General features: G+C 40.2%; 1 protein-coding gene and 1 pseudogene across 2 annotated transcripts in view; both read right to left on the bottom strand.

Moving 5' to 3' along the window:
* Positions 1–6,453, bottom strand: part of fam49a (family with sequence similarity 49 member A) — a 9,617-nt gene extending 3,164 nt beyond the window's left edge. Inside the window, exons 1-7 of one of the 2 annotated variants that reach the window (XM_029425468.1) lie at positions 6,171–6,453; positions 2,206–2,327; positions 1,833–1,938; positions 949–1,085; positions 701–778; positions 272–388; positions 1–13 (exon numbers count right to left, since the gene is read on the bottom strand). The exon at positions 1–13 is cut by the window's left edge and continues 67 nt beyond it. In XM_029425468.1, coding sequence (XP_029281328.1) covers positions 1–13; positions 272–388; positions 701–778; positions 949–1,085; positions 1,833–1,938; positions 2,206–2,327; positions 6,171–6,306 — 709 coding nt within the window. In that variant the 5' untranslated portion in view covers positions 6,307–6,453. Of the gene's footprint in view, positions 14–271; positions 389–700; positions 779–948; positions 1,086–1,832; positions 1,939–2,205; positions 2,328–5,801; positions 6,123–6,170 lie in introns of those variants that run through there. The other variant, XM_029425469.1, reaches the window with a different exon arrangement.
* Positions 6,454–12,671: 6,218 nt separating this feature from the next.
* Positions 12,672–47,586, bottom strand: LOC115003932 (protein FAM49A-like; annotated as a pseudogene).
* Between the last annotated feature and the right edge of the window lie 24,503 nt (positions 47,587–72,089).

Below are 72,089 nucleotides of genomic sequence, written 5' to 3'. Positions count from 1 at the left end.
GAAGAGTCTTGTTCTACACACGACACCAACAAAACAAATAACGAGTTTATTAATTTCTATGAAAAAAAAAAAGAAGATTAATCGTTAGAACACCATGATGTGGTTTCTGACACAGAAACAGGAAATAAGAAAGATAATGGCCAAACAACTGAAAGGGCTGTTAGAGCCACAGCATGATGACAATGGATGGAAAAACGTTAGTTTTATATTCTGACAGATTTGCTAAGTTCTCACAGCTGTTACAACAGTGATTCAGAGTCAGCACTCTCACCTCTGTCACAAAGTTTGTGGTTGCGTTGCTGAGTGTCTTCAGCATGGGCGTGGCTTCGGCGTAGAACAGAGACATCCTGTTGGCCATCTCGTTGTTGACTTCCCTCTCAATGTCCAACTGTAGGTGCACAAACAAACCATACACATAAACACAAGGTGTAAGCGCTGCCCACTCTTTGTACAGAGCAGTTATAATATTTCACACTTATTCCAATTTAATTGCACCCAAAATGTGATCAGCTTGGCCTATTTCTGGTCTCTGGTGTGACATAACACAGTGAACACGGCCATCTTTTCTTCTGCTATTCTAAGATTGTTTCCTCTTTTAGAAAGACTGCTGCAAGATGTAAACATGTGGATTTGAGAACCCCAAGAATAAAAATGGCTGCCGGACTACACTAATGTAAGTAGGCACTAATGTACAACTCACATTCATGTTGTTTATCCGGTTTCGACTGATGGTTCTTCTGTAGTAGCTGAAGTCATTCTGGATGGCAGGAATTCTCATCTGAAGGGAAACGAGAAAATAGTGAGAGCTTGGACAAGAGACATTTAACATTTAACCACCACTTTTGAACTAACAACATATCATTTCATTACAAGTGGACTATGTGTGGCACTGAGTAAAGTAATGAACAAAGAGTGACTGAGTTGATCAGCTCAGAGTTTCCAGCAGACCTTCAGCTCATCGAAGCGCAGAGTGAAGTGAAGGATCTCAGCAAACTGTTTGGCCAGCGCCTGCTCCCTCTCCAGGTGCTGAGTGGGCGTGAAGGGTGCACATGTCAGGCACTCCAACAAACTCTGCAGGGCCTCCTCTGCACACACACACACACACACACACACACACACACACACACACACACACACACACACACACACACACACACACACACACACACACACACACACACACACACACACACACACACACACACACACACACACACACACACACACACACACAAAGTCAGCTACTGTGTAGGTGTCCAGTTCAGAATGTATTTGGGCAGACCTGAACACTTCATTTTTATAAGATTAATTTTATTTTAATAAGTTTCTTGAATAAAATAAAATATTTTTTAAAAATTACGAGAAAATATTTTAAGACTTTTCTAAATAAAATAAAAATGCTAATTTAAAGACCACCAGAGTGATGGAAGTCAATAAGCTCAAGATAAGACAAGGAATGCTACTTTACGCTGAAAACGCACCAGGCGGTGTTGAAGGGACATATTTTTGCAGCCGGGAGGCTGTTAATACGTTTCAAGCGGGTAGAAATTCAACACGTCACAGGAGTCGCAGCCCTCTGTTTACCGCTGCGGGTACTCTTGTCCGCAATTCACTGCTAAAAGTTAAACTATCCCCAACTTTTAGTGGCCACTGCAGATTTCTATAGACATTGCATGGCAGCTCGCCGCATGTGCGTTTCCGGCGTTACCTTTATTTAACCGAGAAAGTGACTTAATAAGTTTAAAAAGCTTTGATTAGGACACATTCAAAACCGATGCCACTGGAAAAACAAAGAAGATAAGACAAGACATTGTGTTGTACACTGAGCATACCTAGTCTGAGAGAGAAACTGTAGAACTTTTTGAGTTTGATGACCAGCGGGCAGACTGAGTTCCAGGCTCGCTCCTGCAGCATGAAGTCGTTGGGGTTCTGAATTGCCTAAAAAGAACAAAGAAAACCAGCAGAACACATCAGAAAACTCCACGATTAGGGTCATAACAAACATAAACATGCAGAGGATTTAACTAGTTTGTTCTGCATTTCAGTGAAACTTGATGTCAATTCAGCCGCTCTTCTCTCCTGTACTGCAACTTCAGAAATATTTGTGTGTGTGTGTGTGTGTGTGTGTGTGTGTGTGTGTGTGTGTGTGTGTGTGTGTGTGTGTGTGTGTGTGTGTGTGTGTGTGTGTGTGTGTGTGTGTCTTACATCTCTGATCTCCTGGCCGGCTCCTTTGTACGACTGCAGGCCAGTCAGGATGTTCTCAGAGTCCTGGAGGACCGAGTTCACCTGGTTCCACACCTCACGCTCTCCTTCTGTCGGCTGTGCATCTGACACACAAAGCACACGCACAACTGTGTATACATGTACACATGCGAGCACACACACACACACACACACGAGGACAATAGGTAGCTAAGCTACTATACTGTCGCAGTCAACGTCAATAAAAACAGATTTCTGAATTCTTGCCTTTTCTCATCAAGTCTCAATGTTCTAGTGATTCGTAATTTAAGCAGATTTAAAATAAATTTCTAGGTTAAATGTTAAACTGTTACTTGATGTGAAAGGGCTTTATGTAAATAAGTAGTAACATTGTTTTTTTAATTAAGATGAAACAATCACTGGGGGAACATGGGAATGTGTGCCGAGTGTTTTTGTCACTAAAAGTAACTCAAAGTTTGTGATTGACAGAGAAGAAAAACATTCAACATTAATGAACTGTGTCAAAGCTAAACGCATTATTTCACTTCACTTTGAGCTTTTAGCACATACAGCATATCGACATGAGTCCATCAACAGTCAGTCCCCAAAATGTGCAGCCAGAGTGATGCCTTATTTGAAAAACAAACTCCTAATGTTATGCGTCGGTATATAGAGTCGTCTGTAAAAGAATGAAAGCACTCTACTGTAGACCGAATGTCTCCACAACAGTTTCATGATCATAATGTATCTAAACCTCTGACAGAATACACTGGAGCTGCTGCGTTTACTGCATCCTGCGTAAGCTCAAATAAGTCATGTTTCATAAGGCATGTTTCATAAGGCGTGTTCCGTAAGGCGTGTTTCGTAAGGTGTGTTCCGCAAGGCGTGTTCAGCAAGGCGTGTTCCGCAAGGCGTGTTCCATAAGGCGTGTTTCATAAGGTGCGTTTCGTAAAGCGCGTTTCGTAAAGCGCGTTTCGTAAGGCGCGTTTCGCAAGGCGCGTTTCACAAGGCGCGTTTCGTAAGGCGCGTTTCATAAGTCGCGTTTCATAAGGCGCGTTTCATAAGGCGTGTTTCATAAGTCGCGTTTCATAAGTCGCGTTTCATAAGGCGTGTTTCATAAGGCGTGTTTCATAAGGCGTGTTTCATAAGTTGTGTCTCATAAGGCGTGTTTCATAAGGCGTGTTTCATAAGTTGTGTTTCATAAGGAGTGTTTCATAAGTTGTGTTTCATAAGGCGTGTTTCATAAGGCGTGTTTCATAAGTTGTGTTTCATAAGTCGTGTTTCATAAGGCGTGTTTCATAAGGCGTGTTTCATAAGTTGTGTTTCATAAGGCGTGTTTCATAAGTTGTGTTTCATAAGGCGTGTTTCATAAGGCGTGTTTCATAAGTTGTGTTTTCATAAGTCGTGTTTCATAAGTCGTGTTTCATAAGGCGTGTTTCATAAGTTGTGTCTCGTAAGGCGCGTTTCGTAAGGCGCGTTTCATAAGTCGCGTTTCATAAGGCGTGTTTCATAAGGCGTGTTTCATAAGGCGTGTTTCATAAGGCGTGTTTCATAAGTTGTGTCTCATAAGGCGTGTTTCATAAGTTGTGTTTCATAAGGCGTGTTTCATAAGTTGTGTTTCATAAGGCGTGTTTCATAAGTTGTGTTTCATAAGTTGTGTTTCATAAGTCGTGTTTCATAAGTTGTGTTTCATAAGGCGTGTTTCATAAGTTGTTTCAAAAGTTGTGTTTCATAAGGCGTGTTTCATAAGGCGTGTTTCATAAGGCGTGTTTCATAAGGCGTGTTTCATAAGTTGTGTTTCATAAGGTGTGTTTCATAAGGCGTGTTTCATAAGTTGTGTTTCATAAGTTGTGTTTCATAAGGCGTGTTTCATAAGGCGTGTTTCATAAGGCGTGTTTCATAAGGCGTGTTTCATAAGTTGTGTTTCATAAGTTGTGTTTCAAAGTTGTGTTTCATAAGTTGTGTTTCATAAGGCGTGTTTCATAAGTTGTGTTTCATAAGGCGTGTTTCATAAGGCGCGTTTCATAAGGCGTGTTTCATAAGTTGTGTTTCATAAGGCGTGTTTCATAAGTTGTGTTTCATAAGTTGTGTTTCATAAGTTGTGTTTCATAAGGCGTGTTTCATAAGTTGTGTTTCATAAGGCGTGTTTCATAAGGCGTGTTTCATAAGGCGCGTTTCATAAGGCGTGTTTCATAAGTTGTGTTTCATAAGGCGTGTTTCATAAGGCGTGTTTCATAAGGCGCGTTTCATAAGGCGCGTTTCATAAGGCGCGTTTCATAAGTCGCGTTTCATAAGGCGCGTTTCATAAGGCGCGTTTCATAAGGCGCGTTTCATAAGGCGCGTTTCATAAGGCGCGTTTCATAAGGCGCGTTTCATAAGGCATTTCAAGGCAGCAATATTTGGAGGTTGACTGTAAAAGAACCAGCATGCAGGTATACAGGGCAGTCTAATCCAAAGCATGCTGAAGCAAACTCTTGGGTAGACGTGGAGCTACAGTAGAACCTGTTAATGTTGTGAACATGAACATAGCTTTTACCAGTCTGGATCATAAGACTCATGATATTCTTGGCATGTTACCACATTGGATTAATGGTATGTTTACTGTTTATATATTAACAGAATTATACCGCACTCTGCCATGCCTGCCACCTACAGACGGCTTTGTTTCATATTTCATGCAACAAGAATACATTATATATGTCTCAATAAGGACATCAGTTACTTGCATTGTTCTGCAGAAGCCATATATCTCACATTACTTGGTTTGCTTCAGTGTTCAGGGCATATGTCAGATCTTAAATTGTAAAGTAATCACTGCAGTAACAAGCGTTGGCTATCATGACCACAGACAGACAAACTGCTCTTAGGATAAAGCATCAGTGACTTTAAAACTCTGTCTGGGATCTGTTTTGCATTTCTAAATCCCTCCACTCCCATCATTTCCTCTTTAGTGAATAAACAAAGCTTGGGCTTGGCTACATTGTGAGCGTGGCTGAAATGCCACTGTGGAGGCGTATTGTGTTTGTTTTCAGGCAGATTTATTTGCCTTGTTTAAATGAACTAATTTGTCAATTGTATGTGAACATCAGGAAGCAGAGCAGTGATGTAGTTATAGGAATGTGGAGGAAAGTTTTCTATCCGAAAAGTATTCATATATTGAACTAACACCGATTACATAATGAAATATAACTACAGATATGAGGATTATGCAGGATGACAAAGTGTTAAATACACTATATAATATACCTGATGATAATGCGTTAATATTTACATTATGCCACATACATATAATGAGTCTCATTATAAGTGCACATACAGGGGCATGCAGATAAGTTAGTAAAAGCAGACGGCAAAGGTCAAGGGTCAAGGGTCAGCTCCATTTTTCTTCAACTTGGCATGGAATGAATGGATTTCAAAAGCATGAATCAATCATGAATTCTAATAAATGCAATGGAGGAAGGTTGACAATTCAATAGTTGAATAGGCTAACCCCTGACCAGTGAGAGCAGCTAAAGAGAGGTTAAAGGGAAACAATGAATCAGGGATTAAGAGGACAGGGGGGCAGGCCTAGCAGAAGGACAGGTAGAAGCTGTGCTCACTTTCAAAGTCAAGGAAAAAGTTTGGCCCCTGTTCAAGCTCTGTGCAAGTGAGCACTTTTAAGAGATTCCCCATTTGGTTTCTGCAAGAGAAAGAAAAAGAGAGAAAGAAAAAAAAGGAAGAAAAGTATGTGTGATGTTAAAAAGTTATCAATAAGTTATTTGAAAAAAGACGGGAGAAATGGCAGATCAGAGCTGAAAGGGCAGGAGGTCAAGACCGAGTGAAAGAAAAGGAGAAAAAGAGAGGAGCGTAAGCAGACTCCTTCCTGGCTTCGTCATCGGGAGCAGAGACCTGCTGATAGACAGGAAACAGCTGAGCCCCCCCCCCCATCCATATTTTCTCCCTTTGATCCACTCCTCTGCCAGACTTACTTTCAAAGTCCAGGAAAAAGTGTGGATAGTTCTCTATATCCCTTGTTAGGACTTTTAGCAGGTTACCCATTCCAGCAAACCTGATGATCAAAATACAGCAGTGAAAAACAGACACACACAAAAGACATGAATACATAGATTTTTACACAACACACATTCAATGTGAAGTTAAGTATGTACTTGATATAACAGAGGCATTCATATCCAACAGAGGTTGTTTCTATTTCTTCTGGTGAATTCTCAAATTGAATCGTTGTTATTCCAGCCCGGGTTAGTGTAGCTAATCTGGATGTTTATGGAGTGTGTGTTCTGACCCTACGTGCAGGTTTTTGGGGGGAATTTCAAATAGGAGTCAATGACAGTTGATGCTTTCACTTGCAGTTTGTGTTGCATTTTAGATGCAAATGTCTGCATTGTATGCTGAGAAGGATTTACTGAAAATAAATTCAATTGTGAGCCAGTCTAAAACCTGGAGCAGATTAGGGAACTCTTTATGAGCATTTAAAAGTATAGTTACACTTCTAGATGCAGGTCAAAGTAGTACTGACGTTATACAAAAAAATGAACAAAGACTAATTATATTATTAATTAATCTGCAGATTATTTTCTCAATTAATAGAATTCTTGTTAAATCAATAAATGGTCATAAATCTTAGAAAGTGTCGACATCACAGAAGAAAGTGAGCATTATAGATATTTTTGTTTTAACAGTTGACAAACTAATCATTTTTGCTGATTCTTTTTGTGTCAGTTAATTGTTTACTCAACTTATTGTTTAAACTCTACGATTTTTTTTAATCAATTACATCATTTTTTAAACTAATCCGAAGAGGAAACAAAGGATTTCTAATCGTGAACATTTTGTGTGTATTTATAAACACGCACACACTTCAAAAATCTATTCAAAAACTACGTTGCCATCACATCGTGCGTGTGTGTGTGATGTGTGACGTGTGTGTGATGTGTGTGTGTGATGTTAGTGTGATGTGTGTGTGATGTGTGTGTGATGTGTGATGCGTGTGTGATGTGTGTGTGATGTGTGATGTGTGTGTGATGTGTGTGTGATGTGTGATGTGTGTGTGATGTGTGATGTGTGTGGCATGTGTGACGTGTGTGTGACGTGTGTGTGATGTGTGTGTGTGATGTGTGTGTGTGATGTGTGTGTGACGTGTGTGTGATGTGTGACGTGTGTGTGAGTGTGTGTGATGTGTGTGTGTGTGTGATGTGTGTGTGATGTGTGTGTGATGTGTGTGTGATGTGTGTGTGTGTGTGGTGTGTGTGTGTGTGATGTGTGATGTGTGTGTGATGTGTGTGTGATGTGTGTGTGATGTGTGATGTGTGTGTGTGATGTGTGATGTGTGTGTGATGTGTGTGTGATGTGTGATGTGTGTGATGTGTGTGTGTGATGTGTGTGATGTGTGTGTGATGTGTGTGTGATGTGTGTGTGATGTGTGTGTGATGTGTGTGTGTGTGATGTGTGTGTGATGTGTGTGTGATGTGTGTGTGTGTGATGTGTGTGTGATGTGTGTGTGATGTGTGATGTGTGTGTGATGTGTGTGTGTGTGTGTGTGTGATGTGTGTGTGAGTGTTTGCTGATCAGTAAAGAGGAGGAGAAAGAAACAATTCCCTCCTGAGGTTCTGAACTAATTTATCTGCTCTTTTGGACTCAGGGTTACAACAACACAGGGATGCAGTCCGAAATGAGAGTTTCACTCTTTAAAGGTTTAAAAGGCAGTAGGTAGGTAGGTAGCAATTTCCAGGGAAAAGTCTACTTCCTCAGCCATGGAGGGGGCCACGAGCTCTGTAATCACAGCACCTTAAAACGTACAGGAGCATAATATGAGGCCACGATTGCAGTAAAACAGCGCAGCACATCATGGGGGTGTTAATGGGGACAGTATAACCTTACTGGGTTCTGAAGATTTAACCAGGTATTACGCTCATGTTGGGGGAGGGAGTTCATCATATGCATATGAACTCTAAAAACGTCAGTCAATTAAGGACATGAAGTTGCTGCATGAAGGAACTATAAAAAGGCACACAGTCTTTTGTACTCACACAGAGATCCAACCTCTCTTGGACTTCACAAGACATAGTGTGAAGAGACAACAAAAGAGACACTATGCTGCAGTGTGCACATGATCATCACACTGCACAGCCTTCAGCAAGCTGTCCACTATTTTCAATCACAGTATTCATTCTTCGTCTTCACACGGCAACAGCTTTGATTCTGGAGAAATTATCAATCTTGTAATGTGGTCTGATAATGAATTTCATGCATACATGGTTCAATATGGCGTTTTAATACAATATTGTACCAGAAGAGGGCAGCGCTGGTTTACATTCATATTTCACTAACAGGGATTAAGGTTGTATTGAAAGGATGGCATGTTGGTACATGTGCTGCAGTAGTACAGCCTTCGTTTTATAGACCAACCCTGACCTGCGGCTACAACAAGTTCCTCAGCAGACGCTTTGCCTTCATCTCCAGCCAAACTCTGGTTATGCTCCCTCAGGTACCAGTTAACCAGCCAGTTGTTCAGACCATGTGACAACAAAGCTCCTGTGACAACTAATACAATTCTTACTTTTCCATTCGTTTTCATTCAGGGCATTTTTATTCATTATAGAAAGTGTGTCGTGGGAAAAACTGCATCATTTTCAAGCTTTTAAGAGATGCCTTAAGGAAATTCTTTCACGTTCTGTTACACTGTTGGATATCATATCATTAATTTGTCATTTCCTACACAACAAGCCTTTTAACAACCTCTACAGAACAAATTTATAGCTTTGAGTCATAGATATGTGTGTGTGTGTGTGTGTGTGTGTGTGTGTGTGTGTGTGTACACTGGGGAGTGTCTATGATTGCGGTGATGTCACTCAAAATGTAGCTGCATTGCATTCTGGTATGCTAAGACTACTGTTCATGGATAAAGTAATGATTCAGCGAAACACTTTGATTTCACCAAAACAGATCAATCTCCAGATCTGATACAAAAATGAAGTTTCCAACTTTTCCACTGATAAAACATAAAATGCAACAAGTCAATATCTTGACATGTATCAACCTAACACCATGGATGATAGTAGGATATAACAAGGAGAGGTATGAAAGTGCAAACCACAGATAAAAAGACTCCAATAATACCCTGTGACAGTTAACTTAAGGGACAGTTCAACCCAAAATCTAAAACTAAAAGCCTTCAGAAAATAGTTCCTACACAAAAATGCTCACAACAAGCTCTGTGGATTATCTTGTGTAACGGGTCAGGATTTCTGTACAGAGACTTTGCTGTTGAGTTTTTCAAAATGTATTTTCTTGGTACTTTGAGCCCCACAAGCCGAGCACATCTAGTTCCATTGTATTAGAGAGAAGGCCGACATCTCTACGGCTGATATCTCCAACACTCCAACTGTCCCTAACTAGCAATTAAGTGTGAGCTGTATTTCCTCCCTGAGGTAAACAAACCAGTTCCAGCTACTTTCTTGGAAGCGGAAATGAAACAAACAGCAGCTCCAGTCAAGCTGAACATATACTCAACGAAATGTACAGCTAAAGAAAACAAATGAAGCGTGGATAGTGACATCATGAGATTTATTTTGGCCGAGTTAATCCCTGTCAAGCCTATGGTAATTGGGTAAAATATGCAAATTATAATCCTTGTGTTGTCCTCCCGATTGCCATACACCTCTTGTCCTCTGGGGTCCCAACATCTGTGAGAAAAGGCCTGTTTATTTTTTGTTGTCTTGACCATTGCTTGACCCCAGAGGACAAGAGTTATTAAATTCAATAAAAAAAACATAATTCAATAAAATTTCATAACATTTATTTTAATCATGAAGAGCATAGTATTGAACAACCCATATTATTTTCAGACCATTTGATGAATAAAAAAACATATTTTGATGGCAATAGATTTCATTTGGGGTCAGAATGACCCGAGGACAACACGAGGGTTAAAAGAAAGCACAGTAAACTGTGCATATATAAAGATGTCTGCTCTCCCCATGGCCCCCCGTTTATGTACCTGAGACAGTGTTACATATAAAGGTGTGTTGCCATTATAACACATACCTGTCAACATTGGAATTTCAAAATAAGGGAATTTTTTTGTTGTGGTTTCATAAGGAGTGTTTCAAAGTTGTTTCAATAAGGCGTGTTTCATAAGGCGTGTTTTCCTAAGTTTGTTGTTTCATAAGTCGTGTTTTCATAAGGCGTGTTCATAAGGCGTGTTTCATAAGTTGTGTTTCATAACGTGTTTTCATAAGTTGTTTTCATAAGGCGTGTTTCATAAGGGCTGTTTCATAATTGGTGTTCATAAGTCGGGTTTCATAAGTGCTGTTTTCATAAGCGCGTGTTTCATAACGTTGGTGTCTCGTGGCGCGTTTCGTAAGGCGCGTTTCATAAGTCGCGTTTCATAAGGCTGTTTCATAAGCGTGTTTCATAAGGCGTGTTCTCATAAGGCGTGTTTCATAAGTTGTGTCTCATAAGGCGTTTTTCATAAGTTTGTTTCATAAGGTGTTTCATAATTGTGTTTTCATAGGCGTGTTTCATAAGTTTGTTCATACGTTGTGTTTCATAAGTTCGTGTTTCATAAGTTGGTGTTTCATAAGGCGTGTTTCATAAGTGTGTTTCAAAGGCTTGTGTTTCATAAGGCTGTGTTTCAAAAGGCGTGTTTCATAAGGTCGTGTTTCATAAGGCGTGTTTTCATAGGCTTTTGTTTCATAAGTTGTGTTTCATAAGGGTGGTTTTCATAATTTGTTGGTTTCTAAGTTGTGTTTCATAAGGCGTGTTTTTCATAAGGCGTGTTTTCATAAGGTGTTTCATAAGGCGTGTTTCATAAGTTTGTGTTTCATAAGTTTTGTTGTTTTCATAAGTTGTGTTTTCATAAGTGTTTTCATAAGCGTGTTTCACATAAGTTGGTGTTTCATACGGCGTGTTTCATAAGGCGCGTTTCATAAGGGTGTCTTCATAAGTGTGTTTCATAAGGTGTTCATAGTTGTGTTTCACTCAAGTTGTGTTTCATAATTGTTTCATAAGGTTTCAGTGTTTATAAGGCGGTTCATAAGGCGTGTTTCATAAGGCGCGTTTCATAAGGCGTCTTCATAAGTTGTCATAGGCTGTTTCATAAGGCGTGTTTCATAAGGCGCGTTTCATAAGGCGCGTTTCATAAGGCGCGTTTCAATAGTCGCGTTTCATAAGGGGTTTCATAAGGCGTTTCATAAGGCGCGTTTCATACGCGCGTTATAAGCGCGTTCATAAGCGGTTCATAAGGCATTTCAAGGCAGCATATTTTGGAGGTTGACTGTAAAAGAACCAGCATGCAGGTATACAGGGCAGTCTAATCAAAGCATGCTGAAGCAAACTCTTGGGTAGACGTGGACTACAGTAGAACCTGTTAATGTTGTGAACATGAACATAGCTTTTTAACCATTCTGGATCATAAGACTCATGATATTCTTGGCATGTTACCACATTGGATTAATGGTATGTTACTGTTTATATTAACAGAATTATACGCACTCTGCCTGCCTTCCACTACGAGACGGCTTTTGTTTCATATTCCATGCAACAAGAATACATTATATATTCTCAATAAGGACATCATGTTACTTGCATTGTTCTGCAGAAGCCATATATCTCACATTACTTGGTTTTTGCTCAGTGTTAGGCGATATTCAGATCTTAAATTGTTAAAGTAATCACTGCAGTAACAACGGTTGGCTATCATGACCACAGACAGACAAACTGCTCTTGGATAAAGCATCAGTGACTTTAAAACTCTGTCTGGGATCTGTTTGCATTTCTAAATCCCTCCACTCCCATCATTTCCTCTTTAGTGAATAAACAAAGCTGGCTTGCTACATTGTGAGCGTGGCTGAAATGCCACTGTGAGGCGTATTGTGTTTGTTTTCAGGCAGATTTTTTTGCGTTGTTTAAATGAACTAATTTCAATTTATGTGAACATCAGGAAAGCAAGCAGTGATGTAGTTATAGGAATGTGGAGAAAGTTTCTATCCAAAAGTATCATATCTTGAACTAACACCGTTACAATAATGAAATATACTACAGATATGAGGATTAGCAGATGAAAAACAAGTGTTAAATACACTATATAATATACCTGAAGATAATGCTTAATATTGACATTATGCCACATACATATAATGAGTCTCATTAAAGTGCACATACAGGGCATGCAGATAAGTTAGTAAAAGCAGACGGCAAGGTCAAGAAGTCAAGGGTCAGCTCCATTTTTCTTCAACTTGGCATGGAATGAATGGATTTCAAAGACATGATCAATCATGAATTCTTAAATGCAATGGAGGAAGGTTGACATTCAATAGTTGAATAGGCTAACCCCTGACCAGTGAGAGCAGCTAAAGAAGGTTAAAGGAAACAATGAATCAGGGATAAGAGACCAGGGGGGGGCAGGCCTTAGCAGAAAGACGTAGAAGCTGTGCTCACTTTCAAAGTCAAGGAAAAAGTTTGGCCCCTGTTCAAAAGCTCTGTGCAAGGAGCACTTTAAGAGATTCTCCCATTTGGTTTTCTGCAAGAAAAGAAAAGAGAGAAAGAAAAAAGGAAGAAAAGTTGTGTGATGTTAAAAGTTATCATAAGTTATTTGAAAAAGCGGGAGATAAATGGCAGATCAAGCTGAAAGGGCAGGAGGTCAAGACCGAGTGAAAGAAAGGAGAAAAGAGAGGAGCGTAAGCAGACTCCTTCCTGGCTTCGTCATCTGGAAGCAGAGACCTGCTGATAGAAAGGAACAGCTGAGCCCCCCCCCCCCATCCATATTTTCTCCCTTTTGATCCCTCCTCTGCCAGACTTACTTTCAAAGTCCAGGAAAAGTGTGGATAGTTCTCTATATCCCTTGTTAGGGACTTTAGCAGGTTCCCATTCCGCAAACCTGATGATCAAAATACAGCAGTGAAAAACAAGACACACACAAGATACTGAATACATAGATTTTTACACAACACACACAATGTGAAGTTAAGTATGTACTTGATATAACAGAGCATTCATATCAACAGAGGTTGTTTCTATTTCTTCTGGTGAATTCTCAAATTGAATCGTTGTTCTCCAGCCCGGTTAGTGTAGCTAATCTGGATGTTTATGGAGTGTGTTCTGCCCTAACGTGCAGGTTTTTGGGGGAATTTCAATAGAGTCAATGACAGTTGATGCTTTCACTTGCAGTTTGTGTTGCATTTAGATGCAAATGTCTGCTTGTATGCTGAGAAGGATTTACTGAAAAAATTCAATGTGAGCCAGTCCTAAAAACCTGAGCAGATTAGGGAACTTTATGAGCATTTAAAAGTATAGTATCACTTCTAGATGCAGGTCAAAGTAGTACTGACGTTATACAAAAAAATGAACAAAGACTAATTATATTTATTAATTAATCTGCAGATATTTTCTCAATTAATAGAATTCTTGTTAAATCAATAAATGGTCATAAATCTTAGAAAGTGTCGACATCACAGAAGAAAGTGAGCATTATAGATATTTTTGTTTTAAAACAGTTTACAAACTATCATTTTTGCTGATTCTTTTGTGTCCGTTAATTGTTTACTCAACTTATTGTTTAAACTCTAACGATTTTTTTTAATCAATTACTCATTTTTAAACTAATCCGAAGAGGAAACAAAGGATTTCTAATCGTGAACATTTTGTGTGTATTTATAAACACGCACACCTTCAAAAATCTATTCAAAAACTACGTTGCCATCACATCGTGCGTGTGTTTGTTATGGTTGTGACGGGTGTGTGATGTGAGTGTGTGTGATGTGAGTGTGATGTGAGTGTGAGTGTGTGTGAGTGTGATGTGTGTTGTGATGTGTGTGTGATGTGTGATGTGTGTGATGTGTGGTGTGATGTTGTGTGTGTGTGTGATGGTGATGTGTTTGGCATGTGTACGTGTGTGTGACTGTGTGTGATGTGAGTGTGTGATGTGTTGGTGTGATGTGTGGTGTGACGTGTGTGTGATGTGTGACGTGTGTGTGCTTGTGTGTGATTGTGTGTGTGATTTTGAGTGATGTGTGTGTGATGTGGTGTGATGTGTGTGTGATGTGTGTGTGTGTTGGTGTGTGTGTGTGTGATGTGTGTGTGCTGTGGTGTGATGTGTGTGTGAATGTGTGTTGATGTGTGACTGTTGGTGTGTGTGATGTGTGATGTGTGTGTGATGTGTGTGATGTGTGTGATGTGTGTGATGTGTGTGTGTGATGTGTGTGTGATGTGTGTGTGATGTGTGTGTTGGTGTGTGTGTGTGTGTGATGGTGTGTGTTGGTGTGTGTTGTGTGATGGTGTGTGTTGTGTGTTGTGTGTTGGTGTGTGTTGTGTGTTGGTGTGTGTGTGATTTTGTTTTGTGGTGTTGTGATGGGTGTGTGTGAGTGTTTGCTGATATCATGTAAAGAGGAGGAGAAAGAAAAATAGTCATTCTGGATGGCAGGAATTCTCATCTGAAGGGAAACGAGAAAATAGTGAGAGCTTGGACAAGAGACATTTAACATTTAACCACCACTTTTGAACTAACAACATATCATTTCATTACAAGTGGACTATGTGTGGCACTGAGTAAAGTAATGAACAAAGAGTGACTGAGTTGATCAGCTCAGAGTTTCCAGCAGACCTTCAGCTCATCGAAGCGCAGAGTGAAGTGAAGGATCTCAGCAAACTGTTTGGCCAGCGCCTGCTCCCTCTCCAGGTGCTGAGTGGGCCGTGAAGGGTGCACATGTCAGGCACTCCAACAAACTCTGCAGGGCCTCCTCTGCACACACACACACACACACACACACACACACACACACACACACACACACACACACACACACACACACACACACACACACACACACACACACACACACACACACACACACACACACACACACACACCACAACACAAAGTCAGCTACTGTGTAGGTGTCCAGTTCAGAATGTATTTGGGCAGACCTGAACACTTCATTTTTATAAGATTAATTTTATTTTAATAAGTTTCTTGAATAAAATAAAATATTTTTTAAAAATTACGAGAAAATATTTTAAGACTTTTCTAAATAAAATAAAAATGCTAATTTAAAGACCACCAGAGTGATGGAAGTCAATAAGCTCAAGATAAGACAAGGAATGCTACTTTACGCTGAAAACGCACCAGGCGGTGTTGAAGGGACATATTTTTGCAGCCGGGAGGCTGTTAATACGTTTCAAGCGGGTAGAAATTCAACACGTCACAGGAGTCGCAGCCCTCTGTTTACCGCTGCGGGTACTCTTGTCCGCAATTCACTGCTAAAAGTTAAACTATCCCCAACTTTTATTGGCCACTGCAGATTTCTATAGACATTGCATGGCAGCTCGCCGCATGTGCGTTTCCGGCGTTACCTTTATTTAACCGAGAAAGTGACTTAATAAGTTTAAAAAGCTTTGATTAGGACACATTCAAAACCGATGCCACTGGAAAAACAAAGAAGATAAGACAAGACATTGTGTTGTACACTGAGCATACCTAGTCTGAGAGAGAAACTGTAGAACTTTTTGAGTTTGATGACCAGCGGGCAGACTGAGTTCCAGGCTCGCTCCTGCAGCATGAAGTCGTTGGGGTTCTGAATTGCCTAAAAAGAACAAAGAAAACCAGCAGAACACATCAGAAAACTCCACGATTAGGGTCATAACAAACATAAACATGCAGAGGATTTAACTAGTTTGTTCTGCATTTCAGTGAAACTTGATGTCAATTCAGCCGCTCTTCTCTCCTGTACTGCACTTCAGAAATATTTGTGTGTGTGTGTGTGTGTGTGTGTGTGTGTGTGTGTGTGTGTGTGTGTGTGTGTGTGTGTGTGTGTGTGTGTGTGTGTGTGTGTGTGTGTGTGTGTGTGTGTGTGTGTGTCTTACATCTCTGATCTCCTGGCCGGCTCCTTTGTACGACTGCAGGCCAGTCAGGATGTTCTCAGAGTCCTGGAGGACCGAGTTCACCTGGTTCCACACCTCACGCTCTCCTTCTGTCGGCTGTGCATCTGACACACAAAGCACACGCACAACTGTGTATACATGTACACATGCGAGCACACACACACACACACACACGAGGACAATAGGTAGCTAAGCTACTATACTGTCGCAGTCAACGTCAATAAAAACAGATTTCTGAATTCTTGCCTTTTCTCATCAAGTCTCAATGTTCTAGTGATTCGTAATTTAAGCAGATTTAAAATAAATTTCTAGGTTAAATGTTAAACTGTTACTTGATGTGAAAGGGCTTTATGTAAATAAGTAGTAACATTGTTTTTTTAATTAAGATGAAACAATCACTGGGGGAACATGGGAATGTGTGCCGAGTGTTTTTGTCACTAAAAGTAACTCAAAGTTTGTGATTGACGAGAAGAAAAACATTCAACATTAATGAACTGTGTCAAAGCTAAACGCATTATTTCACTTCACTTTGAGCTTTTAGCACATACAGCATATCGACATGAGTCCATCAACAGTCAGTCCCCAAAATGTGCAGCCAGAGTGATGCCTTTCATTTGAAAAACAAACTCCTAATGTTATGCGTCGGTATATAGAGTCGTCTGTAAAAGAATGAAAGCACTCTACTGTAGACCGAATGTCTCCACAACAGTTTCATGATCATAATGTATCTAAACCTCTGACAGAATACACTGGAGCTGCTGCGTTTACTGCATCCTGCGTAAGCTCAAATAAGTCATGTTTCATAAGGCGTGTTCCGTAAGGCGTGTTTCGTAAGGTGTGTTCCGCAAGGCGTGTTCAGCAAGGCGTGTTTCGCAAGGCGTGTTCCATAAGGCGTGTTTCATAAGGTGCGTTTCGTAAAGCGCGTTTCGTAAAGCGCGTTTCGCAAGGCGCGTTTCATAAGGCGCGTTTCATAAGTCGCGTTTCATAAGGCGTGTTTCATAAGGCGTGTTTCATAAGGCGTGTTTCATAAGTTGTGTCTCATAAGGCGTGTTTCATAAGGCGTGTTTCATAAGGCGTGTTTCATAAGTTGTGTTTCATAAGGCGTGTTTCATAAGGCGTGTTTCATAAGTTGTGTTTCATAAGGCGTGTTTCATAAGGCGTGTTTCATAAGGCGTGTTTCATAAGTTGTGTTTCGTAAGGCGTGTTCCGTAAGGCGTGTTCCGTAAGGTGTGTTCCGCAAGGCGTGTTCAGCAAGGCGTGTTCCGCAAGGCGTGTTCCATAAGGCGTGTTTCGTAAGGTGCGTTTCGTAAAGCGCGTTTCGTAAAGCGCGTTTCGTAAAGCGCGTTTCGCAAGGCGCGTTTCATAAGGCGCGTTTCATAAGTCGCGTTTCATAAGGCGCGTTTCATAAGGCGTGTTTCATAAGGCGTGTTTCATAAGTTGTGTCTCATAAGGCGTGTTTCATAAGGCGTGTTTCATAAGGCGTGTTTCATAAGTTGTGTTTCATAAGGCGTGTTTCATAAGTTGTGTTTCATAAGTCGTGTTTCATAAGGCGTGTTTCATAAGGCGTGTTTCATAAGGCGTGTTTCATAAGGCGTGTTTCATAAGTTGTGTTTCATAAGGCGTGTTTCATAAGTTGTGTTTCATAAGGCGTGTTTCGTAAGGCGTGTTTCGTAAGGCGTGTTTCGTAAGGTGTGTTCCGCAAGGCGTGTTCAGCAAGGCGTGTTTCGCAAGGCGTGTTCCATAAGGCGTGTTTCATAAGGCGCGTTTCGTAAAGCGCGTTTCGTAAAGCGCGTTTCGTAAGGCGCGTTTCGCAAGGCGCGTTTCATAAGGCGCGTTTCATAAGTCGTGTTTCATAAGGCGTGTTTCATAAGGCGTGTTTCATAAGTTGTGTCTCATAAGGCGTGTTTCATAAGGCGTGTTTCATAAGTTGTGTTTCATAAGGCGTGTTTCATAAGGCGTGTTTCATAAGGCGTGTTTCATAAGTTGTGTCTCATAAGGCGTGTTTCATAAGGCGTGTTTCATAAGTTGTGTTTCATAAGGCGTGTTTCATAAGGCGTGTTTCATAAGTTGTGTTTCATAAGTTGTGTTTCATAAGTTGTGTTTCATAAGTCGTGTTTCATAAGGCGTGTTTCATAAGTTGTGTTTCATAAGGCGTGTTTCATAAGTTGTGTTTCAAAAGTTGTGTTTCATAAGGCGTGTTTCATAAGTTGTGTTTCATAAGTTGTGTTTCATAAGGCGTGTTTCATAAGGCGTGTTTCATAAGGCGCGTTTCATAAGGCGCGTTTCATAAGGCGCGTTTCATAAGGCGTGTTTCATAAGTTGTGTTTCATAAGGCGTGTTTCATAAGTTGTATTTCATAAGGCGTGTTTCATAAGGTGCGTTTCATAAGGCGTGTTTCATAAGTTGTGTTTCATAAGTCGTGTTTCATAAGGCGTGTTTCATAAGTTGTGTTTCATAAGTCGTGTTTCATAAGGCGTGTTTCATAAGGCGTGTTTCATAAGTTGTGTTTCATAAGGCGTGTTTCATAAGTTGTGTTTCATAAGGCGTGTTTCATAAGTTGTGTTTCATAAGGCGTGTTTCATAAGGCGTGTTTCATAAGGCGTGTTTCATAAGTTGTGTTTCATAAGGCGTGTTTCATAAGTTGTGTTTCATAAGGCGTGTTTCATAAGGTGCGTTTCATAAGGCGTGTTTCATAAGTTGTGTTTCATAAGTCGTGTTTCATAAGGCGCGTTTCATAAGGCGCGTTTCATAAATCGTGTTTCATAAGGCGCATTTCATAAGACGCGTTTCATAAGGCGCGTTTCAAGGCAGCAATATTTGGAGGTTGACTGTAAAAGAACCAGCATGCAGGTATACAGGGCAGTCTAATCCAAAGCATGCTGAAGCAAACTCTTGGGTAGACGTGGAGCTACAGTAGAACCTGTTAATGTTGTGAACATGAACATAGCTTTTACCAGTCTGGATCATAAGACTCATGATATTCTTGGCATGTTACCACATTGGATTAATAGTATGTTTACTGTTTATATATTAACAGAATTATACCGCACTCTGCCATGCCTGCCACCTACAGACGGCTTTGTTTCATATTTCATGCAACAAGAATACATTATATATGTCTCAATAAGGACATCAGTTACTTGCATTGTTCTGCAGAAGCCATATATCTCACATTACTTGGTTTGCTTCAGTGTTCAGGGCATATGTCAGATCTTAAATTGTAAAGTAATCACTGCAGTAACAAGCGTTGGCTATCATGACCACAGACAGACAAACTGCTCTTAGGATAAAGCATCAGTGACTTTAAAACTCTGTCTGGGATCTGTTTTGCATTTCTAAATCCCTCCACTCCCATCATTTCCTCTTTAGTGAATAAACAAAGCTTGGGCTTGGCTACATTGTGAGCGTGGCTGAAATGCCACTGTGGAGGCGTATTGTGTTTGTTTTCAGGCAGATTTATTTGCCTTGTTTAAATGAACTAATTTGTCAATTGTATGTGAACATCAGGAAGCAGAGCAGTGATGTAGTTATAGGAATGTGGAGGAAAGTTTTCTATCCGAAAAGTATTCATATATTGAACTAACACCGATTACATAATGAAATATAACTACAGATATGAGGATTATGCAGGATGACAAAGTGTTAAATACACTATATAATATACCTGATGATAATGCGTTAATATTTACATTATGCCACATACATATAATGAGTCTCATTATAAGTGCACATACAGGGGCATGCAGATAAGTTAGTAAAAGCAGACGGCAAAGGTCAAGGGTCAAGGGTCAGCTCCATTTTTCTTCAACTTGGCATGGAATGAATGGATTTCAAAAGCATGAATCAATCATGAATTCTAATAAATGCAATGGAGGAAGGTTGACAATTCAATAGTTGAATAGGCTAACCCCTGACCAGTGAGAGCAGCTAAAGAGAGGTTAAAGGGAAACAATGAATCAGGGATTAAGAGGGAGGGGGGCAGGCCTAGCAGAAGGACAGGTAGAAGCTGTGCTCACTTTCAAAGTCAAGGAAAAAGTTTGGCCCCTGTTCAAGCTCTGTGCAAGTGAGCACTTTTAAGAGATTCCCCATTTGGTTTCTGCAAGAGAAAGAAAAAGAGAGAAAGAAAAAAAAGGAAGAAAAGTATGTGTGATGTTAAAAAGTTATCAATAAGTTATTTGAACAAAGACGGGAGAAATGGCAGATCAGAGCTGAAAGGGCAGGAGGTCAAGACCGAGTGAAAGAAAAGGAGAAAAAGAGAGGAGCGTAAGCAGACTCCTTCCTGGCTTCGTCATCGGGAGCAGAGACCTGCTGATAGACAGGAAACAGCTGAGCCCCCCCCCCCATCCATATTTTCTCCCTTTGATCCACTCCTCTGCCAGACTTACTTTCAAAGTCCAGGAAAAAGTGTGGATAGTTCTCTATATCCCTTGTTAGGACTTTTAGCAGGTTACCCATTCCAGCAAACCTGATGATCAAAATACAGCAGTGAAAAACAGACACACACAAAAGACATGAATACATAGATTTTTACACAACACACATTCAATGTGAAGTTAAGTATGTACTTGATATAACAGAGGCATTCATATCCAACAGAGGTTGTTTCTATTTCTTCTGGTGAATTCTCAAATTGAATCGTTGTTATTCCAGCCCGGGTTAGTGTAGCTAATCTGGATGTTTATGGAGTGTGTGTTCTGACCCTACGTGCAGGTTTTTGGGGGGAATTTCAAATAGGAGTCAATGACAGTTGATGCTTTCACTTGCAGTTTGTGTTGCATTTTAGATGCAAATGTCTGCATGTATGCTGAGAAGGATTTACTGAAAATAAATTCAATTGTGAGCCAGTCTAAAACCTGGAGCAGATTAGGGAACTCTTTATGAGCATTTAAAAGTATAGTTACACTTCTAGATGCAGGTCAAAGTAGTACTGACGTTATACAAAAAAATGAACAAAGACTAATTATATTATTAATTAATCTGCAGATTATTTTCTCAATTAATAGAATTCTTGTTAAATCAATAAATGGTCATAAATCTTAGAAAGTGTCGACATCACAGAAGAAAGTGAGCATTATAGATATTTTTGTTTTAACAGTTGACAAACTAATCATTTTTGCTGATTCTTTTTGTGTCAGTTAATTGTTTACTCAACTTATTGTTTAAACTCTACGGTTTTTTTTAATCAATTACATCATTTTTTAAACTAATCCGAAGAGGAAACAAAGGATTTCTAATCGTGAACATTTTGTGTGTATTTATAAACACGCACACACTTCAAAAATCTATTCAAAAACTACGTTGCCATCACATCGTGCGTGTGTGTGTGATGTGTGACGTGTGTGTGATGTGTGTGTGTGATGTTAGTGTGATGTGTGTGTGATGTGTGTGTGATGTGTGATGTGTGTGTGATGTGTGATGCGTGTGTGATGTGTGTGTGATGTGTGATGTGTGATGTGTGTGTGATGTGTGATGTGTGTGTGATGTGTGATGTGTGTGGCATGTGTGACGTGTGTGTGACGTGTGTGTGATGTGTGTGTGATGTGTGTGTGATGTGTGATGTGTGTGTGATGTGTGTGTGACGTGTGTGTGATGTGTGTGTGATGTGTGTGTGTGATGTGTGTGTGTGATGTGTGTGTGACGTGTGTGTGATGTGTGACGTGTGTGTGATGTGTGTGTGACGTGTGTGTGATGTGTGTGTGTGTGATGTGTGATGTGTGTGTGATGTGTGTGTGATGTGTGTGTGATGTGTGTGTGTGTGTGGGTGTGTGATGTGTGTGTGATGTGTGTGTGATGTGTGATGTGTGTGTGTGTGATGTGTGATGTGTGTGTGATGTGTGTGTGTGTGATGTGTGTGTGATGTGTGTGTGATGTGTGTGTGATGTGTGTGTGTGATGTGTGTGTGATGTGTGTGTGATGTGTGATGTGTGTGATGTGTGTGTGTGTGTGTGTGATGTGTGTGTGATGTGTGTGTGAGTGTTTGCTGATCAGTAAAGAGGAGGAGAAAGAAACAATTCCCTCCTGAGGTTCTGAACTAATTTATCTGCTCTTTTGGACTCAGGGTTACAACAACACAGGGATGCAGTCCGAAATGAGAGTTTCACTCTTTAAAGGTTTTAAAAGGCAGTAGGTAGGTAGGTAGCAATTTCCAGGGAAAAGTCTACTTCCTCAGCCATGGAGGGGGCCACGAGCTCTGTAATCACAGCACCTTAAAACGTACAGGAGCATAATATGAGGCCACGATTGCAGTAAAACAGCGCAGCACATCATGGGGGTGTTAATGGGGACAGTATAACCTTACTGGGTTCTGAAGATTTAACCAGGTATTACGCTCATGTTGGGGGAGGGAGTTCATCATATGCATATGAACTCTAAAAACGTCAGTCAATTAAGGACATGAAGTTGCTGCATGAAGGAACTATAAAAAGGCACACAGTCTTTTGTACTCACACAGAGATCCAACCTCTCTTGGACTTCACAAGACATAGTGTGAAGAGACAACAAAAGAGACACTATGCTGCAGTGTGCACATGATCATCACACTGCACAGCCTTCAGCAAGCTGTCCACTATTTTCAATCACAGTATTCATTCTTCGTCTTCACACGGCAACAGCTTTGATTCTGGAGAAATTATCAATCTTGTAATGTGGTCTGATAATGAATTTCATGCATACATGGTTCAATATGGCGTTTTAATACAATATTGTACCAGAAGAGGGCAGCGCTGGTTTACATTCATATTTCACTAACAGGGATTAAGGTTGTATTGAAAGGATGGCATGTTGGTACATGTGCTGCAGTAGTACAGCCTTCGTTTTATAGACCAACCCTGACCTGCGGCTACAACAAGTTCCTCAGCAGACGCTTTGCCTTCATCTCCAGCCAAACTCTGGTTATGCTCCCTCAGGTACCAGTTAACCAGCCAGTTGTTCAGACCATGTGACAACAAAGCTCCTGTGACAACTAATACAATTCTTACTTTTCCATTCGTTTTCATTCAGGGCATTTTTATTCATTATAGAAAGTGTGTCGTGGGAAAAACTGCATCATTTTCAAGCTTTTAAGAGATGCCTTAAGGAAATTCTTTCACGTTCTGTTACACTGTTGGATATCATATCATTAATTTGTCATTTCCTACACAACAAGCCTTTTAACAACCTCTACAGAACAAATTTATAGCTTTGAGTCATAGATATGTGTGTGTGTGTGTGTGTGTGTGTACACTGGGGAGTGTCTATGATTGCGGTGATGTCACTCAAAATGTAGCTGCATTGCATTCTGGTATGCTAAGACTACTGTTCATGGATAAAGTAATGATTCAGCGAAACACTTTGATTTCACCAAAACAGATCAATCTCCAGATCTGATACAAAAATGAAGTTTCCAACTTTTCCACTGATAAAACATAAAATGCAACAAGTCAATATCTTGACATGTATCAACCTAACACCATGGATGATAGTAGGATATAACAAGGAGAGGTATGAAAGTGCAAACCACAGATAAAAAGACTCCAATAATACCCTGTGACAGTTAACTTAAGGGACAGTTCAACCCAAAATCTAAAACTAAAAGCCTTCAGAAAATAGTTCCTACACAAAAATGCTCACAACAAGCTCTGTGGATTATCTTGTGTAACGGGTCAGGATTTCTGTACAGAGACTTTGCTGTTGAGTTTTTCAAAATGTATTTTCTTGGTACTTTGAGCCCCACAAGCCGAGCACATCTAGTTCCATTGTATTAGAGAGAAGGCCGACATCTCTACGGCTGATATCTCCAACACTCCAACTGTCCCTAACTAGCAATTAAGTGTGAGCTGTATTTCCTCCCTGAGGTAAACAAACCAGTTCCAGCTACTTTCTTGGAAGCGGAAATGAAACAAACAGCAGCTCCAGTCAAGCTGAACATATACTCAACGAAATGTACAGCTAAAGAAAACAAATGAAGCGTGGATAGTGACATCATGAGATTTATTTTGGCCGAGTTAATCCCTGTCAAGCCTATGGTAATTGGGTAAAATATGCAAATTATAATCCTTGTGTTGTCCTCCCGATTGCCATACACCTCTTGTCCTCTGGGGTCCCAACATCTGTGAGAAAAGGCCTGTTTATTTTTTGTTGTCTTGACCATTGCTTGACCCCAGAGGACAAGAGTTATTAAATTCAATAAAAAAAACATAATTCAATAAAATTTCATAACATTTATTTTAATCATGAAGAGCATAGTATTGAACAACCCATATTATTTTCAGACCATTTGATGAATAAAAAAACATATTTTGATGGCAATAGATTTCATTTGGGGTCAGAATGACCCGAGGACAACACGAGGGTTAAAAGAAAGCACAGTAAACTGTGCATATATAAAGATGTCTGCTCTCCCCATGGCCCCCCGTTTATGTACCTGAGACAGTGTTACATATAAAGGTGTGTTGCCATTATAACACATACCTGTCAACATTGGAATTTCAAAATAAGGGAATTTTTTTGGCAGACTCCGTGCACGAGCGGAACGTGTCATCACGTGGTCACGTCATGTCAACAAACTTCCATTTTAAACGAGACGGTCATTGAAATCAGTGAACGCAGCGTGGCGAGTGTAAAACAGAGAAAGGTGGATGCAGAATGTTGTACTTTCCAGGAGAAATAATCTCGAGCGTCTCGAGTGTACTAATAAAGGATTGTTGATTTCTGATAAAACAGAAAGATACATGGATAAACAAGTTGCTTTTTTGCACAGCGTGAAAGAAATGTGAAATTAATTAGTACGGCCCTCGAAGGATATTATAAAAAATAAAATGGCCCTAGATAGGAAAAAGGTTCCCTACCCCTGCTTTAACAGCTCTCAGCCACCCAGCCCCCATATAATGTAAACGTAAACACATAAGGGACGGGTATATACATTCAGGAAATACATGTTTATTTAAAGTGTGTATTACTTGTACAGACACGTTTATAAGATTTATGTATTTTATTTGATGACTTATTATCATCAATTTATTTGATGATTGATGAGTTGTGTGGCTTTTATTTTCCCCAACGAGGACTTTCTTGCGATGGCAGAGTCAGGCAATTTTTCTTGCTGGCGAACATCGCTTATTCCGCCGTGTGCAATGCTAGAGCACGAGTTTGCCCAACTCTGCTTTTAATAAATAAGGGAAGGTCTCCTCTCATTTGGACAAGGTACTTACATAAAGTTTTAACTTGTTTGGCAGGTACAACCGCGTCTCCACCTATCTCCCGTTCACTGTGACTCATCCATATGTTCTCGTCTCCTTCTGTGTTATTGTTCCTGTTTTCTTCTTCTTCTGTGTGTTTACTGGCAGGATAACATTTTTCAGCTAAAGTTAAACATAATACTGCCACCTGCTCTACCGGAGGCCACTTTACACTTTTTTTTTTATATGGGATAATTACGGGAAAATATTTAAACGGGAGGACAGCGGGATAGAAGGAAAAATACGGGATAATCCCGGGAAAACGGGAGGGTTGACAGGTATGTTATAACAACACTGGCTAGCAGGAGCAAAATATCTTTTGCAATGACCTTACACAGTGAATAGACCTTTTGCACTGCAGACATTTTCACTTGCTATAGCAAGAAAAGCACAGATGGAACTAAGAGCATTAACAACGACTCGACTGTTCCAACAGTGAGTCAGTGAGCACATTACCAGGAAGCTGGAGGTGTCTCACCTGAATGAAATGCAGCCGTTATTGTTAATTATGACAGTACTTCTCCATCATGAAATATCAATGTTGTGAATGAAGGTGAAGTGAACAATAATAGACGAGCCTTGGTAATGCTTCTGGGACCGGATTCATTTTGTCTAACTGGGTTTACCTTTCAGAAAGGTTGGTAAATGCATAACATATCTCACAGAATTGCTCATTTTTGGTTTTCTTCGTTTCCTTTTCTTGTTTTATTAATATTTGGACAATCGCATTTTCACAATGATGGTCTATCTGAATAGCTCAACATACATCGGAATATAACTGATCCGGGTTCAAAACCCTGCTCTTCACCTGGGTTGAACACAGGCCGGGAGATGGGATGGGTATTTAATTTAATCTTATTTAACATTATCTTACATTATAGGTCATTTAGCAGAACAGCTGAACTAACTACAGGGACAGTCTCCCTGGAGCAACTCAGGGTTAAGTGCCTTGCTCAGGGCCACAATGGTGGCAGCCCTGGTATTGAACTCACGACCATCTGATGTTGTATTTGGAAGCCGCACCACTAGACCACTAGCCCATCACCACCCCATTTAACAACTTTCAAATACTGACTTGACAAAAAAACAAAAAAGAGTGAGAGAGACCAGAGCGCACGGGAGTGAAAGTTAACTTAATTTGGTCCTTATGTAATGCAATTCTGTGTGATTCAATGGTTTAGCAGTGATGTGTTCGGGACTACAGCTGCAGACTGAATGGCTTCTGCAGGGTATTAACGGTGACGAGACAAATGCAGGTTGAATCCATGTTCAGTAAACCTGCATCACCATACGGACATCTCTCTCATGCAAAGGATGATTCATCCACTCCATATCATAAATACTTTTATCCAAAGTGATTAGCATTAGCTGTTTCTGTATTGGCTCATTAGAAATCAAACTTCTGCATCTGCTGAGAGCTTCACAGAAATATTAACTGCTCTCCGTTACATGGCACTTTCCCGTCTCTATGCTTCAGTCTTACCAGACAGGGGAGGGGAAACTTTGCAGGGAAATTTCTCGTCTGCTAGGTTCCTCTTTCACAACCACTTATCTATATGGCCAGGACTGAAAGTGTGAAAAATGTGACTTTCCTCTTTCCTCTTTACCATCAACTGACTGACGTTGGTTGAATTAAAAAGCAGAATAGCACATATAGTGTACCATATAAAAAGGGATATTTTTGTGAATATTATTATTATTATATATTTCACATATAGCTCACCATTAAAAAAAACAAAAAAACAAACGAAAACAATCATAGTGAGACCTCTCTTGGTCAAAGAGAAATACAAGGTTAAAAACCCTGTCGACAACCAAATAGTGTTGAAGATAGCGTCAGGTTTGAGTGACTGGGGAACTTTATATTACCTCGTCAGTTGTTCTCAGTGACACAAACAGACTCTCCTAACAGCCCACTGTCCTCCTTTAACCTTAATATAAACATTCCTCTTGCTTCGAAAAAAAATGTGCTTGTGAGACCGTGCAGCAGTCTCAAGGCTATCTGTGCTTTATAATTACAGCGAACTGTAAGCACCAAAATGAATGCCACATTTAAATTGCCTTCCCTGCTGTCTGAAACAACCTCTGTTGAGAGAGAAATCATTCTCTGAGCAAACAAACCAAATGATTTGTCGAGTGGTGAATGTAGTTTAGCATTTTGTAGAACAACGAGGTTTAATATTTGTCTTTTATATGGAAAGTGGAAAAAAGTTTGAGAAGTACAATTATCAGATGTCAATAGCACTTTCACATCTAATATGAGTGTTTGTGCCATTAACCACCGACAGAGAAGCATCTAAAATCAGGGGTGGGGAAACTCCAGCCTCCGGGCCGTATACAGTCCGCAAGACCATTTGATCCGGCCCTCGAGGTAATTCATAAACACGCAAAAACATCCACTAGAAAAAAAAAAATAATAATCTAGACAGCAATAGAATAACTGTTTTTATTCCGACTGTTTTTCCTGGCCAAGGTCAGGGTCCTTGAACACAACACGAGCGGAACGTGTCATCCCGTGGTCACATCACGAGACTGTCGTTGACATCAGTGAACGCAGCGTGGCGAGTGTAAAACAGAGAAAGCTGGATGTGGAATGTCGCACTTTCCAGGAGAAATGGACGAACGATTATTTCTTTGAGGAAGTAAAAGGCCAGTGTGTCTAGTTTGTGCGGACGCGCTTGCGGTGATGAAAAATAATCTCGAGCGTCATTACTGCACGAAACATGTCAAACAGCACGAGCTGAAAGGACGAGTGCGTTTGGATAAAGTTAACGCTCTTCGGCGGAGTTTGGCCCAACAAGCAGCTCTCTCCAGAGCGGAACATACAAACATGGACAGATAGAGAGGTAGACCACCACACCAAGAACAGAATATTCCACCACTGCTGTGCAATTATCACTGGCATTTACAATATTCACTTTATTTTCTATCAACCACTTGGTACTTATGTTATTTTTTATTCTATGTAATTATTGTGTACTGCCTTTTTACTTCATATGTTCTTTTGCTGTGACGAGATTTCTGATTTCTGATAAAACAGAAAAATACATGGATAAAAAAGTAGCTTTTTTGCACAGCATATAAGAAAAGTGAAATGAATGGGCTGCGTCTTAAAAACTTTTGCAGAGGTTACGAGTTCAATAATTAGTATGGCCCTCGAAGGATGTTGTAAAAAAATAAAATGGCCCTTGATAGGAAAAAGGTTCCCCACCCCTGGTCTAAATGATCAAATACCAATAAATACAATTGTTTTCAAACAGTGAGATCCATTTGTATGCAAGTCCTTAATTAAAGGTACCCTGTGGAGTTTCTGAATGCTAGTATTTCTATGGAGCAGCAGTGTTTTATGAATGGATCACAAAGGTCATGCACAATGCACATCCAGCCATTGATTTCACACGTTCAGCAGTTGGTAGCCGTTACGCGAAGAAAAGCAGCAGCGCGCAAACAGAGAAGAAAGAGAAAGAAGAAAACTGCAAGTTAGCACACAATATAGATGCAAACAAATCATGATTTAAATTATTATAAGCTTTGGAAATGCTTAAGGAGGAAGGAAAAAAGCATGTCTGTTGGACATCAAGGTTACACACAATAGGTTTTGGTGAATAACACTGAATGTAAATAGAGCTTGTTGCTACAAGAAAACTCCACATGGCACCTTTATTGAACATAAAGACCCAAAACTGTCCCTGCTGTTCTCTTAAAAGCACATTTCATTTTATTAAACTTAAATGCAGAGGGGTAGATCTGAACATGCATTTTTTTTTTTTGGGCCCAACTGGACAACCAGTACGACACGACATTTCTAGTTCACAGCCCTTTTCAATTATTTAACAATACTTTATCCCCAGAGTCAGATTCATACAAGAAAAGCTTGTAAATGTGCAGAATCAGGGTTAATCTTCTAAAAATGTGTCCATGTGTAACTGATGGGTTTGTAGGTTTATATTAAATATGACTAATGATTATGAAAAGGGCTTGAAGTCACTGTAATTTCACTTACTAGACATTGAGATATTCAAAGAATGTGATGGCCATTAGGTTTTTTACAGGCAATCCAACAGTCTTTCCAGTTGGCATTTGTTAGTGCAAACTTGTATCACACTTAAACCCTTCCCCCTGCCCATATCTGAGAAATATGGACCGAAGCTGTATTATTTCTCTTTAACAGCCCGAGGATAAACAGTGCAACAGCCTTCGAGGGAGAAAGTTGTGGGTTTAATACAACAAGTGCAGGCTAATCCCAGCTGTAACCATCTAAACCACAGCATTGTAACTGGGCTGATGTGCCTTAGTGGCAGCTTAGAATGTGGTCTTACTCAAACATGACTGCACTAGCTCGAAAAGTGTTTGCGTATGTATGCAAGTCATATACCTTCTCTGGTGGAGGACCTCGGCTTGCTGTCTATATCATCCGCTTTCTCTTTGTCTCTGAAACAAGAGAAAATAAGGAATTTGTGTTAAAATCAATATGCACCAAGCGGAAATAAATGATACTGGAAAGACAAACAATCACACAGCATGTGAAAAGCACGTGTGTACGAGTGTGTATCCACATGCGCGTAGCATCTGTGCATCAGACAGGTACAGTATTAACTTTCCCCTTTACCAACTTCCCTTTTTCTCCTGACACACACAAGCATTCAGCAAACAAATGCTGCCCTCCCCATCACAAAACACTCACTGAATTATTCAACAGTGAAATCTACACCCTTGTCTGCTCCAGCCAAAGTAAGGCGGATTAAGGCTCTGTCTGCTGCATGTTCACTTGAGTATTAAATGTCCTGTGACAAGCAGCGGCTGCTAATGGTCATTAGGATGCTCTGTACTAGGAGTTCCTCCAGGGTGAGAGCAGAAAATAAATACATAGATGGCACTGTCCCATTCTGTGACATTCTTAACCCAGCTGAGGCTCATCATTCATATCTTTTAAATATATAGTTGAGAGTTTGCACCTGGAACACCAGGTAAGTGAAATTACTGGTGTTGGAGTCACTTTCTGTAACAAAAGGTTGAATAATTTCTTATCTGGCAAAAGTCAAATCAGTGCTGCCACACAACACCTGCTGCTGTAGAAGACGTTATCCTGCTGAACATTAGAGGAGATCATTAGCAGGGCAGTCCATCATTATGCACTCCATCCTGGTGCTGGAGTCTAGATCTACATTCTCTGTGCTGCAGTGCATAGTAATGCATTTGCCTACAACAAACATTTTTAAATGATGGAGACTGAGGCCTGACTTGAAAGGTAGCAGCTTGAAAGGATCGAACCACCAATCTTCCGATTAATAAGAACCACGATTGGGCACAGTGCAGCACCTAACCGGTGTACAGTGTGCACACACTAGGGTCATCTTGTAGTTCATCTTCAAAAAGGGCAAGTGTATGGACACAGTTTAGATTTAGAAATGAGCTATCCAAGACATGCGTATCAAAATAAACCCCATCATCCGGACTACCTTTAGCGAAGCAGAACACCGAAATCCATGCAGCAGTTGGCAAACCTTTACACAGACGTGAAGAAATGTGCAAAAACAATCATGGCCTGCTGTGTTCTGTGCCTACACCCCACCTGCCACCACCTTTAGACATGGAGGGTGATGGTTTGTGCGAGCTGACCAAAGACATGGTGTTAAAACCTGAAAGCAACTTATTTCACTTTCACATGTAAGCTGATTACTTTTGTTACATTGTGAAATGACCTAGATGTAAATTCATGGCAAAGAAGTTGTGATGGCATTTTTCCTTTCCTTCTTGTTTCTGTCATGTATTTGTGAAAAAGTGGATGATGTATGAAGAGTCTCTTTGTTTTGAAACTTTCTCTGTAGAAGTTTGTTTTGTGCCCTTACAGTCGCATCGCTTTTTGTTTCTTTTCTTCTTTTGTATGAGTTTAATATTACTTGTCAATTGTCAGTGGCTTGTTAGTTTGTAGTTTGCACACAGCACCTTTTTGGGGTGTTTCCCTATGCTAAGTGCTAATTGCCTGGCAAACGCATGCAATTTAAGATCAAATGTAATTCATCAACATGCTCAGATGGGTAAGAACAGATTTGACTTTCAGCGCACATTTCAGGATTTTCTTATTTTCCTTTTGTTGCCGTGTGCAACAACAAATGCAAGAGAAAGCAATGGTTGATTAATCTTTCCCAGTGTATTCTCATGCACTCCAAAGATCATAGTATTCACGCACACTTACAGAATAAACTCACCCACATACACATTAGATAGATAGATAAACACTTGTAGTACAAGTACTGATCATACCAGGCGACAGGAAGCATTATTTATACATCTACCGTGTGTATATTCTCCACAAACAGGATTTAGTGCACAGAAATAACTATTGTATAATCTTCCATCTTCAGATGTACACAGAAGTACAACCTGTCATTACCTACCAACCAACCTATTTACACAACTCTTAGTTTAATTTGCGGGTTTTGCATTGTTTGCTTCTTGATGGGCCGGCTTGGCGTTGATGAAAAAAATCAAGTGAAGAAATGGTTTCATCATCATTTAAAGTACGGAAAGGAGAAGGGGAAGCCAGGGTGGATATTTAGTAGTTAAATATTGAAGTCCTTAGACCTAAGAGATATTTGACAGAAACATACGAGTCACAGCAGAGAAGATGAGTGGTCAGATATCGCCTTAGACTGAAAAGGTTAAACCAGCGTGTTTAATAACGGTTTTATCTGGATTTGACCATAAACGAAATCTGGGACTCACAGTGACGATTGTGTTTTAACTTACTTTGTACAACGGGGACAAAGGGAAGTAAAGTATCGACCAGAGAAGTCTAAAAGTTTAACACAACTCTAACAATTGGGGAAACCATAACGCGTTTATCTGCTATATTATACAATTTTAATTCTGCTATATTATATTATTTTAATTCTGCTATTTTATACTATTTTAATTTGGCTATTTTTATAATGGTTCTTCAGACTCATTTACATCTACACTGATTATTGTACTGTAAATGCTCTTATTCTGTCCTTGTACTAATTGTTATGTTTTAGCTGTGATGCACTTTGGGCTGCAATTCTTGTATGAAAAGGTGCTATACAAATAAAGCTTATTATTACTATTATTAAAGAGCCTGAAGACAGTCCCATCTGTCACAGTAAATAGTCCTCATCCGTTTGTGTTGAGCCACATCCCTTCTCTGAAGAACCTGCACAGCAACAGAGCGAGGGAAGAAGAGGTGGCATGCTGTGGATGGATGGATGGACGAAGGCCCCACAGGGACACTAGACCACTCCTTATATGGGCATAGTAGTGTGGTGACTCCCCGTGGTCTGACTTCACCTCAACATCTCTCTCACACACACACACACACACACACACACACACACACACACACACACACACACACACACACACACACACACACACACACACACACACACACACACACACACACACACACACACACACACACACACACACCTTCTCTGAACGTCAACTTCTATATCCACACTCTTTTCCTTCTTCCCTTTTTTTCATTTCTCTTTCAGTGATACATAAGAGGATTTTCTGTTTTTCCATTTGCTTGCCAGCGAGACAAACAGCTGTCACCAGGCAGTCAACTCATTTACACAATGACATTGAAGTTGATTAATTAAATTATCCAGGGAGTCCGTTTACAAAATCAGCCAGCAGACTTTTACCAGATTAAAGAAATAGCCATTAGCTAGCCAGACAGCAGTCATCCATCCAGTTGTTCATATAGTCAATTATTTAACCCAATGAGCCAGCCTTTCAGCAAACTAGCCACACATTTAGCCAGGCAGTTAGCAGATGAGTAAGACAGTTAATCTGTCAATCATCCCGGCAGGTGGTGGAGCCAGACAGAGAGGGAGATGTGTGCAGTCTCTTAAAACATAAACATGTTTTTCAGGAAACATCAATCGAGAGCCAGAATAGAATTTTCCAGTGACCCTACAGGAATAACATACATAATAATAATAATAATAATACAGGCCCATTATGTCCCATTCTGAGTTATTAAATGATACGACTGCAGCAAGGTTGATTTTCCCACAACAGTCTATCGTTAAGAGGAGTAATGCATTTATACGCTGGCTAATAAGTTCATTTTACTATTTTGGGAAAAGAAAAATGTATAATGAAATCTCTTCATCGGTGTTGCCATCCATGCTTAAACCAAGTTATCTATAACCTAACATTTAAAAGAGTTTGTAACACTTTTCCTCTCAGTGGATGATGGAATTAATCAGCCTCAAACTCATTTGTTTTGATGAATCCAGTCGGTCCTCATGTGCTCTCAGCCTGAACTGTTCTTTGCCCTCAAGGAAAATGTGGACAATCTAAAAACATCGGTATTTTCATTACATGACTCCTCTAGATATTAAACGGTTGCTGTAATTGAGAATGGCTTCAATGTGCTTTCCTATGGTTGTGGATGAAGTTCTGAATGTGTCCAAAAGGCTTCATTGTTACACATCACTCTATATACAGCATATTTACGATTATAGGAAACTGTATTTATTTTGGCCGAAAGCTGATAAAATTAGATAATTTAAAAATTCCCTACTTAAGCTCTGATGCAGCCGCCTGTCTCTGTCTGTAGTCAGCACTCTGTAACCTCACTCAAAGTCCCGCCCACAGGACTATCTCATTGGTTATATGGTTATTTATTTTCTGGCAACAGCAAAGGAAGTTGCAAACAAGACATTTAGTGTGGCACATTGGGCAGCATGTCAGTTTCAGATGGAGAAATCTCAGAAATCTGTCTGGTCTGCAATTTGAGATTTTTTTTCTTTCAGTCACAAGGCTGCTTCAACAGACTCTGGGCAACCAATGCCCAGTACAAACAAGGAGTAATGAAGCTAAAGGAAAAATTTAAATCACATTTCTGTCAGATCCTTTAAAGTTAGCTACATGTGTCAATGAATTACAGACAGGTGATGACCTGACTGGTGCATAGTCCATTACAAGCACTCACACACCCTACAAAGACATACAACAGTCTTGCATTAAAACATTAAACAGTGCACAACCACACAATCCGTCTGTAAGGCTGTGTCTAAAAGCTATCTGTTTCCATGGTGACAGCAGAGACGTCCGTTAAAACAGGGGAAGCGCATGAATATGACAGAGTGGAACCCTGGAGGGGACACACACATACACACTTTGTTCTTCAATGGTTTACGGTTTAGAGAAAGGGAAGGTGTGCGATGAAAGCTGCTGTCACTTCTGGTTGAACACCTGGCAAGGAGGATGCCAAACCTACTGGGTAGAGAGGAAGAGTGACAGACTGCAGGCGTGTGATGAAGACGAGAAGAAAATGCCAGAAGTAATCCTGAGGGAAATCGCAGGAACAAAATAATATAACCATGAGAAAAATGAGTTGTGCATCCAAACAACATCTAGAAACCTAAAGAAAGAGAGCATCATTATTGTAACTGTGCCTCTATGTTGCTTATAATAAATACAATAAACTGTGACTAAAAGAAGTAGGAAGACTTAAGTAGAGCAAAACTAAACTGCACTGAAAAAGACTTTCACGCATGAGCAGGAAACAACATCTTCCATCTTTGTGAATGAAAAGCTTAACGGTTGAGGATTTATTTTAGGTGCAATAATGTGTGTAACATGGAAAGACATGCACTACTCGACTGTGACGGTGACCAGCTCCAATGGTCTGTAACCAACGTTTACAGAAGAAGACCAAAGACTCCATATCCCACAGTTCACTGAGTTGAATGGACCATAACAGTGAACAGTCACAGGTGCCTCTTATCTGGCTCTCATATCAGCTGTGCTTTCTCAAAGTGTTTACTTGCCAAACATTAGCCTCAAACCACTGAGTACTCAGTAAATCACTAAGAACATATTATAATCTAACGCAAATTTGTCCAACAGTTTGAAGCGTGGTTTTCTTGCCGATGAAGCCAAAACCACATCATGTAAACATGACATATCTTTATGTTTTGATTGTTCTTCCAATGTGTGTCCTGTAAGCTGCTTACCTTGAAAATGTTACCAATAAATAAGCTGACTTCCAGGCACATTTAATGTTAATTACCATTCAACCTGAAATGACTCACCTATGCAGATGCCTTTGTAGCTGTGATTTACAGTAGCCACTGGAGTTACTGGTGAATGAGTCATAAACATAATGCAATGTCATAACCTAAAAAGTCTCGAAATCAAACAATGATTACTACTAGGCGATCCTAACACTGAGGGAAAACACCTAACAGGATGTGTGCGTAACAAAACTACAAACCTTGAAAATGACCAACACCTCTGACAACAACAAAACACTGTACTCTTCAGCTAATTGGATTTCACTGCAGGGCTTCTGAAGTGTATTGTATGGTTTCTCATATTTTCACTAGTCATCAGTCATTAAAGTAACATCCTGTGTATTTTCACTTGCAGTGATGAGTGATGAACAGAGATACAAAGAGACAGTCAGAGAACATTTGTCAAGGTCGACAGCAGAAGTGGCTTTGCCCACACGACTACTCGGAAAACTAGCTCCTACAAAAGAGTCAAGGCCGTCACACCAGATTGGAAATATAATGCTCTTTTGAAAAACCAAACAACAATGGTTCTTGACTTGTACAGTGCGATGCCTACTGCTGTAGTGCAGTCTCTCAAAACATTCTCTTGTCCTCAGGGGAGGAACAGGCCATGACCTATTTTGGATCAGGATCCATTGTTTTCTTAAATCTACATTTGGGTTTCCGCAATGCAAATTAGCCGTAATTCAAATTTTAGCCTGGTCTACAAATATGATAAGCATCCTTGTGCATAGGGTTAGAGATAAAACAAAACCTTTTGTCTTGTATAGTTTAGGAGGTTGCAAGTTTTCCCATTGATCATACAATACAACAATTTACATCTACATCTCGTGTGAAAAAATAGATTTAAAGGGGGGGGGGGGGGGAGTCGGTCGTTCTCTCCTCTCCTATGTCTGACTGTGGCTGGGTATATATATATATATATATAATTATTAAATAATTCCAAACTTGTAGTATAAGCCAAACGGCATAAACAATGGATGTACAGTTTCACCATCGGTTTATAAGAATTTGTGAACATTTTCATTTGTGTCGTTTGTGTAAAATGACACTATGAGCATTTCGAGTCAAATCAGCCGTTACTGCTCCATTACATACTCCATAAAACCAATGGGACAAACCCTGGATAGCGTGACAGCTGTTGGTGTTCACAGACATCCAGGATTGAACCTGTAAATCAATTATTTACATGGATAAGCATTATCTCCACCACTGGAAAATGCATATTTCCAACTTTGCTCCAGGTCACGCAAGGGGAATTGGTGTGCAAGTTTGTGACCGAGTAGAGCGTAAGGGAGGGACACATCTGGCTCTGGACGATCTGCCTCCTGCAGACACCCTCTAAGGGTTCAAACCAGGGTTAACACTCAATGGAGGTTCAATGGGCTGGAAGTATGCAACCCTCCCATGAGTAAATAAATATGTGCGCGTGTGCGTTTGTGACAACTCTGGATCATCTTTCTTCCATTCTGCATGGCAACCACTGATGAATGGATGATGGATTCCTAACAGCCCAGTGGGCTCTGTTTTAGGGTGGAGGTATAGGGGAAAACAGGGACATCACTAACCATTAAGATTCATTAATTTGACAGTGTTGTATCGTAGCAAGTGCCTACATTCACTTAGCATTCATTTTATAACATCAAACATGTCGGTTTGCAGCACTCTAGCCTTCAATACTACCCTGACATTGATGTACGTAACCTACAAACTAACAACAAATGAAAAACAGGAAAATGTTAGAATTCACACACTTCGAGTAAAACCTTTCATTCATCAACTGACACTCAATTTAGCAGGAATGTGCCAAAAATAAAGAAAAAAACCCCAAGCAGGCTGAACAGGTGCTGAAAAGTGTGGGAACTGTGTTTAATTCCAACATTAATTCTCACACAGGTAGAGCTGCACAAATTCCTGTGTGCAACTACGATCGTTAGAACTTCATTATTGCAATGCTTGTACACAGTACAGTTCCTCTTCACTAAATATTTCTAGAATATCTGCTGCGGTTGAGTCAAGATGGTCGTATAAAGTGAGGAAAGTTAAGGCGTTTTGTCCACACAATCTAACAACATAGTCAATATTATTAATTTACTATTTAGGGTAAGAAATATTAAATAATTGTATTCACATACAGGAATACGCAGGAACACATTATTGCATGTAACAGGAAATGCTCAACACAGACAACTCCAAGCCGGATGAACCTGATCTGCAGTATAAGGAATCTGGTTCCAGTTTGCTTCCTCTCACTCAGGTGATTAATGAATCGTCAGCCGACAACACTGTCATACAAGCCTTGTGAAGGTTAAATGTAATAAGGCAAACTCATTTCTTCTCCTGTATCTTGGTGTACATATTTTAAACAGCAATGCTTATAAAACATCGGGCCTGGAACATGAAATAGAAAAGACAGTCTTCTCAGTTTTGATCCAGAATTAGGCTGAGTCAGAGCGCACTGTGTTGTTCGTGTTGAGGAACAAAGAACTGCCAATAAAAAAAATGTTTAAAAGGCTTGTGGTGCTGCTCAAACACAGTTAATCCCAGACGGAGGAAAATGACCACCAGCCAATGTTTCTACATTTTGGCTGTGCCTGGGAGTTTATCTACCAGCCATTTTGGCAAGGAATCCGACATGGAGTTCTTGTAATGACAATGTCGCTCAGTATCTGGTGAAAAATCATAGTAATTATGAAATTAGTAGATACAGTAACCAGCTCACAAAATAATATATTTTTTAAAGGTTCAATGTGTAAGATCTGCCAGAATTTAAAAACTTAAAACAATGAACAAACATGATCAACAGAATGTGAAGAGTTAACAGTGTCGCCATTATGTCAAAGACGTCTACGTTTTGTGTTGCAGAGATATCTACTGAAGTTAGCTAACTGACTAGTTGCGGCCCGTAATGTCTAGGATGACTAGTGAGATAGTATAGCGCAGCATCGCCTTGTTCCCACCGCAAACTTTCTGTTGCTGCCGTTACACGGGTTAGACCCAGCGCGCCATCAGCCTGCTGTTACTATTCGCTCTGATATTCGCTGGCTGTATCCGAGCTGCTGGAGCGGTAGGTGTAGAATACAATGAAAATGACAAATTACTACAACTAAAATACAAACAGGTTAACATACTCCCGTTGTTAGAGATTGTATGGACCCAGTAGTAGAGGTGAAATACTAACCCCTATTCATTTGGAGCAGGTGGCTCGGGATTACACATTGTACCTTTAAACCTGGATTTTACTATTACAGCAATAATTAATCAATTTGTGTGTTCACGTGTGATTAGTAGTTTACAGTTAAACAAGTGAAACTGTTCTCGGTCTATAATGTCTGTCTGTGTACCAACCCATTTTACTTATTTTTCCTAAGTCAACCCATTTCCACTGAGAAGGACTTTGTATAAACCAAAGGAAACCAAAATCAACACCAATGAACCAAAATAACTTCTGTTTGGGAATCTCTAGGAAAATGACTGGCAAGCACGAACCAATTGTTTAACTAGTGTGTCTCTCACTACCAGTGTTATCCAAAGTGTCTTTACAGTGCAATAGCAGCACATTACAGCCTGCTTCTGTTGTTCTAAGTTATTTTGTCTTAACGGTAATCATTTACAATCTAAAATACACTTATAAAGTTGGCAGCGAATGTTTCCACAAATGAGCCCTAGCCTCCAAATGAGTGAAGATGTACTTATGTGGTGTTGACCTTTGGTCTGGTAATCTTCTCACTACCTCAGTGCCTGCTGAGTGTTGTTACTGTTCTACTCTAGAAAGTGTTCCTGAAGCAATCATGAAAGAAGAACCAATAGACCATTATATCAAACCATTAAAAACTAAAGTAGAGTTAAGTAGTCAGTAGCATAACAGTAATAAAAATAGATAACCTTAATGATTGCAGAAAAGGTCGAGCTAGTTGGCACCAACGCAGCCAGGATGATGAGTTCTATTATCTTGGGGCAACTCAAACTAAGGATGTATGCACATAAGAAAATATGTGGCACTTTGGAGAAAAGTGATCACCAAGTAGCATATGGTCATGCTCTGCTCAAGTTAAGCCCATTACCAAAAAACAAAACACAACAGCCAAAAAACAAACAGATTGGCCTTGTGCAACCATTTTTAAAATCCTTGTGCTGTTTTGACTGGCCAGGAAAACAGGCCTTCAAATTGGGTTAGGGGAACTGCGTCTCCCTCAGGCTCACTTCGCTGGAGCAAATGTGACAGCAGGGCGTTTTGGGGGGTTGAGCTCAGCTCCAGGAGAGGTTGGCTGAGTTTTGCCCTAATATGGACACAGGCTGGGGGGGTGGGGGCGCGGAGTGCTGCTGGAGGGGAGAGGGTGGGCTGGGTGGAGTAGGGGAAACCTGCCCAGCACCACCACAATGGCAGCCTTGCTTCTCTCTGCTGTATCATTGGCACTCTTTATCCTGCCTCATACAGTCTACTTCACATACCAGCACAGGATTCAACTGTTTTGGTCTAATAACCGTGCTCTCAACGCTCCAAACACACTGAAGAACTCTTTAGCAGCTAGGACTCGTACATCAAGCACAGCTCATTTTTAAGTACCCGTGTTCGCTCTCCGAAATTCTTTCAAACCATACATTGCATATTGCATATCACTCTCTCTCTCACACTCTCACACACTCAGCTGCCGGCTCTGTGTGCACTCTGGTTCAGTTGGCTGGGCCTGCTGCCTAATTTTACACTTGCTCATTACAAACTCACCACTATCCCTCCTTCACATCTGGCCTCTGGTGGAGAGAGAGGGAGAGGGATGCTGATAATGACAACAGAGAGGGGGGGGGGGGGGGGGGGGGGGGGGGTCAGTGGACGTAGTAAACAACTCAGAGAGGCTTCTGTCAATGCTGAGAAAGTGGGAAAGAGAGAAACAGACTACCGAGGCACAAAAGAGTGCATGGAGAGAACAATACAAGGAGGAAAAGAAATCAAGGCAAAACGCAAGTAGGAAAGTTAAGGAGGGCGTTTGGTATTTGGAGAGGAGGAGGAGGCAGAGTGGCTGCCTGGCTACTAGCAGCCATTGCTGCGTAGAGTAGGACTCCAGGCGTATAAATTCCTCCTACGTCTCTGCTCAATGCCACTTCTGTTCTGCCAAGCCCTGCATGTCAACAGCACTGCAGATACAAAGGGAACCATGTCTGTGTGTGACTGAGTCTTGTGTAAAACAAGTGTTGCAGAGTTTGTATGTGAGAGCATCAAGCAATCTCCACCACTGTATGCTCCTTCTCTGCTGTGTGGAGGCACCCAAGCTAGGCTAACAGAAGCTGCCTTGACCCTGGTAGCGAGTTAATCCTAACTAATATACTCAAACTGATGTGTTACTGACATAGATATTATCTTAAAAAGGAAAATGAATCAACAAATTTTTTTTTTTTTTGTTGCAGGTACTTAAAAGTGTGCTTTGATGTTTTCAGACCACAAGTAATTTGATAAATTCATTTATCTAAAGCTATTTATCGCGCAATATATTGTCAGTTATCGGTATTGTGACTGGATAATGTCACCGGCCAAGAGACACATCTGGCACATAACTTCACATAAAAACATACATTTAACCTCAGTTTATCACACTAGGGTTGTAGAATACATTGTTTGTGTGTGACTTGTGTGATGAACAAATCAAAAGAGACCGCGGTAATGCACTCAGGGATGTTTTCAGTAAGCTGAAGGAGAGTACAAGTGGAAAACTGCACTTTAAATGTAGCCTAATTATCTTTTACTATTGGTTCCCTTTGTGTTTAGTTCATTTTCAATTTCTTCAATAAAAGAATGTTTAATATCCATTTATTTATTGCAAGAAATATCGGTATTGTGATATTCAACACCATTATTGCTTATCTCATATTCTCCGGATATCGTGCAGCCGTACTAAGATCCGAAGAAGTGCAGTTACCAAAATGTTAAACTATTCCTTTAGATCAGGGGTGTCAAACATGTGGGATGACTTTGATCATAAAGTAAAATACTGTTCCAGATACCTGTGACTAAATGTTTGTGCCTTTGTAGATACACTGTGATCTGTAAGTTATAATGCACATGTGTAAATGATAAACTCAGGCACAATATTGTTGAAATTGCACCTTTTTTTTCTTAAGATATTTCAGTTTCATAATGTTTTGTAAAAAGATAGTTCATTAAATTTGAAAATGTTCAGAATGTACGTGTATTTTTTTGCACTAAAACGAAGGGGAACATTTGGAGTCGTCATTATTTATAGGTTATTATGCTATGATTTCACTGGTCCGGCCCACTTGAGATCAAATTGTTCTGCATGTGGCCCCTGAACTGAAATGAGTTTGACACCCCTGCTCTAGATGATTAAAAGTGATCTTTTCTGAATATCTTAGAAAAAAAACTCCTCTTAATCATCATTGAATTCAGGTGTTTCATTCAGTCCCATTGCCGAGCAGCTGCATGCAAGCCTTAAATCACCAATCACAATGCCAAGCGTCAGATGGAGTGGTGTAAAGCACAGACTCTGGAGCAGTGGAAACGTGTTGTGTGGAGTGACGAATCACGCTTCTCTATCTGGCAGTCTGATGGACGAGTCTGGGTTTGGCGAATGCCAGGAGAACGTTACCTGCCTGACTGTAAAGTTTGGTGGAGGAGGGATAAGGCTATGGGCTTGTTTTTCTGGGGTTGGGAATGGGATGTCATAATGGCTATGAATTTGGAATGGGATGTCAAAGGCTCCTGTAGGTGGCCCAATACTTTTGTCCATATAGTGTATATTGTAGGACTGCAACATAATTATTATTTTTTTTTTTTTTGCAACACCCTTTAAACCCTTAATTATACACACACACAGTTTTGTTCACTCCACTGGTTCTCTGTGCTGATACACCCTTCTCACTAAAGCGTCACGGCTGTCCTCTTAAACATCCTAATATTTCTGCTCTCACAGACTGTTAGCTTGTCATGAACCATAAACAGCTGTAAATCTCTGGATTCCTGCACCTGCTGAGATCAGTGAAAATGCTGCTGAATTGCAAAAAGCCAGTCAAGAAGCAGAGGCCAAGATCCTTCAGCCAGCTGTGGCGATGCAGAAAAACAGGTGGCGTGGCAGCACACAGTCAGCTCTCTAGTCTCTGTCAAGGTTGAATATGACGTTTAATACATTCAGCTTGTGCACTCTGTGATGCATATTGTTGCATGTTTATGTCACAAACATTTTTACATTCCAACTGACTTTTAAACTCACAGATCTGGCAGTAGCATCGTGCCAGAAAAAGAGAAGCGGTGTGCAGGTAATTTCACTTCATAGATCAACAGAGCAGAAGTGTGCCAATGTTAAACGGCATTCAACTGTATAAACAGATCTGTGGTCAAAATTGCTGAATTGTAATGCCTGTTCTGCATAAATATGATCAACCAGTAGCACAACATGTGACAGAGAATGATACTAATTTAATCTGAGTAACCTTTTATCTTTCATACAAGATTTGTACTGTAACACATTTCCAAAAGCTTTCCAACTTTCCAGTGGCCTAGAAAGCATGATGCTTTGGGCATTTGTGCATAAATAAACTGCCAAAGGAAAGAAGCCGGTTGTTGAAAGTAGTTTACACAAAATCGATAGGACAGATGGTGTGCATTTTAAATGACCCAGTCGCACCACCACTCAGGTTTCAAAAACAACAGGTTACTTATCTGACATGACGCAGCATGAGATCCTACAAGGCTAAATAAGGCCAAAATAAAATGATGAAAAAGAGAGACAAAACCTTTACACAAACAATATTCAAAGCAAGTAAGAATCAACTGTGAAATAAAATGAAAAACCAACATTGCCGTGCATGAACACATGTGGGCTATACGTTTTGAAAATTGGAGGATTTTAAACCCTCTTAGTTAACCAACAGAACTCAGTTTCCTATCATAAAACAAGCTTAAACGATTTCTGTGGAGAGTCTATGTTGTTACAAACAACATTACGAAAAACCAAAGAAAAACACACCAACAGTAATACTGAAGCACTTGAGGGGTAATAAACTTAACAGAAGTGACAAGTACAAGCACAGCCTCTTCACAATAGTAGCGAGCGAGAGCGTACTGAGGCTGCACAGCAAACAGACTTACAGAGAGCTGTTGTCCCACTGACAGGAAGTGGGTATAAAAAGTGAAACGTGAGCGGGAAGTGTGCAGGGTCATAAAGTAGCGCAGTTTGACACACACTTATTCTCACGGACAGAAAAAGAGACAGGCACACGGGTAGTTTGAAATAAAACAGGAACTTGGAGCAGACCGTAATTGGTATTTTACTGCGACACAGCCACAGTTGACTACACACACAAATAACTAATGTTCTGAAAGTAATAAAAACAGGAGGACGGCCAACAATGAATACAAATATTGGAGAATTCTGACTGGAGGACATTTTTCCTGTGGTGAACATTGAACGCTTGTGGCTTAAGTGTTAAAACACTTTAAGCTTTTAGGAGATAAACTGTTCTAACAACTGAGATTCATAATCCTGCTTTGCCAAATTGTGGGACTGAAAAGGCTCCTTGTGTACAGGGGTGCATAATTACAGCTAAAATGATAGCCATGAGACATAGGCCTTTTTTTACAGCAGACATATTGACTCGTCATTGTAGGAAGCACAGATATTACTTACAATATTAATGCTGGCTGTAAGCCACGACAGTGGGGTAGTGAGTCAGCATGCACAATGTCAGCACCCTGTAACTGAAGCAGCTAAATGGATGTCAAAACTTCTTAAAATGGTCCACCTAGCCCCCCCCCCCCTCCATCCCCACCCCCATCCACACCCCCACACACACACACTTCCAGCCCAGATGGCCACATTGGCTGAGTCAGCAGTGGCTGGTGGTCCACAGTAAACTGGATGATTAGTCGTTGACAACAGGAGGAGAGCCGACACTAAGAGCCATGAGCTGAGAGGCTGAAGGACATCTCAGACATTTGGTTCCGTCTGAATGAAATAATGATTTAAATAAGTGTAAAGTAAAGTGTAAAAAAACGGTTGTTACTTTCTATTTGTTGTCTCTAGATGCAACAGTGACATTCTCATTCTTCAGTTGAATGAACACAGCAGGAGGAACTATAACTTTGTCCAAAATTTGACACAAACAAACGTGTGATTGAATGCGCCAGGGACAGGCTTGCGGTGCTGCAGGCTATGCTCAGTTGGCATCAAAAGTGAAATAGTGATAGGATTCACACTGCTTGTTCAGCAAAAACCAAAAAAACAGATATTACACTTGGCACAGCATGCAATGCTGAAAGGAAATCCTTTGGGATTTCTCAGTGAGTGTCACAGAGCAACTTGTGATTCATAGTTGGACTGCAACAAACAAAAACCTGCTGCTGCAAGCATTAGGAGTTTGAGAACAGCTTAACTGCAAATATCACATTACCTTTATCCGGCCGGCTGAAACACATTTCAGTAGCTGGATGTCTCTTTGTAATATGACTGTAATGGCTCTAGTCATCATATTTCACACATCAGAGGGTAGCTTGCTAACCATTTTAAAGGTGGATACTGCACTTCTTTGATCATGAAAAGACATATTTATGTGTGTTGCTGTGTAGTTATGCTTTAGGTTTGAGATTAATACATAGTGTTGCCCTGTCTGGATTATAGTGGTAAAACATTATACCTGGCTGCCTCATGATAAAAAATAATAATGCTAAACATCTTCAACATACTTGTCTAAGGTTAGTATTTATGTAGTCCTTCTTTGTTGTTTTTTGTTCAAATGTTGTTGCAGTTTAGCAGTAATAAATAAGTACAAAAGAAACACTGCGATGCAACACAAAGGCTTTCCCCGTGCTTGCCTCAGGCAACCTGTAATACAACAGCAGGTTAAAAACCACAATGTGAAAAAGTGCCATTTGTTGAGGAGGGTGTGAGATGCTATATCCTGTTTTTCAGTCACTGAGCCGTGAGAGCCGTGAAAACTACAAGACTTTAAACTGCAGTCCAACGGCTACAGCTCTGACAGAGCACTGGTCGATCAGAGTTTAGGTTGCTCACACACACACACACACACACACACACACACACACACACACACACACACACACACACACACACATTTGTAAAGTCTGACATGTCTTGTGTTCTTTTCAGTATTCTCATTTGCTGCACCACATCGCTTCAGTACGACATCTGAAACATGGTTCACAAACGCCACATAAAACCCAACATTAATGGATTATTCAGTTTACATTAGCTGCACATTTGTGACAAACGGTAAGATTATCAGGCGAGTATAGTAATCAGTGCCAAAACCAGTCTGCTGGCACATCGGCCCCATCACTGGTTCACTGTTCCAACGCAATGTACCAACTTGTCAACATGGCAATATTCTTTAGTTTTAAACATCCATATACATATTCTGGGGGTGATCGTGCTAAATAGGAGTCTTGCCAATTAAACATAAGGCCAAAGCTACAGTCTATCATCAAGAGTGAGGTCCGTCAAAAGTCTGATACCCCTATAGAGTCAAACAGAACAAGACCTGGTTTACACGTGGTTGTAAGTGCCACATCATATCATGCTGCTTATATCAATGGCATGGCATCTTCCTTTTGGATGTATATGAAGTCCTGCATGCCCTAACGTGTCTGAATGGTGTTAAAGTAAATACTATGGCTCACAGTTAGACGAGGACATGCAAAGAACATGCAACTTCTTCCATGAGAGATCAGCTTTATCCACAACTGCAATTGTTAAAGTCACAGAATTCAACCAGCATTCCAGAAATGCTGCAATTACAGGCTGGCATACCGACTGACACAAAACACACACACACACACACACACACACACACACACACACACACACACACACACACACACACACACACACTGTTGTTGAGGAGTGCAGCTGTTGCTGTATGTTCTCTCCAACAAAAGAGCGCCATTTCAGTGCATTGAGAACCACGATGAAGCACATTCCTCTCAGAAGCACCACAATTTGGTTCTCAAACTGGTTTTCAATGTAAAGCTGGTGATAAATATTGTAATTAATTTTGAGACCTGACACTTTAAGACTACTATTGGCTTGTTAACTGGTCTGCACAATTCCATGTTGTTGTGTTTCAGCAACCCTTCTTGGAAAATCCTTAGTCATGACTTATTTCTCAAACAATCAATTCCAACCATGTAATATAACCCCTCCACCACATACTGCATTTTACTGAGTACCACCACCTACACCTCATCACTGCAATGATTCATAATACTGGACCGAATGAACCATGGACAATGATGTAGTGCTGTTGGATGTAATGAAGTATGTACTGCAGTAACATCCCAAGGGGCAACATCGAGTCATTCATTGTCAGCTCACATCAAGAGAAGAGAAAGAAACAGCTGCTGATGTTGGGGATTTACAACCATAGTCTGAGAACAAAAACTATTTAACTAGGATAATACGGCTTTTCTACCGGATAGACCGGTAGAAAAAGTCACACAAATTACAACAACTCATATTTTGTTGCAACCACCTGCCAGTGTCTGTTCAGCAGCACGTTGATGTCAGGTCGTGGGGGACTCTTCACAGCAGTTTGAACGCAGTTATTGCGGACGGAAAGAGTTGTTAAATTGTTATAACTTGAAGCAATCCAGGGTCCCAAAGCATTTCAATTCACTCACTCACACACTCATTCAAGCGATTGAGGAACCAAATAAAGCAATAACGAAACCAATCGGTAAACTGACATGAAATGTGGCTCGTATTCGGCTGCTACTTGCAAGCTAAGTTTGCTGGCTAGCCAGTCCGACTGTTTGCCGGCACTGCTGTCAAGCAAACCCTGCAAAAGGTATTTCCTCAATACAATAGCCAGAGAGGCTAAATGGAGAACAAGCGGGGATGAATAAGAGTCTTGTCACACTTGCACAAGGTTTAACGCCAGCACATAACTACTTTCAGCGCCCAAAAGCGGCTAATGTTAGCTAGCAAGTTAGCGCTTCCTCCCCGGCATCTCTTCCCATGTGAAGTCGTTTGACAGTCACTGATTTGACGGGGATACACAATTTGGCACAACACCAGGTACAGTAAATGCAATTTTGCTCCCACTAAACACGATTAAAAGTTGGTTAAACACAAAAACTCACCTGTATGTCTCTTGGGTAGTACTTTTTAGGATGTTATGTTGGTCTCAGCAGTACTTTCACCGACCTTGGCAGCTCCGTCTGTCCCCAGCAGCGACAGACAACAACACTCTCGGCGCATACCCCTCCCTCTGCCACCAGAAAAACGAAGAAACAAAATCGATGTTCAAGCCCCGCCCACTCACTTTTGTAATTGGTCAATATTAGGGACAGTGCGTTATGAGCCAATTAAATCTGCTATTGTTTTTATATCTCTGTGCATTAGTAATGCGGCAAATGATGCCCTATCTGCAATGCGTGGCAAAGATTGTGTATCTTCAACTTCAAATTAAAAATAAAGTTTATGATGAAAACACAAAACGTTTACAAAGCTTTATCTATTGTTATGTTCCAGATCTTAATACTACAGTCTATCCATTCTTTGAGGATCAAAACAGGCATGCTTTAGGTCTATACAATTAATATATGTTTGACCATCTTTAGTGCTGTCAACAATATTTATGGACTCCTGCTAGTTACACTTCCACCTTACCCCTGCCAGTGTTTCATGTGTAGAGCATGTATAATATTATATGAATCTAGTGAACCTGAAAATGAATCAGCAAAAATAATGATCAATCGTTTCGGTCATTTTTGCTGGTTCCAGCTTCTTAATTATGAGGATTTTTATTGCTTTTCTTTGTCATAAAGGATAATAAACTAAATATATTTGGGTTTTGGTCTGCTGGTTGGACAACACAAGCAATTTGGAGAAGTCATCTTGGTCTCTCTGAAGGTTTAATGGGTATATTTCACATTACATACATTACGTATTACATTTTATAGAATTTCTTTTATTAATGACTTTTTCAAGAAAATAAATGAGAGATTAATCGATAATTAAAGTAATGGTTAGTTGCAGCCAAAAATATCTAATTTTGAATTAGGAATTGCAGAACATTGAACTTACACTGTTGTTTATGTTATCCCACCACAATTGCTTTGGCCTCATAACATTCACGAGCGGGTCAGAGTTCAGATAGTAAATTGCAGCACAACAAAATACACATCTACTTCTGACGGCTGGCCTTAGACAGCATTAAAATGGATGGATGAAGAAAAAGGGAAGTTAGAACATTAGTGGGTCTATAGATTGTGGGTCTTTCATACTTGGTCCTGAGGTCTGAAAAGCAAAGCAACAGGAACACACACACACACACACACACACACACACACAGAGCCTTTAAAAATGTCAAGGCTCTACAATGAAAACAGTCTTTTCAGGACAAGGCCTCATGTAGCTCGCTGATGCTATTTCTGTGCGTGTTGCCATACCAGGTTGCCACGACGCACGCTGGAGCCTTGAGTGTGTGACTGTGGGAAAGGCTTGGAGCTCATTGTTGTGAGGAGTGTGGTCGAAGGTATGCACAGGGTAAACACACCTCCACAGGACTATAAGGGCCAGTTGGTTAGACGATGGGGGTCAGAGTACACCCACGTCTGCCACTACCACAACCGCTGGTTGTCATGGAGTTAAGTTTCCTTTACTGTAACTTTACACACACCCACACACATGAAGACACAGTCAGTATGTGTTTATTACATGACTCCATCCTCCAGTATACTAGGCTACACGTTGTAGTTATCCACTGATGTGTTGTTTCATGTGAGTTATGCAACTATGACACATTTAATCTAATGCTGGAAATAGGTCAGTGGAAGTGAACAGTGAAACTTTCACTGCTTGTTTCACTACTGTAGTTCCCAAGGGAGGAAACATTGGAGTTACAACCAATACTTACTTTACTTAAAGACAGTGATTGAATAGTTGAATGACAGTGTGTGATAAAGCAGACATTTCACTATCCAGTCTATTCAACAGGTTAACTTGCTGTAAGACATAAGGAGCCTAAATGCATATACTTTACTGAAAGCTTTGCTCTAGTTGTTTATGACACGATGAGTTCTTTGGAAATTCTCTGCTGAAGAGTTGAGCCCTGATCTGCCTGGTGCCAGTCTAAAAAGAACAATCATTTTTACTTTGGATTTAGTAGTTTATCACACAATATGTCTAAATTGCCATACAGATTGTCCAAATGTGTACAATTGTCCGAAAGTGACACCTGGTGGCGATTGCTTGTATTGTTGCCATAACTGTTGCAGCCGCGCAGTAATTAATGTCACAAGATTATTGTTGCTATTTAAAAGTCACTCTCTGCGTTCAGACATCAAAGAGATTTCACTTAATGGCGCAGCTTCTGTAAGATTTATAAAACAACACTCAAACTGTTGAATTGAAGTGCTACAGGATACACGTATATAACAAATAATTTAAGAACAAGTTTTAAAAATGGCTTATGAAGATACCGCCCCTATTAAATATCAAGTCAAACAGTACTTATAAAGAAAAAAAAGAAAAAAGATCAAATCAAAGATTGCATTAATCATCAAAGTTTTAATACTAAGCAGTGATACAAAATTGATAGAAATATACAATTTACACATGCATTGAGATGCATGACAATAACATCCATGAAGTGTTATAAATCTTTGCTTTTCAGATGTATTTTGAAAAACAATGATGTTGATTGTTGACAAATAATACCTCAATAAATCATGAAAAAAGGAAATAAAATCTTTAAGTAAAAACGTGAGTGAAGTATCCAAATCCATGATTCCATGTTGTTGATTAGTTTTAACAACGCAACAAAAATCCCTTTTTGAAATAAATGTATTCAAAGTAAACTGCTCTTAGAGCCACAACAATAAAAGAACAAATGAAGATACAAATTCAAAGTAAACCAAGATCATTGACTTTAAAGAAGTCATGTTTAAGGTCAATACCAGATGCAAATGTCACAGTGAGAACTTGGTTTTAAGTATGGCGTGTACATATCAACAGTTCTCTCCTTGCAGCTGAGAACCACAGCTAAATAACCCTGAAAAAGTCCTCCTCCTCTGGGGGGCAGTAACTCACCACACTGCTGACTCAGCTGCTTCTGGCTGTTTCTGCACAGATATCAACTGAATTTGTTTAATGTGCATATTGTTGACTTCAGTGGGTAATGCACAACAGCTACGGTACGAATGATCTTCAATTTGTGCATTCTTTAAAAGTACATTTATATGTCAAAATGTTCTAAAGTGTTTCACTTCTCATGCACGTCCTACCTTCTCTCTATATTATACTTTGCTCTTGATGATTTATTAACTCACCTGTGGGCGTTTGAAAGGCAGTCACTTACTGTGTTACAGGATTACAAGTGCTTTACGCCGTATCATGTTAGCTGTCGAGTAAAAAAACACAGAATCTATCCTTGACATAAGCCACAGGCAGACTCCGTTATTCAACTGTAATACTGTAAAATATATGTTACATGTTATCCTTTGCAGTATGATGTCTCCTTTATTGTGACATTACCAAGATGAATCCCATAATCCCCTGAAGACCATGTTAATGATGCTGGGAGGTGGGGCGTGTACCACTGGGTTGTTCTGTGCTGTTTATGAGGCTGTTGGAGGCATGATTCAGCAGAAATGCTTCACACTTTACAGTGATTTGAATGCTTGTGGCTGTAATACGACATGGTATTGGTAGATTAGAATTGCTAGAGGCTCTTTCCCACTGGACAAAAAACTCACCAACACCCACTGACATCTGGCTTTTCTCTTCCGTGGGAAAAGGTTACAATCGGTATTCCTTCCCAGGACAAATGACTGCAATACTCTCAGGTATTTATCAACTCCAGCTCCGAACGCCAGTGGTGGAAAAACGGTAAAGAAGTCAAAGGCTTGTTGGAGTCAACGGTGGCCGGTGAGGGCCAGGAGTGGCCCTGAGCAAGGACACCCAAACCTTGTTTATTGTCTGTGCTAATCTACTCCCGGGACAGGGACTGAAAACAAGCTTAATATGGTGACATAATGCAATTGGTTGCTTCAGAGAGGTGACTTCAGTTGCATACTGAGAGCATAATAATACATACAGCGATATTAACATTCAGGTCCTGGAGGAAGAAACAAACACAAAAACAAACGCCATGTTAGTGCTCCCTTCTCTGTTTGCCCTTGGTGCTGGGCACAGCAGAACAGTTTCCACACTTTCATCTCCCAATGTCCATACTGGGCAGGATGCCAGCGCACTGTTGCTCACGGCTGCATGGATTTGTTTGTTACTTTGGCTGTTCAACAATACACTTAACAGACACATAAGGACACAAGAAAATATGTTGGATATATGAACATTGTCAGCCTAAAACACTGAGTTCAAGCTTGTTAATTGGTTTGGCTTTTTCATCCATTTTCAGATCCTTTCAAATGCTTTGGTTAAAAACACAGGCGAGGAAATGTTAAACGCACAGTGTGTCTTTTTCTGCAACCAGGGTTTGTCAATCAAAACAATAACAAAGGACGGAGTTTGGTGGCGTCCATTGCCATCCTTCCAGTCAGCTTCTCCCGGTTAGGATTCCTTCATTGTTCATTGTTTAGGAGGTTTTTACCGGGAACCGAATTATCTGCAGAGGTCTCCTGCTCTCCAAAAGAAACGAAATAAGGTGAATAAAACCGACAAAAACACAAAATAAAGCAGTTTTACAATCGGTGCAGTGTTTCTGCAAGGTAGTTGGGCTGCCGTGAAAGTTTGAAATCTGGTTTCTCTAAAGATTTAGACATCCGATGACAAAAATCCTTCATCCAGTTTAAATATATAGTTAAAAATGTAAACCAAGATCTAAAAAGTGTATTGTGAAAATACGGCCTAAAACGAGACAAAAAAGTATTTTGACAGTTTTTGACAACCACACTGCAAGGGAATACGTCGCCATTACAGGTGACCAAATGAAACATCACTACCTTAAATACAGATTTCTCTGGGTATGAAACTTGTAGGAAACATTTGGGATACTGTGAGTACACAACTCAACAAAATATATACTATAGGTCTGGTTGTTTTCAGACATTTTAATGCGGAAAATGTTACACATACTTTTTAGTCATATGTATGTCTCAATTTGTTGCCGGTCAGCGTCTAAACGCTGCCAGAGCAGATGTGAGTTTGCACAGATTCTAAATGTCACCACTGCTGTTTGATGACAAGGCTTTTTCCCCGCACAGCGAATCATCCAAATGTCAGCCCTCCTTTCGCCGCGGCTGTGGAAACATCAGGTTCTGCGTGGCGTGCTGCAAGTTGACCAGAGTCATATTTGTAAAAACCACCACATGAAGAGATGTATCAGCTTAGAAAACAGGTGAAACCTTGCTGAACCTCAGCCCAGGGGCAGCTGCTGGCCTTGCCTGAGGCCCCTTTGCTTGGTCCAGGCTGCACACAGCAGCCGGTCTGCTGACTTTGAGAGCATCCAGCCTGACTTTGTCTGCAGCCTGTCTGCCTAAATGTTTAGGAAAAACACCACAAATAAGCTTCACAATGTATCGTCAAGCTCACAGCTATTTAAGGGGACTTGAAATAAAATGCTGTTTGAATTTCGCCTGCCCTAAAAGCATGCAGCGCCTAGGTGCCCGCTGCTCTGCAACACCCATGTGCAGGGCAGTGTTGTCATGCTAATTGGCTTCTGTTCTTTGAGCAGTCACGCACACACAAACACACATCTTGACAGCAAACAGTAAACAGCCTTTCTCAGATCTGCCAGACGTTGGAGCACTTGTTGGATATTTCTGTGCATTTTGATCTAATTAACTTGGTCATAACCCCCTTTCACTCTGCTCTGTCTCCTCCTTTCTGCCTGTTTCTTTGCAGCTCACTCAATCATCATCAAAGCTGTTGCCTCCAGACCCCGGTTGCACTTTTGGATGCTGCTTGCTGTTAATGGTGTATGTCCGTCTTTCTTTTTCCCCCTCTCTTCTCCACCTTTTCTCCACTGATCTGTCAGTGAAAAGTACATCTTTAGTAGCACCTGGTGGCTCCCTGCAAAGGATTCCAGAGTAATTGATGCCAACGACGTCTCTATTTGTGTTACGACTGATGACCTGAGGTTCACAGTGGAATTATTGGAGCAGAGACATGTCAGAAAACAGCAGCAGCAGCCATGGGGATGCTGACTGATTAGTGTGTGTGTGAGTGCATTTGTGAGACAGAAAGAATTATAGAAATCATTCATGAGAGAATAGCAGAGTAAACACCTAAACCCACAGCATTCTCCAGCTAGTGTGTACCTACACCCCGGGCTTTGTCATCAGATTAGTGTCCGTCATTAACAGGGCGCTGTGGACTCGGGCGGTGAAGGTCGCCGAGCATTTGTTGCTTGCTCTTAACTTGAAAAGGGGTCTTTGTTCGCCCTGGAGTTCAACTCTACTTGAATATTCAGGTCTCATCTACCTGCAATGAAGCCCAGCTTATGTTCTGGCTGGAACAAAACAAAATCTCTGATGCTACATTGTAATAATGATTTTAAATTCAAGCTACAAAAATGAATGAAAAGGAATAAATGAGAAATTTGGCTTGAATGAACATGAATCCTTTCGGCTCGGTCGGTTGGATCCCATAAGGTTTGGGTATAAACTTCAAATTTAAAATGCTGATGTTTTTGTTTTTTACCAGAGGGGTATTGTGGCCTATTTCTTCCCCATCAGTTCCCATTTCTCACTTCAGACTGGGCACATCAAGTCAGCATCAATGAACTCAGAACCAATGAATAAGAAAATTACAAAGAAATACAGATACACAGCTATTGTGGATAAAACATTAACTAAAGCCTGAAATCATCAGACGAATCCCTCATAGTAATACCAATACAACATATTCATCCATAATCCTACACAAATATTCAAATACACGCACACACATCAACAATAGTTGACATTTTCTACTGACAATGATTTTAAAATGTCACTAGATTTTGAGGAAGCTCAAAACTTTAAAGGGGACAAATCATGAAACATTCACTTCTTCTGCACTTACAGACACATTTTGGTATCTGGAGTGCCTACCAACCCACAAACTGTGAAATACCAACCCAGTCAGGTATTTGTGAGCTGCCTCAGTATGGGATTCAACAAGCCATTCAGATTTGGCTCCCCTTCCTATGTCACATGCAGACTCATCAGAATATACTGGCTCTCCATCTGAGTATCTCCGACAACACCTCGACATCTATCTTAGATAGTCAAACAGAGCAGACTGGGCTTTTTCAGGAGGGGGGCTTAAAGAGAAAACAGAGTGTTTCAGAAATACTGAATATACAGGAATCTTCAGACAGTTAGTAGGAGAAAAGCAATGTGGTTTTTGAACATTAAAGCATTTAAACATTCTCTAGTGGTATGAACCTGAGAGTAGAGGCCAAACATCAATAAATTAATCTTTAAAAGTATCAGCTTCTAATGATAAAACTTCAATATATTTGGATTATGTGTTGAACAGAAGGTCACTGTATCACATAGAAAACAATGTACTGTTTTGCCTAATGACATCTTTTTCATTTGTGCAAGTAAACCATTTCAGAACCTGTATCAACAGTTGAATCAGTACTGGAAAGCGTCCCAGCAATGCCCAACTAACACACACGCTGTTTTGTTATGGGCATTGTTTTAGGTGTTTCCCCACCTTTCTCCACCGGCGATGACTGCGTCTGTTTGACACCATGTTCTTATGCAATCAGCAGATGTATCAGAGCGTGACTATCGAGGAGGTGCGACGGACTACAGCAAGAGCGAATGCTGCTTATGAATGTTAGGAGGGAGAAGGACAGAGAGAGATAGTGAGGGAGGAGTCGGTTGACATGGTAAACAAGTCGGAAAGACTCCTGTCCATGTGAGAGAAGAGGCAGCAATGGACAGAGATAGAAAAGAAAAGGAAACAAGATGGAAGAAAAGAAGATTATGAAAAAATTATAGGAGACAGAGAGGAAGACACAAAGAATGGGAGGGGAGTAGGGATACAACAGATAATAATAATCAAGTAAACGCCATAAATGACAGAGAAGGAAAAAGACACAGTAGATCAGAAAGAGAGGAGTGGAAAAAGAGAGACAGCGACTGTTAGGGAAGCTGCCGTCTGTAAAGCTCGGTGCAGAAGTCTGGCAGGGCCAGAGAGACACTGCGGCACTCACTCCTGCCTTCCTCATTCTCCCTTTGTCCAGCAACACTGTGCGATTACATGTATGTCTGAATAAGAAGCCTATAATGATTAACTAAATCTGAATAGGGAATGTATCTTCTTATATGTTACAATAGATATAAACCCAAAAGAGTGTTGTAGAGATGCATATGTGTCTTATAAGCCGTACGACCACACAGGTCATTTGTTCCTACCTTCAGTCACAGTTTTAACGTAACACTTGTTTTAAACACATGGTTAACAATTAATGTAACAAAACTACTTGGTCAGGTTTAGGAAAAGATCATGTTTGGGTTCAAATAAGTACGTCTGTAACGTTATTCACCTTAGTGACGTGACGTGACATAAGTACATCATTTATCAACTTGGACTTTGCCATGATGTATCCACGCAACGTGGTGTAAGTACATACGTTATGTTAAAGTAACTAAACCAACACCGGTCTCCTGGGTGTAAGTCCTGTGTTTGTTTGACCCATCTGACTTGTCGCTCTTTAAACTACGTCACCTGACTTTGCTCCCATCTTAATCACTACTATCTTTTATATCTTACTCTTCAACTTATAATTAATTTCATTTGATATCTTTCTCTTTAACTCACATCTCAATGATTACCTTTGACCTTATTTTCAAATGACAGTTCTACTGCTTTCAGTGCTTTCACGTCAACCGAAAGTTTCACTGCTTTCATCTCTTGTCCTTTAACGGAGAATTCATCAGCTCCACAATTGACACTGCAACTCATTTCAACATTTCAACTGACACTTGAAACCCATTCAGGTCACACGTCTTCACTTATGAAAAATAATTCTTCTAACCCCATGACAGCGTCACATCTTCAACCTCAGCTGACACTGACATCTTTTTACAGTTCATACACTTGAACTGTCACTACTTCCTCTTCAAGTGACATTTCAACTTCACTCGGCACTTATACTCTTACATTGACACCTTAACCTCATTCAGTGCTTCCACTTCAACTAAAAATGTATTTTAGTTCTTCCAGCCACTTCAACTTCTTTCAGTATTTCAGTCTAAATACATTTTCTTCAGAAAGCCTGTAGAAACCTCAGTATTCAGGAATAGTAAAGCCAATGATGAATATAACCATAGACACTGACTTTGCTAACTTCCTTTGGCAGTAGAGTTCGAATAGATTCATCAGTCCAATAAAATATCCAGTCAGGTTTTTATATGCGTCATTAAGATGAATTTACCACCCTGCCTTGAAACTCTTTCTTTTCACTGCTAGTTGTCAGTGGATACTGAACCATGACAGCCTCCTTACTCAATTGCTGCCCCCGCTTTGAGGATTACAATGATGTTGTCAGATTACAGAAGCCCCCCTTAATGTGTCTCGGGCTTTAATGCTAATTATTTGCAGGCCTTATCAAGTACTAACATTCAAAAAACATGTGAAGAGGACAGAAATGTCAGCACTTTAAAACAAAGCAAGAACTGACCTCAGTTTAGTTTTTTGCTGCAGCCAATTTCCTTATGAAGCTAATAACCCTCATCTTTATGCCATCTATAACAAACAGCTCAACAGCTCAGCTGCTGTAGGGCTCTTCTCTCTTCCCATTGTATCATCTTGGTGGTGGCGCCGCTCGGTTTACTGGCCGCTGCTGCTGGTAATGATGCTGTGAATCTATATATAGTCTCCTATTTATGCTTTGAAAGTATAGAGGGGGTTAGAGAGACAGACAGAAGAGGAAAAGAACAGAAAGAAGCACCCAAAAGAGACAGTGATGATGTACATGAAGTAAGGAAACTTAAATATGGAAGTAGATGGAGATGGAGAGAGAGAAAGTAGCTCAGGATGTGTGAAAGAAGAGAAACCTTGAGAGCTTAACTCTCTCCAAGCACAGCCTGGTCTCACTCCCAGGGCGTCAAACACCAACACTTGGGCAGTATGCGTCGGCGTCTTGATACTGACGCACAAGGCATCCTTGAGCGTCTGTATGAGCCCTTTTCCACTAAAATTAGTTCTGTTGGAGTTCCGTGGTGGGGCTAATGTTGGTTCAGAGTTGCGAATCTCTTAAGAACCTGTTTGCTTTTCCACCAACTAGAGCGCCAGGAGAGCAACGTCATGACATCACTGTTTTCCCATTAACGCCAGTGTGAATTTCCGTTTTCTCCAACAACTTGCAACTCTGCTCCAACAAATTTCTATTCTCCTATTCTGATGTCTCTGATCTCTTGGCTCTTGGTGCTGGACCGATCAAAGAGTTTGTGCCCGAGTTGAACCAAATTTTGTGGCAGTGAAAACATGAAAAACTGGTTTGAAATGTGGCTCCAGCTTCGAAGCAGCCCTGGAACTGCATCAGTGGAAACGCACTATATGAGACGCACCAGGCTTTCAACTAACTCCAATATAAACACATCCGCATCATTATTAGATGCTCAGAGCAACGGATGTTGTATTTAGAGCAAGGAAATGTAATGTATGGGCCTATAACTGATAGTATTGGTTGTCTGCATGGGTGTAACTTATGGTTGGGTCAGTGGGGACATTGTCCCCATCACTCATCATATGCGTTTGAAATAAAACATGGTTTCCATCAGCTCTACAAAGGGTTAAATCCCTCATGTTCCAACTGGATGAGTAATAAAGTTTCTATTGGTGTTTGTTCGCTTTGGTCCTTAACATGCAGCGATGAGATTGCTGGACTGAATTTTGGATGTAAAAACAGACAGAGCTGAGATCTCACCTGAGCAGGTGATCATAACGTTATTGTACCATATCAAAAGACAGTCAGCTGTCCTGGGTATACACACCAGGAACTGGTTTTGTCTTTCTAACTTCAGTGCTGAACAAAAAAAAAAGTTAGTACTTATAGCTTACTTACCTAACATTAACAGATAATGTAATTAGCTAACAAACTAAATGTGTGCTGTAGGGTGATTTGTGCTATTAATGTTACTTAGGACTTGGGTTACAGCCGTTCTTGTTCTTTTAATGTTGGCATTATACCAGTTGGCCAAATCTGTGTGGCTACAGCCTGGGGTTACTCTAGGTAACATTACAATTTATTTTATACAATATGTAGACAATTTGTGTCTATCAGTGAGAGGCGACTTTTTGCAGTCTCTTGTCCCCTTTACTCTTTCATGGCTGTGAATTTAATTCAGCAGTGTCGGCCCCTCGGGGGCCCTGCCGCTCACACAGTGTGTTTGAACTCAAGCGTGAAACTACAAAAAAGGGAAGCAGTCGCATAAATGGATTCCTCTTGTATGCGTTTGCGGATGCCACTGCTTTGTACTGGTGACCTCTCCATTGGGTGAGTTTTTTCATCAGACTGCTTTTGCACTCTTGATTAGCTGTTTGAAGAGGGAGAAAGCATGATCTTCTCACTGGAGCTCCGACAACAGCTGTTTTTTTTCAACACACACAATTGTTTTTAAAGACAAATAATGAGTATGGTTCCTGTAATGCCATGGGGACATTTTGCTCACTTTCTCTGAGACGTTCTCCTCATTAACTCCAAAAATGCATCATGAGAGACAGAGAAAAGCAACTTCCTTTTGTAAATAATGGATATTTTCTGAATTATACATGAAAGTTTCTATTCTGCATTTGAATTATGTAATTCAGGGCTCAGAGTATCAAACGTCTCCTAGTCTCAGTTAGAGTTGGAGTTGCGTAAGATGGAAGAGAAAGACCTTGGGGCATTATCATTCTTTCTACTTAAAATAAACGGCATTCCCCTGCTCTGAACCGCGGCAGCTGTTACCATATTATATAAAAACAGATAATTGCAATTCTCTGTCTCTGTTTTCTCTGTTGTTCTTTTCTTCTTTGCACATCCCCAAATGCCCTCTCTTAACAGCGTAACAAAATGAAACTCTGATTGCCTTGAGTTTTGCTTGACTAACGTGCAATCAGTGGTCGGAAGCGTTGGGTTTTGTTTGCTGCCTGCGCTGATGGTACGTGGCAGAGCCTAGCTACAGTTGCATCAAGACAAACACATAATTAAGTGTGTGTTTTGATTTGTCTGTTTTCGAGTAATTTCATCACATCGCATATTAACGTCTCCCAGAATCCTGGCATGCCTTTCCATCCAGTTACTGTACATGCAGTGTTTTTATTGCCTTTTTTTAGGCCTGATTTAAATTTTCAAAAGAACAAAATATAGAAACTCTCCGTATAGTGGATTGCAGAATTGCTGGGGATAATTGATGATGGAGCTCAAAAAGCCGAAAGTAATGAGAAGAATTATTGTTCTTGGCGAGTCAATCAATAGGACAAATGAACCGTTTACTCCTGAGTAACCAGAAGGCCGTTTTAAATGCTATGCAAAAGCCAGCAAAAGCAGTAACAGAACACATTTCATCTGCTCAGACGGTGGTTTCCCCGAGTCTTTGCTGTGACAATAATTCACCCCTCTGATGCTAAGTGAGGATGACCATTTTTACAGCTAAAACGACAGAATGATCTCAGTGCCGAGGGAGTTTAAATCATGCACCCCCCATTTGAGCAGCGCTTCATCAAATTATCCGGCGTACAGCTTTGGACGACAGGGCAAATGAATTGGAACGCAACGTTTGTTTTTATCTCACCTCATTTTCTCCTTCGCCGTCTAACGTGAGAGGGTTATCTACTATCAGAGAGGATCCCCACAGATGTATCGCCTTGTTTCAAGGGCAGACGCATGATTGGAGAAGGATGATACAACACGCTTGGTTTGCGCTGCGCCACACCCAGTTTCCATCTCCAAGGGAAAGGTGACGCGCAAGGATGGTGGTAATGCTTTAGTTACACACCTGTTTCCATTTCCAGCACATTCAATGGAAACCACAGCAGATGTGTCCCCACCCTGAATGCAACCAATAATAACGGTCCACCATTTTAGAAAGGAGTCCTCCTGAGAGTGGAGAGGGACTGCAGCAGCAGCAGAAAACATGTGTGTTGTGATGCGTTCAGATAGGCTGTCCCATGATCTTACAATCAGTGGAACTTTGAAGTAAAGCGCTCCATAGCGTATATACACTTCTACCACTATACAAATTATTACTTTAAGACTTCTTACATTAGAATTATTGGCAATGTTGGAAACTCAAGAGTAGAAATAAATGATAGAAATATTAGATTGTTATATGATTTTAGCCATGCTAGCGGTTAGTCAGTTTGTCAGTTGGCCCACTACTAAAATATGTTAACTAGTAGCATGAAACATGGTACCAACATTCATGTCCCCTTCACGATGAATTGTCAACATTTTATTGTGTCCAGTAGTTTGGTTTATGATAAATACCTATACAACCTAATTAGAATGTAATTTAATACCACAGGCAGCGTCATAGACTTTGTTTTGCTATTTATATTGTAGGTTTAATCACATAAAGGGAGAAAGTGAAATGTATTTGCCAGGTATGCCAATGTCTGCCACTTACTTTGGGATGGTATTTCTCCTGTGCTGAGGGGAAAACGTTTTCACCCTTGCTCAGATGATCATTGTTGTACCGTGGACTCCCCAATTGGTACCCACCAGTCACAATCACATCATTTCAAGTCCAACTTAAAAGAAGGGTCACCTGACGGCACTCACTCTCCCCACCCACTGGATAAAGTGTGATTGCCCACTTCAGCCATCTAAGAGAAGGCTCTCAACCTCACCTAATAACAAAAATATATCCTAAAGAAGGCAAACTGTTATTTTGCTTTGAAGGCAGGTTTAACATCTTTATAAGATCTCACTTCATACTGGATTACACACTCCAATACTGATGTGCCTTGTGTTGTGAATTGATTGTATCATTTGTCTGTTTTACATCTAAACATGAATAGTGAATAAATATGAGAGTTTTCATACAGTTTTGTCTGATTAAGGCCAAAGCATTGCAGAAACTAAACTGGATGTTCTTGTGAATGGGTTTGACCTTCCTTTGAAATAAAAGCTTCTTAATTTGAGAATGCCCTCAAGCAAAATGCCCTCTATTTCATTAACTGAAACCCCCAAACTAAAGAGCACCTTCAGCTAATGCCTCTCGACACCCAACCCCAACAGAAGCACTCTCTTCTCTCCTCTCTTCATTGAAACGTGTCAGAGCGTTTGCACACACTTCTTTTCATGCTTCTTTATGAGATAGTTCAGCGCCTGATATAAATTATCACCGGGAAATGTCTCCACATGGAAATGTCTGTGCTTGTTCCCAAGGTTAAATCTCAAAGACTAGCTTTGCTGCGTTGCACAGCTCCAAAGCATGAATAGTGATGAGTCTGAAGTCAAGTGTGAATCTGGAAATAAAAGCAATTTATGGCAGTAAGAATCAAGATTACAGACTCTATAGAACTGAACCAGTGGCTCCCCCCAAGCATGTATCCAATACAAGTCTCTCAATGTGGGGATGTTGTAGGTGAATAAATGTATGCACCTGACAATAGGTAAGAGACATATTGCTCCTTATGAATTTTGAAAATTCTGAAAAGTTGTATAAAATGATGCTGTTTCCCGGGAGTACAAGCCTTGGTACATCTATCATTAGTTACTTTCTGTTTTTCTTGTGATTATAATCAGTAACCTTTTTTTTCTGTGTATAATTAAAGGGTATTGGCCTGTGTCACTTTAAGAGCAGAAAGTATAGAAATGTGGATAAGTGGTGAATGTCGCAATTTTACAACTTGTGACGTTGGTTCTCGAAAGCCAATCAGCATTGAGATTCTCTTGACGTCATGACGTTACGTAAAGGTCGGGGAGTTCATTTTAAAACTACACAGTATGGAGATACATATACGTATATATATATATATCTATAATATATAGATATATGTTAACCATATATATCTCTACATACAGTAACATTGCTGTCGTATTAAAGCCTAATTCAGTGGAAGTTTTTTGGAGAGTTGATAGATCAGCTTCAATGTTAGCATATTCCTCATCACTCCGAACTACATTTAGGAAACGAGCATTTTAAAAGTAGTTTGTTTATCGTATTGCAGACAGACCTGACGAAGCATGAATTCACATTTTTTATCTGCATCATGATATAGTTATTTCGACATCTTTTCTAATCGTTTAATGTAATTAAATCACAGCAAAATCTGTTTATACAGATCTCTGTATTTATATTATATACTATATTATTTCAGCCACGCGAAGTAATGCGAATAAAAACAAATGATCTTGCGGCCAAGTACTGGTCTGACGGTGTAAACACGGCATTAGAACATAAGCCGACCGAGGCTTGTAAACAAAAGTTACATGAACTCTCAAGATTTAATTGAAAACACTTTTCCTAACACTGTGGGACTTGCACTCATCACGTTAAAGATTTTGACAACAGTGGTCAAAAGCAAAGAATGATGGACGTGTATCCACCCTCTCTGATTTTTAATAAAAGAAACAAATGAACAGAATAATCCTCTGCAGTCCAGACGGCAGTTTACCCTTGACTGATTATTGTTTGAGACTTTCCAAGCATGAATAACTGCCGGCTATCAAACGTCAACATCCATCTCCTTCTGCCCATAAAACCTTGTGTTGGTTCCAGATACGTTTTCACTGCAGCTCTCCTCAAATAATATTAAACCTGCATTTATCTGGTGTTTAATACCACCCAGGGTTAAAAGACATTGTTCTCACATGGTCAAATAAAACAAATTAAGCAAGTTACTATTCCAGCTCCGCTCTGAATAATGCTTTGTGCCCTGAGCCCCAGAGCCCAGCCCTACATTAGACACTCTCCCCGAGCTTCAATCAATGCGACTTCCATTTTGAGAAGCAGTCAATACTGTTATCAGGACAGAGCCGGGCTGTGCTGCACCACCTGACTGCCAGGCTTCTGCAGAGACCTGCCTCCACCTTCCCCACTCATCCCCCTCCTCCCTCAGCAGGGAAAGCCTGGGAAGGAGAATCCCTTTGTATGAACTTCAGAGCTGTAACCTGCTCGGCCAGGCGGGATGACAAGCTGACTGCAGAGGTGAAAATGAGGAGAGACGGAGAGAGGTGCTTTTTCTCTTTTATCTCTTGCTCTTTGCCTCTCTGTGTTACAGCAACTCTCTCTCTCTCTCTCTCTCTCTCTCTCTCTCTCTCTCTCTCTCTCTCTCTCTCTCTCTCTCTCTCTCTCTCTCTCTCTCTCTCTCTCTCTCTCTCTCTGTCTGTTCTTCACTCTGTCTGTCTCTCGCCCTCTCTGATTGGTATGCAGAGCCAGGCCCGCTCTGTTCTGCAGTGTGGGTTTGTGAACGCTGCTGCATGTCAGGGAGAAAGGGGAATCGCACTGCAGTGGCGGGTGGGGTGAGCAGACACACACACACACACACACACACACACACACACACACACACACACACACGCACACACACACACACACACGCACACATATATAACCCCTCCTGTGCGGCACCAGGAAACCCTTATTGGACTGACTGTGTCACGCTTCTGTTGTCATTTAAATGAGAGGTATGCATGTCTCATTTTGCCCATACTGAAATAGCCTTTGCATGTATCGATTATGTATTTTTATGGTAAATGTTCTGCTCTGGTATGCAGTCTATTTTCCACAGTAGTGTAGAATGTCATGAGAAAGAAAATCCTTTCACATTACTGTTATGCATACTATATGTAGAGAAGGCTATTGTTAGAGTGGTGGAATAGCATGGGCTGCTAATATATTGATATATATCCAACTTTGGATTTCCCGTCTGGGGACCCCACGTCAGCACGGGAAGAGAGTAGGCTTCCCAAGCATGAGGTGCGTCACTTCCTTTAGGGTCCCCAGAAGTGAGATGCATCACTTCCGTTAGTTCATGTTTCTCTATTGCATTAACAGAATGCTAAATTACCTAACAAAATACAACATGGCTGAAAATACATGTGGGAGAAGCTAAGAGTTATTTTAGCAATTTAAAACTATGTTAAATAGATTATCATACTGCAGTACTTTAACCAACATATTAAGCTGCTGTAGTCTAGCCATATAGCCATAATAACTGCATAAAAAATTATTTGGAAGATTATTTAAACATTAATTTTATGGCATTTAATAACAATATTTTTGACACATAACCAGTTCTACAGGATCAGCTGGACAGATTTTGTGGCAAAAAAAATGTATATGCTTCAACAATGGAGCTCATAACACAACCCATAATACCAGAATGTACTCGAGTGGTATCAAAGCCCCATCAGAGACAAAGCAGAGTAGGATGAGTAGGACGGCAAACTGAGCTGCTAAGTATCTAGAATTTTGGGCCTTCTTTATTGGTGCCCTCCTGCTGTTCTGCTATTTAGGGGTGTTCATCTGAGCGGAGATGATTGGGCTGCTTCATCTGTGGGCAATACCTCGCTTTACAGCAGCAGCAGTATATGTGTGAGTCACAGCCGATCAACAACCTGCTCTCGACTGCACCTGAGGAGACTTCAATGGATTTTCTCTCTTGGCGCTGGTTGAACCCAATTACACTTGAAGCAATAAATCCTTAGCAATGCAATTTCCCCTCTAGACAGGATCTGCTGGGCTTCCCTCTCTCTTTCCCTGTAACACACACAAACACAGCATCTCTCCTTGTCTGTCTCTCCCTCATTTACTCCACTTAGTTCTTCCTTTCTCTTCAATCATTCCCTCTTTATATTTGTTTATATATCTTTCACCTTTTTTCACTGGGCTGTCTCCTGTCACGCTCCTTTGTCTGTTTCAGTCTTTTGTCACGCACTTTATCCATCCCTCTAATGCTCCCTCACCCTCCTATTACACCACTCTCCCTGCGACCTTCATTTCTCCCTCCTCCTTTTCCCCTCTCCTTTACTTCCTCTCCTCTTATCGCCATGTCACCCTAGACCTTGCTATGAAAATAGATAAATACCACCTACAGATAAATACACTTGTTCACATCGGCATTTATTAAAAACTAATGACCTGGTGAGTTTTATTTTATGGGATCTCTTTCTCTAACAATATACCGTATTGGTGGTTGTAATGGGACTAAGATTAGGAATAGCAAGAGAGTAGAGGAGATAGTATTGAGGGTAGTAGTATAAGCATTAACATAAATTAGCCTAATTCTCTGCTAGATTTAATAGGGAATACTCAGTGAGTCACAGCACATGCTATAAATGCAGAATGAACTGTACCCACGTGCACTGTGCAAGGTTGAGTAGCAACCACATGATAATTCTCCTTAATGCGCTCATCTTGCATCCATCCTGCGTTATGCTGGGACACAACTGTTGAGGCAAATATGCAGCAGAGCAACACCTTTACATTTTAGTTTGAACATATTTTTACTTAATAACTTGTATCACATACAATTAACCAGCCCTGTCTCCTAAAAATGACCTCCATACAACTAAACTGCTTTCTCAATTATGTTTGGAGGGAAACATATTTTCTCCCGGATTACGATCGCTGTTTTAAACATGTGGTTAACACGGTGTATTATTATATATATGTATATGTATAACTACTTGACAAAACTGAGGTTTAGTAAAAGATCATGGTTTGAGTTCAAATAAGTTTGTTCTAAAATAAACTTCCCTCAAAACGTAATTGACAATGCAGTTTTTGTTGTATGGGAATGTCATTTTTAGGAGAACAGGCTGAAATAACAGTAATTCAGTTGTTGCTCAATTTCAAGCCAAAGGATGTCCGTGGACATCCAGTCAGTTAGTAAAGAAACATGGGAACAAACATTAATAACAGCAAAATGTACTGAAGAAGAAATATAAGAGTAATAGGCCCCAAAGACCTTAGATCAGGGGTGGGGAACCTCCACGGCCCGCGAGACCATTTGATCCGGCCCTCGAGGTAATTCATAAACACACGCAAAGAAATCCACTAGAAAAAAAACCAAAAAAACTAGACAGCTATAGACTGGTGACTGACTGTTTTTCCTGGCCAAGGTCAGGGTCTTTGAACACAACACGAGCGGAACGTGTCATCACGTGGTCACGTCATGTCAAAAAACTTCAATATTATTATTGACATCAACGAACGCAGCGTGGCGAGTGTAAACAAGAGAAAGGTGGATGTGGAATGTCGCACTTTCCAGGAGAAATGGACGAACGATTATTTCTTTGTGGAAGTAAAAGGCCAGTGTGCCTAGTTTGTGCGGACGCGTTTGCGGTGATGAAAAATAATCTCGAGCATCATTACATTCGGCGAAGTTTGGCCCAACAAGCAGCTCTCTCCAGAGCGGAACATACAAACATGGAGAGATAGAGAGGTAGACCACCACACCAAGAACAGACTATTCCACCACTGCTGTGCAATCATCACTGCCATTTACAATACTCACTTTATTTTCTATCAACCACTTGGTACTTATATTATTTTTTATTCTCTTTAATTATTGTGTACTGCCTTTTTACTTCATATGTTCTTTTGCTGTGACAAGATAAATGTCCCCGTTGTGGGACAAATAAAGGATTTCTGATTTCTGATAAAACAGAAAGATGCATGGATAAAAAAGTTGCTTTTTTGCACAGCGTAAAAGAAAAGTGAAATGGATGGGCTGCATATTAAAAGAAATTGCAGAGGTTATGAGTTCAATAATTAGTATGGCCCTCGAAGGATGTTGTAAAAAATAAAATGGCCCTTGATAGGAAAAAGGTTCCCCACCCCTGCCTTAGATCATCCCACTCTGCACATTGAATCCTTCATGTATTTTAAATGATACTCTGAAATATCAAAGAAGGAGGACAATGTAGATTTCAAGGTACTTGCCAATTTATTTCAAATAAAGAAATGATTTTCTACATTGAGGGTATTCATTAAGTCAACCAGCCTAATGCTAATGGTTGGGAATGTAGTATTTCTTCCAATATGTTTTACTGTAATGAAGGAAATAGGAGAGAAAGAGATTCTGAGCCAAAGTACGGTTCACTGTTGATCTGCAGATAATAAGTAAAGGATCTGCTTCTAGATTAGAGCTGATGGCTTTAGAATCCAGAAGGGCAATCATAGAGATCAGACCACCAACTTGCAGATATATACAGTGAAAAGTGCATAAGTTTGTACCCCACGGTGTATAGTGTCTGTGTGACAGGTCAGTGAAGCGGTAGGTGTTGTTACTTCAAAGGATGCAGTAGTTTGCCCTGAGGCAAGAGTCTTTATTTAAGCTTGGTGATTATTTTTCTTTAAATGCAAACAGATACCTGGATTTGTTTTCGTGATTCTACTGCAAAATGAACTGGGAGAGCATTATAAATGTAGCTCTTGCTGAAGCAATGAAATGTCCTTATTTCTGTGGGTACAGCTGACCAGTGATTTATTTATTCGTACTGAATACCAAATAATTGTCCTGGAATGGCAGCAACAGTATCTTCACCGGTTACTGTCGGTTGTACGAGCTCTTCGTAAGTTCAAACTTAGCTGTAGCCCTTAGTTGCTTGTCACTAACTTAAGAGCTTTGCACCACACAAGTGGCTTTCAGTCTGAAGGTCTGAAAAGTGAAGCCAAGTCTATGAGAAAATCTAGCTTCTTCTCACTTGGTTTATTACCTCAGTAAATATTTACCCAATGAGATCATGGTCTCAAAAAAGTCTTCTTCAATACAGCATGAGCACTAGCGTTATCTGGTAACTTCGTGTTTGCTATGCTAACAGTAGGCTACCTGGGCTCACTCTTTACGGGCTCCATCCTCTTGTTCAAATATTGTGACGGCGCAGGCCAAAATGCGATGGGTTAGTAGAGGGGTTACGTCACGATGAATATGTCCAGCAGTGTGAACAAACCCTGACTTCAGCACGTGTTTGAGTAAAACACATACTGTACTTTGAATTATAATCTAATCTATCAGAGAACAAATCTGTAGAAAAGGGCAAGCTTTATTTTAAAGGCTCTGAAAATATGTTTTCTCAATCAACTTCTTACAATGGCCTATGGAGTCCAATATGAATGCAATGTGAATTTTTTTTGGCAAAGTTAGAAAAGGTTATTTCACATTAATATATCTGTATTTTTTGTTCTGAATGAGCTTTTCTCGCTGGTTTGAAGTCGGCCTTTTCCCCTCAACTTGAAAAGGTGATTTCACATATTCATTTTGCTTTATGCATTTTTAATAAATGTACTAATGTACAACTTGAGTTATATTATATCGTTGTTATGACTTTAAAGTGGTTTCAAGAAATATATTGTACGTATACTCACACATTGGGAAAATATACTCGATCAAATATTTAACACACTTTATATGCAAGTTTTTAGGGGCATAAAACAGATGACCTAAACAGAAAACTTTTCTAACTCATATGTGTAATAATAATAATAATAATAATAATAATAATAATAATAATAATAATAATAATAAAAATAACAACAATAATTAAAAATGACGATGTAGTATGGAAAATAAAACACACTTGAAAGTAATAGTAAATAAAAGAGAATACATTTAAATAAGATGAAAACAAGATGAAATAGAATACATAGGATGCATAACTAAATAAAATAAAATAAAACCCATTGAAAAATAATTATAAAAACAAGTACCCATAGTTGCAGCATGCACATATACATCAATAGCTGTAGCAGCAAAAGGTCTCCTCTCTTTTCTACATCAGTCATGGAGTTTTTAAATTTTATAACAAAGACTCAGAAAGTACCTTGATTGCACTCTCAACCAATCAGCACCGAGGTCTCTGAGGCTATAAATACAACAGAGCCTACTTTTTCTGATGGACACAGACTCAACACAGGTCGTGATTACTCCGAAATAAGCATTTTTAAGCGACCTCAGCACGTCTTCTCTACGGTGTAACCTCAATGTGGGTCTTATCACACAACCTGAAATTGCTCCGGAAAAGAATCCCTCTCTCGATGGTGCTATGAGGGTGAACAAATGCATCAAAGTCTTATCATCTCTAATGGCCAACCACTGATGTCTTGACCGCTGAAGATTTCACTTTTCACAATTAATTTATACATAATATGCAAACTCTTTTAAGCTTACTTTATATAATTGTATTATATTTTATGTAGATGTACAGCACATGTTGGTATAATCAAATCAAACAAAATTACATAATCAAAACCAAACGGCAGTTTCTTCATATACAGTCTTTATCTCATGCAGCCGCCCAAACAACCAACCTAAACCTTTGTGTGTTCACGGTGTTGTGTAAGAGTATGCGTGTAGTTACTTATTTTAGGCCAAAAACATTATTTCTTATTAACATAATTTGTGATGTAAATCATATTTCTCCTGGGGCAGTTTTGAAGCCTCGCAGCTCTGAAATCAGCGTGCAGAAGGATGCAATGAAACTGCCCTCCACTATCACCCATGAATCGCTTGAGATACGGCTATGAATATTTAATAGGGACTTTTTTGAACACCTATTTTTATCAGCTTAGCTCAATAATTCAAAGCGCACTTCTCCTGTTCTCATCTGCAGCACAGTGTGTGTGTGTGTGTGTTATTGTGGGTGTGCGTATGTCATTTTGTCTTGATGTGTGCATGTGACAGTGTATCTTTGCTACACAAGATAGAGCAACACAGAGAGGCACATAGGGAGAGAAGCCACCAGCTGAAAGGAAACACTTGTTTTCGTCTGTGTCACTCTCTGGGTAATACGTCTGCCCCTACACTGAGCTATCAGAGAAGCCCGACCGAGGAAATCATTTCAAGTTTTGCGTGGTCTGGACCAGCTTGCCATCCCGTCAAACACTGTGGGGAGAGAATGTGCTTTCTTCTTTGGGATCTGTAATCTTCAGAATATTCTCAACAACAACTGATGAGAAGATGAGAAGATGAGAGGGAAAGCATTGAGGGAAACTGTTCAATTTTAGCGCGGCTTGGAAGTCTGTGGTATCAGTTCCCCCTCGAGTCTTAAATCTCTTCATAAAAAGGTCTGTTTTTTGATAATAAAACCCTAATCAAGCTCAGACGCAGCCAAACGCCCAGCACTTGACCTACAATCACACAGCCAAGCGAGCAATCAAACCTTTCTCCTCTTTTTCCAATCAGGACGACAGGTTTGAATACTGCCACAGAGAAGATTTCAATTGATTTAATCAGCGGCATTTATGACAGCCCTGAGTCCACTGAAGAGAAGGCATGTGGCATGTGGGCTTTGTCAGAGTATAACTTCAGTTCAGGTATGAGAACTATACCTGCTTCTTTTGTTCCTCTGATTAGAAACGCTCAGTATGTCATTTCCTGCTAGGGGTCACTCAATCAAAACAATAACAAAATACGGATGATGACGTCGTGATGTAGTGTGGGATCATGGGCGTTGTTGTCTTTATTGTTAAACAATCACCATTTGCGGTGAAAGTCTATGTAGCGTGACATAACGTAACCACTGGAGCTAACTGCCGTAACCGCCGATGTCTAAGCGAAACTCGAGCTCATTGAAAAATGTCAACTTTTGCATTAGTTTTCAGGCGGACTGTCTGCACTGCATGCCACAGGAAGATGGCGATATATGTGGAATTAGCTAATTAGCAAACAGGCTATTTCATTCAATTCAGTTGCTTGACTATGTTGATTGTGTAAATGTATAATTAAAAAGAAACTAGATCAGCTAGTTTTACACATTGTGAATTTGAGTAATGCTATTAAAATATATGGTTAGCATAGTTTACAGCAGCAACAATTTAAATTAAAGTAGTTGAGTTCATTATTACATTCATATACATTCATTTATTTGAATATATTGGATTAGTGCTGCTGTTTCTGTCTCGGTAATGCTCCAGGCGCATATTCCATAACTTAATATTACTTTTCTCCCATCTCTCCGGCAGCGGTTTTATTCATCCGTAAGGAGATGCATTTCCTTGTGTTAAATACTAGAAGGCGTACTTCGTCTACTCTACGGAATCACAGACACGAAACTGGATACGAGGCGTTAGGTGTCATCTCGATTACTATGTAGCATAAGTGCATGTAGTTAATGAAAAACTTGTGCTGTGTGGCAGAAGAAAATGCAGTATTACTGTTATTGAGTATAATTATGTTACTTTGTATGATTTACATCTACTTCTTCTCAGAAGTAACATCTGGTGTTTCCTGTGTTCCCCGAAATTAGAGCAACTAGAGGTGGTAAAGGGGATATGGCGCCATTAACGGGACCAAATAAAACGCATCTTGAATAAAATTGCAGATTTCTCTGGGTTGATATTATACCTTTAATTTCAGCGTAAGGAATTTTGGTTATATGTGTGTGAACATGTGGCCCATACCAGCATACATTTAGACAGAGCACATCATTTACACTTGCTTTAAAGGATAAGAATGTTGATATTTTTCTTATTGTTAACAAATCCAATGATAATTAGTCTGTGATCAATACTTTCTGACTTCACACCATTTCTGTGGCTCAGACCCAAACTTGTTCAAAGACATGAATCTTCAAAGAACTACAGAAAACAACAAAATAGCAATATAGACATTATACATAATCTCCTCCTCATGTACTGTTGTTGATTGAATTTAGATGTAATTTCCATATTTGTTTGACTGGCGATAAGTTCTAACAGCAGAATCCTCATTTTTGCTCGGATTCTTTGTCCCTCAAAGAGCAGAGACTTCTTTTGTATTGCCAATTGTTAGAAATGGACAATTCCTGTGACTGAAGAGCATGATTATACGTGAGTGTGTGCTCCTAAAAATGTACATGCTTGTTTTTTTTCTTCCATGTTTTCGTGCATATGTCA

Source organism: Cottoperca gobio, chromosome 24 (assembly GCF_900634415.1).
Source record: "Cottoperca gobio chromosome 24, fCotGob3.1, whole genome shotgun sequence".
NCBI classification, from domain to species: Eukaryota; Metazoa; Chordata; class Actinopteri; order Perciformes; family Bovichtidae; genus Cottoperca; species Cottoperca gobio.
This window is presented reverse-complemented; position numbering and strand designations above follow the sequence as displayed.